Source organism: Nicotiana tabacum, chromosome 23, assembly GCF_000715075.1.
Source record: "Nicotiana tabacum cultivar K326 chromosome 23, ASM71507v2, whole genome shotgun sequence".
NCBI lineage: Eukaryota > Viridiplantae > Streptophyta > Magnoliopsida > Solanales > Solanaceae > Nicotiana > Nicotiana tabacum.
Window position 1 is genome coordinate 63,665,679 of NC_134102.1, and position 72,089 is coordinate 63,737,767.

The window sequence follows — 72,089 nt, forward strand, 5'->3', positions numbered from 1 at the left end:
AAATTTGGTGTCATTCCGAGTAGTCTAAGTATGATTCGGCGCGTTCGAAGCTAGTTGAGAAGTTTGAAGTTCATAAGTTGATTCAATTTGATTTTGGGGTGCGATTCTTAGTTTCATCATTGTTTTACGTGTTTCGAGAGTTCAAACTTGTTCGTATTATGGTTATGGACTTGTTGGTTCATTTGGACAGGATCCCGGGAGGTTGGGGTGCATTTCGGACCGCTCGGAGCTAAGTCCAAAACTGCTGGTGTGTTGTTCTGGTTTCCTTCTTCACGAATGCAGAAGGACCCTCACGACCGCAAAGAAGGATTTGGGGATTGGGTGATGTTGTTCTTCGCGTTCGCGAAGTAGGGGTCACGTTCGAGGAGGCTTGGGATCAGTGGCCTTCGCGTTCGCGGTTGACTCGCCGTGTTCGTGTAGAAGACCTGTGCCTGTGCCTGGGTAACTTAGGTTGCCTTTCGCGTTCGTGAGTGGAGGCACGTGTTCGCGAAGAGAGGGCGGCTCAGTGCATCGCATTTGCGAGTGTCTTCTCGCGATCGCGAAGAAGACTTTTCATGGGTTCGTGAGTTTTGCCTTTGCGATCGCGAGCGCTTGTCCGCGATCGCGAAGAAAGTAGACCTGGGCAGTGACTTAATAAAAATCGGGATTTTGGCCATTTTGTTCACTTCTCTCATTTGTTGGCCGATTTTTGGAGCTTTTTAGAGAGGGATTTTCACCTAGCATCTTGAGGTAAGTATATTCTACACAATATGAGTTTAATACCTAGATTATGGGTAAATCTTAACATGAAAATTGTAGAAATTTTAGATTTTGTTGAAAAATCTAGGTTTTGATAAAAATGGGATTAGAACACAAAAATGGCAATGGAATTGAGTAGAAATTACATATTTTTGTTCGTGAGGTTATGGGTAATAATTATTTACAAAAAGTTCCGGAATCGGGACACGTGGGCCAGGGGTAAATTTTAGGAATCTTCCAAATTGGGTTGGGTAATCACTTTAATAGTTAAATTATGAACTTTTGAGCAATTATTGATTAGTTTGTACAACCTTTGGCTAGTTTCGGATTTTTCAACATCGACTTGAGGCTTTTAGAGTGATTTGTGGACCGGAAAGTGGACTTGGGAACGAGGTAAGTCTCTTGCCTAACCTTGTAAGAGGGAATTAACCCCATAGGTGTTTAAATTGCTATTTGCTATTAATTGTGGGTGCTACGTACACACGAAGTGACGAGAGTCCGTGTGTAGCTAAAATTCATGTTATGTCCCGTAGACTTAGGCCTTTATTATTCTATTACTTGCACTATTTGGACTCAACTTACTAGTTTAATTGTTTGTATTAATAAGTAAAACTTGGTTAAAGATTATGTTAAATCGAGCTTCACTACTTAGAGAGTTGGCAGAATGTTTAATTATTGATGGAAAGTATATTCTTTTATGAGCTTACCTTGGAGTTGTAAATATGAAATTTGTAATCCAAAGAATTTTCCTATTCTTGTGGATCAGGCCGAATGCCTCAACAATATTTATATATATTATGGGATGCATCCATAGATCGGGCCGTACGACCTCAGTAGTGTATGTACATGTTTATTATGAATCAGGTCGTACGACCTCAGCATAACTCGTGCGTTTGTCACTCGGAGTCCAGTTATACTTGATATGTCTTTCATGACTTGAGGATTTATAAATACATATTGAGCCCTTACTTGTTGAGATTTGCATGTGATATTTGGGGAGTTTTAATTATATTTTCTTAAAGGATCATTTAATTATTGCCTCTTATTCCATTATAGATGTTGTATTTCATGCCTATTAAATATTCTTGTACATCATGTATATTGCCCACTAGTAAGTGTCGATATCGACCCCTCGTCACAACTTCTTCGAGGTTAGACGAGATACTTACTGGGTACACGTTGCTTACGTACTCACGCTACACTTTTGCACGTATTGTGAAGGTTCTAAGGCAGGTACATCTGGAGTTCGTCCAGGCGTGCATCAGTATTACACGGAGGCTTAGTTGTGGGCTGCTTCCCATGCTCCGTTCTGCAGCACCCAGAGCCTTCTCTTGTTATGTTTTATCATTTTTGTCTATTTTGTTTCAGACAGAAGTTCTTAGAGAGTTTTGTGTATTCTACTAGATGCTCGTGCACTTGTGACACTGGGTTTTGGGGATTCTAGTAGACACTTATGGGTTTGATTATTTAATTCACTATCTTACTTTCCCGTTTTGTTTATGCTTTACATTACTACGCTCGCTTACTATTATTTTTCTTATTAAATGAATATCAAAGACTTTAAAAATATTAAAATGAGAAATTAAATGGGTAGTTCACCATTGGCTTGCCTAGCAGCGACGTTGGGCGCCATCACGACCTTTAGTGAAAATTGGGTCGTTACAGCGTGGTATCAGAGCTCTAGGTTCACATAGGTTCCACAAGTCATGAGCGGTCCTAAAAGAGTTTTGCAGATCGGTGCGGAGACATCCGTACTTATCTTCGAGAGGCTATAGGGTGTTAGGAAACTTCTTTTTCTACATCTCCTATCGTGCAGTTGATGTTGTACTACGTATCTTTCTCTTATTCTCTCACAGATGGTGAGAACGCGCGCAACAGATGTACCCGATGGTGGGGGAGCTCTTCCCCCTATTGCTAGAGGCCGGGGCAGAGGCTAGGGGAGAGCTCCAGCTTTTGCTAGAGGATGAGGGTGTCCTAGAGTTGCTCCATTGTACCACCAGCGGATCTAGTGGAGGATCCTGTCATTGAAGAGCAGGGCGAGGTGCCTGCAGCTGAGCCGGCCCGGGCAGATTTTACGTCCGCGCCGGGATTTCAGGAGATCATGGCCGTATGCTGCGATTCATGGATTCTATGACGAAAGCTAATTTACTTCCAGCGGACCCAGCCATATCTCAGGGGGGAGGGGGAGTACAGACCCCTACCGCTCAGGCTCTGGGGCACGCTACTATCGTATATCAGACCCCAGGTGCATGACCTGTGGGCGGAGCCCAGCCAGTTCAAGCGGCTATACCAAAGCCCAGACCAGATGCGGTCGTCGAGCCGCATAAGTTGTTTGATAGATGGACCAGACTGCATCCTCCTGCCTTTGGCGGTGAGCGACATGAGGACCCCCAAGATTTTATTGACCGTTGCAGAGACATGCTGCACAACATGAGAGTATTGGAGTCCAATGGGGTGGACTTCACCACATTTCAGTTGGAGGGAAGGGCCCGTAAATGGTGGCAGTCCTACCTTCTTAGCAGACCAGCGAGTCGCCTCCCTTAACTTGGGATTGGTTCACGCATCTCTTTCCAGAGAGATATATTCCACCCGATCAGAGGGAAGAGCTACGAGATCAGTATGAGCGGCTCCAGCAGGGTAAGATATCTGTGATTGATTATGAGGCGAGATTCTCTAAGTTATCCCGCCATGCACTTATTATACTCCCAACCGATGCAGAGAGAGTGTAGAGGTTTATTACGGGCTTGCATTATAATATTCAGGTTACTATGGCCCGAGAGGTGGAGATGGGGATTCCTTACGAGCAAGTTGTGGAGATAGCCTGACCGATTAATGGTATCCGCAACCAGGACCGATTGTATATGACGGGGGAGAAGAGGCCTAAGTATTCTAGAGGATTCAGCGGCGTCATGTCTTGGGGCAGAGGTCAGTTCGTCAGGGGTCAGTCCAGTACACCCACTTATTCAGCACCACCGCCTTCTCGGGGTGCACCAGTGTGGCCCTATTTCAGTGCCATTCCAGAGAGCTCCTACTGTCCACCGGCTATTCAGAATTCTTCCAGGTATTCAGGTCCCAAGGTCAGACTCAACGTCAGTTATCTTTCGTACAGAGAGGTTGTTATGAGTGTGGGGAGCTGGGTCACATGAGGAGATCTTGCCCTAGGATTCGGGGCATGGCAGTGTAGCAGGGCCAGCAGGGCCATCAGCCCATGATTACCACACCAATTACTGCACCGGCCGTCCGGCCTGCCAGAGATGGAGGGCAGGTGGATAGGGGTCGGCCTAGAGGTGAAGGCCAGTCAGGTGGTGCTCCAGCTAGGTTCTATGCTTTTCCAGCAAGACCAAATGCAGTAGCCTCAGATGCCGTGATCACAAGTATTATTTCTGTCTGCGGTAGGGATGCTTCAGTATTATTTGATACAGGGTCTACATATTCATATGTTTCTTTTCTATTTTCTCATTATCTGAATGTCTCTCGTAAGTCCTTGGGTGCTCCTGTATATGTGTCCACGCTTGTGAGCGATTATGTTGTTGTGGATCGGGTTTACCGGTCCTGTATTATGACTTTTTGTGGTTATGAGACCAGAGCGGATCTTCTGTTGCTCGACATGACCGACTTTGAGGTCATCCTGGGTATGGACTGGTTATCTTTGTATCATGCCATTCTTGATTGCCATGCCAAGATTATTACATTGGCGATGCTAGAGTTGCCTAGATTGGAGTGGAGGGGTTCATCTATCAGTGCATCTAGTCGGGTTATCTCTTTCTTGAAGGCTCGACACATGGTCGAGAAGGGTTGTTTGGCTTATCTGGCTTATGTTCGAGATACTTCTGCAGAGACTCCTACGATTGATTCAGTGCTCGTGGTGCGAGTGTTCTCCGATGTGTTTCCTTCTAATGTACCGGGCATGCCACCAGATCGTGATATCGATTTCGGTATTGGTTTAACACCAAGTACCCAGCCTATATCTAATCCACCGCACCACATGGCTACGAAAGAGTTAAAGGAACAGCTTGAGGAGTTGCTAGCAAAGGGGTTTGTCAGGCTGAGTGTGTCGCCTTGGGGTGCACCGGTGTTATTTGTGAAAAAAAAGGATGGGAGCATGCGGATGTGCATTGATTATCGCTAGTTGAATAAAGTTACCATTAAGATAAATTAACCGTTGCCACGTATTGATGATTTGTTTGATCAGTTGTAGGGTGCTAGGGTGTTCTCTAATATCGACTTGGGATCTGGGTATCATCAGCTAAAGATTCGTGCTTCGGATGTTCGTAAGACGGCTTTCTGGACAAGATATGGCTACTATGAGTTTCTAGTGATGTATTTCGGCTTGACCAACACTCCGGCGACATTTATGGATTTGATGAACCGAGTGTTCAGGCCATATCTTGACTCATTTGTCATTGTCTTCATTGATGACATATTGATCTACTCGCGTAATATGGAGGAGCACGAGCAGTATTTGAGAATTGTGCTTCAGACCTTGCGGGAACAGAAGCTATATGCTAAGTTCTCCATGTGCAAGTTCTGGTTAGATTCTATGGCATTCTTAGGGCATGTTGCATCAGGTGAGGGTATTAAGGTGGATCAAAAGAAGATCGAGGCAGTCCAGAGTTGGCCTCGTCCTACCACAACAACCGAGATCAGGAGTTTCTTGAGGTTAGCAGGTTATTATTGCCGATTTGTGGAGGGCTTCTCATCTATTGCTGCACCTTTGACTATATTGACCCAGAAGAGTACTCTGTTCCGATGGTCCGATGATTGCGAGGCGAGCTTTCATAAGCTCAAGATAGAATTGACTACAGCACCGGTGTTAGTGTTGCCTTCCGGTTTATGGATATATACTGCGTATTGCGACGCTTCACGTGTTGGCCTGGGTTGTTTATTGATGCAGGAGTGGCGAGTTATTGCATATTCCTCACGTCGGCTAAAGCCTCACGAGAAGAATTACCCCGTACATGATTTGGAGTTGGCCGCGATAGTTCATGCTCTCAAGATCTGGATACATTATCTTTATGGGGTATCCTGTGAATTTTACACCGTTCATCATAGCTTGCAGCATTTGTTTAAGCAGAGGGATCTTAATTTGAGGCAGCGAAGGTGGCTTGAGTTATTGAAGGACTATGATATTACCATCCTTTACCATCCGAGCAAGGCGAATGTGACTGCAGATGCCTTGAGCAGAAAGGCCGAGCGTATGGATAGTTTGGCATTTATTTCAGCAGAGGAAAGGCCATTGGCTTTGGACATTCAATCCTTAGCTAACAGACTAGTGAGGTTGGATATTTCAGAGCCCAGTCGAGTTCTTGCATGTGTTGTGGCTCAGTCACTATTGGAAAATAAACTTATGGCAACGCAGAGAAAACCGTTGCGGTAGATAAGAAAACCGTTGCTATAGAGGTATTGCATCGTTTTTGCGTCTGTCTAACTAGGTCGCGTGGTAGTAGCTCTACTGCAACGGTTACTGCAATGGTTCAGAAAACCACTGCCATATATCAATCTATCGCAACGACTACTTATCATTCTATTGCGACGAGTATTTTCTGTCAACTGGAACGGTTCAAAGGCGTTGCAATATATGTTTGTGTAACGGTTATTTAATCTATTGCAATGGTTAAGTTAGGATATTACGATCTTTTTGGCCGCTTTTGCAATGGTTTAATTACTATTGCTACGGGTTGTTTACAGTAACAACAATCTAATAGGCTTTAATGCAATGTTGTGCATTATCTATTGCAACGGTTTATAGTACCTATTGCAAAAGTTCAGATTACCTACTGTAACGGTTACCTGTAATACTGCAACGGTTTATATGGTTAATTGAGACAGTTTTTTGTTACCTATAGCAACGGCTCAGGTAAGCTATTGTAACGGTTTAATTGAAACACCAATATATTCCCTGATTGTAAATAAATATTTACATTATAATACATAGTAATTTATATAAATCATAAAATAAAACTAATCATAAACATTTATAATCCAAGTTGTAATATCCATTAAAGCAAAATATTAGAACCCATGTACATAAGTTTTAGTATTCAAAAGTTAAGAACCAAGTACATAAGTTTTACAATGCAAAAGTTAAAGAAGTTTCAAAATGTTTGATAACAAAAGATTCCTAGAACATTTAGAGTTTCAGCTACAATCCAAAAATCTTCTTATGCGAGATCTTCATTCCTTTTATCTTCCCTTTCTTCATTTTCTCCACCTACAAAAAAGGATAAATAAAATCATTATTTCTTTAAATGCTAGTTAACAATTCAAGTACACATGAAAGGTCAAGTCTTTTGCAGGATTTAAGAATACAAGACACACAACATAAACCAAAAAGAGAACTTTCTGACTTGCGTATGATTGTTCATGGGCAGAAATTATTTTTTTATCTGTAGATTATGCTTCATTAGTTCCATCCCATCTCTGTAACACTTTCTCCACCATGAATTACAAGATATAGCTGAACTAGATCCTATTTCGACAAATAGGCAGTGAAGTCCTAGAACAAATTTCTAATATGTTAACAGCCACTAGTTCCTAGTTTTGCATACAAATATAAAATCCTAACTCAATGATTTCTAATCAAGATGATGATACCAACACAAATAACAGACAACATGTCAAATCCCTATGTTTCATGATATCTAAACTTGTCTTAACGTTTGACCTAAAGCAGGCCAAAATAGTACACAACATCTCGATATAAATTATCATGATTTTTTAGAGAGAAAATCAAGTACTGGATATGGTTTCTACTACTTGAATTTTTCAACAACTGAATACTTCACATAAGCACATTGACATCCTTCATGTTTCAAGTAGTACATGGCCAGAAAAGGAATTTCTTAAGATATGATTTCAGCACTCAAATGAATAAAGAAAAGAACATATTGCATGATTTCCAATTCATAAAATAAAAATTTGAAACGGAACAATGTCAGAAATCAACAAGAAGCAACCCAAATAACTAATCAAATATCAGAAAATTAAGATCTCATTGCAAAATAGATACTAAAACATGAACACACTATAAATTCCATAAAGGAAATAAAAAGAAAGATACCAACAATTAAAATTAAAGAGATACATTTTTATCATCTCATTGTAAAGTCATTTATCTAAATTCCTTTTTCAAAGAAATTATTATCAAAGGTCCAAGATTTCAAGCTCAAAAATTGCCTATTTTACTTAAAATGTCGTTAGAAATTTATATAAGAGGTTAAGGTACTTAAGTGAACCTAAGGTCCAAATATCATAAGGTGGTTCTAGGTGGTTATGCTTGAGTAGTAAAATCAGTTACTTTTGCTATTTAATTTAAAGATTCTTTAGCTCTCTTAAAAAGGGTATTCTTATTCCAGTATATGATTCTTAATTAAAGACCTATCGGGTATCATAAAAATTTTATCTTTTTTTTCTATTCACACAACACATTAACTGTCCTTAGCACTTACAGGATAGGTAACAAATGGAAATAAGTATATTATAAGTCTTAATAAGTAAATTCAGGATTCTGGCTATTGAAATTGTTTTAATTATTATTAATATTCAATTCCAGAAATAAAAAGAGAACGGCAACAACAATGTGTCAACTGTGAAAGAAGACGAAGAAGAAGAAGAAGAAGAAGAAGAAGAAGAAGAAAGAGAGCGACATCAACAATTTGTCAACTATGAAAGAAGAAGAAGAAGAAGAAGAAGAAGAAGAAGAAGAAAGAGAATGACATCAACAATTTGTCAACTATGAAAGAAGAAGAAGAAGAAGAAGAAGAAGAAGAAGAAGAAGAAGAAGAAGAAAGAGAAAAAGAGATGTAACATTTTGCAATAATTAAGTACACACCTTGACTATTACTGCCAGTAGATGGATGATTGATTAGTTGAATTGAAGCTTGTAGTGCAGAGGAAGCTTCTCCGAGTGAACGAACATAAAATGTTAGCATATTAAGATCAATTCGTAAATCTGGGTTAAGATGTTGAAGTAGTGCAACAACATTAAATGTAATTTGTTGCCGCCAAGTTTTCTGTTGTTGCTCGAACTTTTTCTGCATCCTTTGTTGCATTATCTCTTTCATTTCTTCCATTTTTCCCCATCATCTCATAAGTAGTATTTGAAGAGGGTCCAGATTTTCTAGATTTTTGTTTGAAGATAATCTTTGTAACCCCACGTCCATACAATCTTACGCGACCTGGATGTTTAGATCCCATGACTGTTGCAAATGCGTCAACTGATTGGTTATCATCTTCACTTTTTTGAGTTTGTATTTTTTCCATTTCAGCCTACAAATAAAATTTAAGAGAAGAAAATATAAGTAAATAAAACTGAGCTAACAATTAGGACCAAAAAGATAATCTCGACAACGTTTAAAGTAAAAATCTTTCTACAATTTTGCGCATTGTATCTTCATATGATTTCTTGTATACTCGACCAGGTTTTCTTGATCTTATAGCCACAAACATGTCCTTACTTGACGGAGCTTCAGAAGTTTCCTACTAGTTTTTCTAGTTACATGAAAGTCAGCATAAAAATCTTCCCAAGTAAGGTTAACAAGTTCATATTAATGAAAAATAAGAGAAAATACCAAATCTCGCGAATTGTAGCAAAACTTATTTTGCCAGCAGTGTGTGAATTCTTTAACTTTTTTCGATTCTCAGTATTTAACTTTTTTCGATTCTCAGTATCTAATACACTTCTGCCTTATGCATTTTGATAATCTAAAGAGTGTTGGACATTAAGACAAGACGAGGAATGAACTTCAAAAATAATTACTCATTCTCTTTGTCGAAAATCAAGTTTAATATGTCTATAACGTACCTGAACTTTATTAGACTTCCGGTATTCAAGAAGGTACTTAAACTCAGATTCTGAAACATATGATGGCTTTTTTTCCATTCGAAGTTCGTCATTGGCATAGGCTTCATAGTAGTTTTTCTTCAACCAACACTTATACCTTCTCCAAGCATTTTGAATTGATTGAAAAACCCACTCTTTTCCATCATCATGAATGTCATATTTTGTCTACAGTTTGGTGTACTTGAGTTAGAGAAACAATATGAAATATTATCAAGTAAAAATTGAAACAATGAAAACTTCAAACCTTGGTATATGTCCACATATCCTCTTTTGTATTTAGTTTCTTCTAGTTATGTATATTTAGAGGACAAAAGGTTGAATTTCTTGCTAATGTACCGAGGAAACTGCCCAACTCTTTTACAATTTCGTCAGTAGGACCAATGGGTTGGTTCAAATCATTTAGAACAACCAATTTGCGCTCACTCCGCCCATGTACACTTTGCATATGTGTCCTTCCTCTTTTTCATTTTACAGTGGAAGGGCCTGCAATAATTACGAACTAGAGATAATTACCAAATCACTAATGCTAATTGAATTTATGATTGAAATCTATATATTCTTGCCTCATTTTTTAGATTGTTCAATTACTTCATGAGTGGCAGAATGTTGTGACACTTGCGGCATTTGTTCCAATACTACTTGTGCAGCAGAAGATGTAGAATATTGCGACACTTACTGCACTTGTTTCAGTACTGCTTGTGCAGCAGAAGCTATAGAGTGTAGTGTCGCTCGATGCACTTGTTCTTACCCTTTTGTTGCTACATGAGCGGTAGAATCCAATGGTACTTGTTGTACTTGTTCTTGTACTTTTTGTGGTACATGAGAGGTAAGTGGCAATTGAAGCACTTGTAACGACCCAACCTGTCGTTTTTTCTTCTGCAACCCGTTCCCCTAAATAAGACTTCTCATATGTGCTTTTACTGTTTTATGACTTGCGGGAATGATTAGTCCGAGATTTAGAAGAATTCGGATTGAAATAGGAACACTTGGTTGCTTAGTCAACTTTAAAAGGCTAAGTATGACTTTGGTCAATATTTTGAGTAAACGATCCCGGAATCAGGATTTGATGGTTCCAATAGGTTCGTATCATAATTTTGGACTTGAGTGTATGCTCGAATCGGGTTTTGGACAATCCGGGAGCGTTTCGGCACTTAATAGTGAAAGTTGGCTAATTGAAGGTTTAAAGTTCTTTAAATTTGGTTTTGAGTAGGTTTTGGATTAATTGAGGTCCGTTTGGAATTTTGAGCCTGGGAATAGTTACGTAAGGTGATTTAAGACTTGCACGCAAAATTTAGTGTCATTCCGAGTAGTCTAAGTATTATTCGGCATATTCGGAACAATTTGGGAACTTGAAGTTCATATTTTGATTCAATTCGATTTTGGGGTACAAATCTTAGTTTCGTTGTTGATTTACGCATTTTGAGAGTTCGAGCAGGTTCGTATTATGTTTATAGACTTGTTGGTACATTTGGACGGGGTCCTAAGTGACTCGGGTGAGTTTCGGACAGCCCGGAGCAATGTTGGAAAAACTAGAAATTCCAGTTCTGGTTTCCTCCTTCGCGAACGCGAAAGTACCCACGCGTTCGCGATGAAGGAATTGGGGCTAGAAGATTTTGTTCTATGCGTTCGCGATAGCCAGCCCACGTTCGCGAAGGTGTGGGACCTGTAACCTTCGCGTTCGCGTGAGGTGACTCGTGTTCGCCTAGAGGAGCCTGGGCTGGACTTTGGGGCCACTGTTATTCTTCGCGTTCGCGAAGGTGCCCTCGCATTTGCGAAGGGTAGGCCAAGTCAGCCTTTGCATTCGCAGAGCCCCTGTCGCATTCGCGATGAGTCATTTCAGGGCCGTTTTCCTTCGCGAACGCGAGGCCTCTTCCGCGTTCGCGAAGAAGGGGTCAGAAGTGGTGGGCAGAATGTTTTAAAGACGAGGCTCAGCCATTTTTGAGCCCATTTTCTTCATCCTTGGGGATATTTGAGCTTCTTGAGAGGGGTATTCACCTAGCAACTTGGAGGTAAGTAAATTCTACCTTTTGTGATATAAATACATATATTATGGGTAGATTTTAACATGTAATTGTGAAAAATCATGGGTTAGATAAAAAAATCTAGGTTTTGATAAAAATGAAATTTTAACCACAAAAATGGTTATGGAATAGGATTGTATACTTGAGTTCTTAAGGTTATGGGTAACGATTTTCTCCGAAAAGTTTCAAAATCCAGGCACGTGGGCCCGGGGTAAATTTTAGAAATTTTTTAATTTGGGTTGGGTAATTACTCTAAAAGATAAATTATGAAATTTTGAGCATGTATTGATTAAATTATATAACATTTAGCTAGTTTCAGATTTTTCGGCACCAAATTGAGGCTTTAGCGCGAAACTGTGACCGGGAAGTGAGCTTTGAGACGAGGTAAATCTATTGTCTAATCTTGTAAGAGGGAATTTACCCCATAGGTATTTTAAATAAATATTTGTTTCTAATTGTGGGGGCTACGTACGTACAAGGTGACGAGAGTCCGTGCGTAGCTACTAATTATGCTTATGTCAGGGTAGTTTTAGGACCCAAATCATGAACTATTGAGATAATTGCACCCTACTTGTCAATTAAAGTGCCTAAATTATATTAGAACTTGCTAGAGGATTTGTGAAAGGTTTCTAACAAAATTTGTATTATTTTGTGTATTAATCCATAATAACGTTTAAGCCAAATGCTTATAACGTATCCTTCTCTTCTTGTGGAGCGGGCCGAATGCCTCGGCAGTAGATAGATGTATCTATGGTTCGTGCCGCTCGACCCTCAGCAGTGTACACATTATTATGGATCGGGCCGTACGACCTCAACATAAATCGTGCTTAATAATAATAATTTATCGGTACTTTGATATTTTATTGCATCTTGTGAAGATAAATGACTTATTGGAAATTATTAAATTGTGAAAGAAGTATCTGCTCCTGCTTGCTAAGGAAAACTTGTTATTATTCACATAACCCGTGTTTATTTAAATATTTCTATTTTAATATTGTTGACCCATAATAAGTGTTGAAGTCGACCCCTCGTCACTACTTATTCGAAGTTAGACATGATACTTACTGGGTAAACGTTGATTTATATACTCATGCTATACTTGATGCACCTTTTGGGTAGGATTTGAGACAGGTGTATCAGGCAGTCCTACCGGCGCGCATCCCATATATCCCGAGGTCTAGTGGTGAGCTACCTTCTGAATCGTTCTGCAGCCCCTGGGTCTCTCTTTGTATTTGTGTTCTGTCTATCTCATGTTCAGATGGTAGTTAGAATTTTTTATAATCTACTAGATGCTCATATACTTGTGACACCAGGTCTTTGCACACACACTAGTAGAATTGTAGTTTTAAAATATTACTTTGGTTGTGAAGGCACTCAGCTGTTTTGTTTTATTTATTTAAACCTTTTGTTTCTTAAATCTCGCAAATAAGGAAAATTTAATTACTCGGAAAATTATAAAAAGAGAAATAATCTATCTCAATCACTATTGCCTAGCGGTAACGTTGGGCGCCATCACGACTTATAGGTGAAGTTGGGTCGTGACAACATGGTATCAGAGCACTAGGTTCGCGTAGGTCTCACAAGTTATGAGTATGCCTAATAGAGTTTTGCGGATCGGTACAGAGACTACCTTTCTCTTCGAGAGGCTATAGGGTGTTAGGAAACTACCTTTCTTTATCTCCTATCGTGCAGTTGATGTAATACTAAGTATCTTTCCCTTATTCTCTCATAGATGGTAAGAACGCGCTCTACGGAGGTTCCAGACCAAGGAAAAGCTACTCCCCCTATTGCTAGTGGCCGAGGCAGAGGCCGAGGGAGGGCTCCAGCCCGTGGTAGGGGATGAGGACGTCCTAGGGTTGCTCCAGCTATGCCACCAGTGGATCCGGCAGAGGATCCTATCATTGAGGAGCAGGGCGAGGTGCCTGCGGCACAGCCAGCTCCGGTAGATTTCACGTCCGCACCAGGATTTCAGGAGGTCATGGGTCGTATGCTGCGGTTCATGGATACTATGACTTAGGCCGGTTTATTTATAGTAGACCCAACCAAAAGGGGAGCACAGACCCCTACCGCACAGGCTCAGGGGCATGCAACTGCGGCATATTAGACCCAGGGTGCACTACCCGTGGGTGGAGCTCAGCCAGTCACAACAGCTATACCGATGCCGATACCAGTTGTGGCCGGTGATCCGCATAGGCTATTGGACAGATGGACCAGGCTTCATTCTCCTGCTTTCGAGGGTAAGCCACATGAGTACCCCCAGGATTTTATTGATCGGTGCAGGGACAAACTGCACAACATGAGGATATTAGATTCCCCGGGTTATACTTCACTACTTTTTAGCTAGAGGGCAGGGCCCGTAGGTGGTAGCAGTCACATCTTCTCGGCAGACCAGCAGGTTCTCCTCCCATGATTTGGGATCAGTTCACACGCCTCTTCTTAGACAGATACATTCTACCCTCCCGGAGGAAAGAGTTGCGGTTCCAGTTCGAGCAGCTCCAGCAGGGTCAGATGTTAGTGACCGACTATGAGGCGAGGTTCTCTGAGTTGTCTCGCCATGAACTTATGATCATTCCCACATATCCAGCACCGCTGCCTCCTTTGTCGCCGGATTGCACTATGGTATTCAGGCCACCATGGCTCGAGAATTGGAGATGGGGACTTCTTACGGGCTAGTTGTGGAGATAGCTCGGAGGATTGAGGGTGTCCATCAGGGGAGCCGAGAGCAGGCGGCGAGGGACAAGTGGTTTCCATATTCAGGAGAGTTTAGTGGTGCCCCGGCTGGGGGCAGAGGTCCGTTCGTGAGGGATCAGTCCAGCAAGCCCCCTTATCCAGCACCGCCACCTCCTTGGGGTGCTCCGGTGCGACCTTATTTCAGTGCTATGCCAAAGAGTTCTTACCGCCCACCAGCTATTCAGGGCTCCTCCAGTGGGTATTCAGGCCATCAAGGCCAGACTTCAGGTCAGCAGTCTACTGTACCGAGGGGTTGTTTCGAGTGTGGGGATTTCAATCATGTACGGAGATTCTGCCCCAGTCTTCGGGGCAAGGAAGTGCAGCAGGGTCAGCAGCCCATGATTACAGCACCAGTTGTCCCACCAGCCGTCCGGCCACCTAGAGGCGGAGGGCAGGTGGGAAGGGGTCATCCTAGAGGTGGAGGCCAGTCGAGCGGAGGCCAATCAGGTGGCACTCCAGCAAGGTTCTATGCTTTTCCGGCCAGACCAGATGCAGTGGCCTCAGATGCCGTGATCACAGGTATTATTTCTATATGTGGTAGAGATGCCTCAGTATTATTTGATCCAGGGTCTACGTATTCCTATGTTTCATCACTATTTGCTCATTACCTAGGTGTTTCTCGTGAGTCCTTGGGTACTCCTGTTTATGTGTCCACTACTGTGGGCGATTCTATTATTATGGATCAGATCTACCGGTCCTGCATTGTTACCTTCTGTGGTTACGAGACTAGAGCGGATCTTTTGCTGCTTGATATGACTGATTTTGAAATTATCCTGGGCATGGACTGGTTATCTCCATATCATGCCATTCTAGATTGCCATGCCAAGACTATTACCTTGGCAATTCCAGCATTGCCTATGATGAATTAAATTCAACAAAATGTAATACAATTATAATCATCAAATACACTACTAATTACTGTAGTTAATTAATTAATTATCAAAATATCTTATTTTCCAATATATGACACTAACTTCGGATTATTTTGAAATTGCAGGCTAATTTACTAAAATTAAGGAATAACTTTGAAATTAATTATAACACCTATATAATGAATATAAAGGCTATTTTAGTAGTCTAAAAATAGTAAAAATAATATATTTTATAATTACACAATACTAAATTATTGGCTTACAATTATTAATTACTTAATTTATATAAAACAAATATGTATTATTGATTAGAAAATATTTTCAACACATTTATTGTAAATCATTAAGTAGAAGTAAATTAAGTTTAAAAAAGAGGGTCAAAATTGGTCGTCAACAACTACCTCTCTTTTACCGGAGATGATAAAAGAGTTTTCGGGCAAAGAAATCGAACCAAGACCAAATTTGTCCCGACTTTAGGCATATATTACAGGAATGGCATATAGATTTGGGGAAGATAATTAAGAAAGAGTTAAGGGGGATTTCGGAGAAGTTTTAGGAAAATTGGGGTCGAATGCTGGCTTTGAATTGCTTACATACCTTGGGCATAACGAGGATCAAGCCTCATGTAGTTCTAGAGTGATAATTTGGAGAAGGCGATGCTTGCAGGAATTGCCCCAGTATCGTATTATGATAATACCGCAAGGCGAGAAGATTTTGGTACCCAAGATAGCTCTGAATTACGGCTTGATTTGAAAGATTTGATGATTTAGAGTTCCACTGATCGTATTTGAGTTTGTGTTTGGATCCTTGGCCCGTTTATGACTTTGTTATCCCTCATAGCATTGTAGCTTGGTTTGCTGCTTAGAAGAAGTTTCACATCGTGATGCTTGATCCTGCTAAACAAAGTACACACGTACCCATATATTGTAATGTGGATGTGTTAGGATGTGATATAAATGATGCAAGAATGATGGTGTCTGGCTGTCGGCTGGCCATTATTTGGGATCGGGGTAACGGGATATTGGAATTTGACACGATTGTTAGCCGGGTTGTGTACCGTTCTGTAGTTGTCGGAGCGTTAAGTCTCCTCACATTGGGAGTATCTCTGCACGATGGGAGTAGTCGACTTGGAATATAAATGTATCTCCGCGCAATGGGAGTTTTACTTGATATGCAAAGTATCTCCGCACGATGGGAGTTTGACTTGAAATGTAAAGAGCTTTTAGGCTGCATGAACAAAACGTCAAAATATACAAGATAAAATAACGAATTAAGGAGCATGCCCAAGACATACTCTTGACTGCAAACTAAATTTGGATGGTTCGTCCTTCGATTGGTGAAGTTGGCGACGAAGTTTGCAACTATCTACTTGAAATCTCTGATATGGCTGAGTAATAGTGTGAAAATGCTCTAGTTGGCAAAGCGAACGGTTTGCTATATATAGGGCTTTGATTGGCAAAGCCAGCGACTCGATTTGTACAGGGCGCTCCGATTGATTGAGCTGATAGTTTGCTATGTACATGGCTCCAATTGGCAGGGTCGACGACTCGATTTGTATAGGGTGCTCCGATTGGTTGAGAAGACGGTTTGCTATATACACAACTCCGATGGGGCTCGCTATATACAAGGTGCTCCGATCATATCGAAGGCTTGGTTCTAGAATACTTGCAAAGAATTTTGGAGTTAGTCTTTAATCATATGAGGAAATAAATTAAATAATGAAAGAGAGATAAGGGTCATGACAGAGTATCAGGTTCGTCATTGCTCTGAGCGTGCCCAAACATTCTTCATATCCTGTCAGTCCTGCATTCAAAGAAACATTCTTAGGAGGGGGGTGTTGGTTTATGTTGACCGTGATCCTAGCTTTGCCATGAATCTGGTGAGGTTATGTCACGAAGTTTGGTAGGTGGAATGATAGTTTTCTTAGAAAACATTTTGAAAATCATTTATTTTTATGGCATATGTCGTCGTTCCGAATTATGACATGTTCGGATGCTCTTTCGAGCGCGAACGTTGTTTCTGAATGACTTCACCCCATTGATGTCGATTCCTGGGATGCCTCTGGTGATGTAGCTTCTTGCTACTATGATTGCATCCTAATATAAATGACTGCATTACAAAAGGTCTTCCTACGGTTATGACCGAACCTTTTCAGGTTGCCTACGTATCCGAACGAAATCAGGTCTAAACAAAGTTCGAAGGTAATAAAATGATAAAAATGAATTATGATGATGAACGAGCTAAAATCAAGCAACCTACGTATCCAAATAGAATCAGGTCAAAATGTAGTACAATTACAATAGATGCAAAATGATAAAAAAATTGAAATGAAGTGGCTCGGTCTGACTCAAACAGCCTACATATCCAAATGGAATCAGGACAAAACGTAGTTCTATTACAATAGATGACTGAATCTGATGAGAATTGCCTACGTATTCCTGCCGAAGGAAATCAAGTCGTGGCGTAATTTCGAGTAAATACAAAATGACTTTTGGATTTTCTATTACAAAAGGGAGGGAGAGAGAGACCGGACCTTACATGGGTTGCCTACGTATCCCATCATGCAAAGTCAGGTCGGGCGTAATTCTGTTACACCCAAACCTAAATTCTAATGTCTTCAAATGTAATATCTCTTAATTGCATCTGAGTTGATGGTCTTCGTGCTGACTCTGCCATCCATTTCTGCTAGGATCAAAGCTTCTCCTGACAATACTAGATGGACCACATAAGGACCCTGCCAATTTGGTGCGAATTTCCCTTGGGTTCCTCCTGATGAGGGAATATTTTCTTCAAAACCAACTGCCATAGTGAAAATTGCCAAGGTTTAAATTTCTTGTTGAATGCATTCGCCATCCTATTTTTATACAATTGACCATGACATACGTCATCCATTCTCTTTTTGTCAATGAGAATGAGTTGCTCCTGCCTGATCCGTATCCATTCTGCATCGTCTAACTTGGCTTCTTGAATGAACCTCAAAGATGGTATCTCAACCTCTGCATGTATCACAGCCTCGGTGCCAAATACTAACATGTATGGCGTTGCTCCACTGGATGTTCTCATGGTGGTCCGATAAACCAACAAGGCGAAGGATAGTTTCTCGTGCCATTGTCTGTGATTGTCCACTATCTTTAGTAAGATCCTTTTGATATTTTTGTTGGCTGCTTCAACTGCTCCATTCATTTTGCGGCCTGTAGGCCGTGGAATTATGATGGACGATTATTAACTTCTCGCAAATTTCTCTTATGAGATCGCTATTGAGATTGGTTGCATTGTCAGTGATGATCGACTCTAGTATCCCAAATCCGCAGACTATGTTGTTACGGACGAAATCTGCTACCACTTTATTCATAACGACCTTGTATGTAGAATCTTCAACCCATTTAGTCAAGTAGTCAATGGAAACCAGGATAAAATGGTTTCCGTTTGATGCGGAGGGTTCCATCGGTCCAATCACATCCATACCCCAAGCGGCGAACGGCCAAGGGGAACCCATTACATTTAACTCGTTAGGTGGAACCCAGATGAAATCCTCATGAATTTGACACTGGTAACACTTCTGTACGTAACAGATACTGTCGCTTTCCATGGTCATCCAAAAGTATCCGGCTCATAAATTCTTCTTGGCCAAGGTGAAACCATTCATGTGATGTCCACATGTTCCTGCGTGTATTTCTTCTAACAATCTGGTTGCCTCAACATCATCTACACATCTTAACAGACCCAAATTTGGGGTCCTCCTGTATAGGACTTCCCCGTTAAGGAAAAAGTGATTCGCTAGCCTTCTGAGTGCTCGTTTCTGACCGTTGGTGGCGTTCTCTGGATGAACTCTTGTTTCAAGGAACCTTTTGACGTTGTAGCACCACGGCTCACCGTCTAGCTCTTCATCTACATGGAAACATTACGCATGTTGATCCTGAACCTCTATCTCAATAGGGTCAATGTAATTCTTATTTAGATGCTGGATCATGGATCAAAAGGTTGCGAGAGCATTGGCAAACCCGTTTTGGATTCTGGGAATGTGTTTGAACTCGATCTTGGTGAATTTCTTGCACAACTCTTTCACACAATGCAGGTACGGAAGGATCTTGAGGTTCTTGGTAGTCCATTCACCTTGGACTCGATGTATCAGTAGATCAGAATCTCCTATGACTAGAAGCTCCTTAATATTCATGTCAACCGCCATCCTAATCCCGAGGATGCATGCTTCATACTCAGCCATATCATTAGTGCAAGGGAACCTTATCTTAGCTAAAACTGCGTAATGATTTCCTAACTCAGAGATCAGGAGTGCCCCGATCCCTACTCCTTTGAAGTTTGCGGCTCCATCAAAAAACATTCTCCATCCTGGGTATGACTCTCCGATATCTTCCTCGGTGAACAACACTTCTTCATCAGGAAAGTATGTAGTGAGTGACTCATAGTCCATGTCCACTGGGTTTTCTTCAAGATGGTCAGCTAATTCTTGTCCCTTGATTGCCTTCTACGTCACGTACACAACATCGAACCCGCTGAGAAGAATCTGTAACTTGGCCAACTTTCCAATACGCATCGACTTTTGGAAGATGTACTTGAGCGGGTCGAGCTGAGATATCAGGTGTGTGGTTTATGCTGACATGTAATGTCTCAACTTCTAGGTGATCCAAGTCAAAGCGCAGCAGGTCCACTCTATCTTAGTGTATTTGGCTTCACATGGTGTAAACTTCTTACTTAGGTAGTAGATAGCCTGCTCCTTCCTCCTAATCTCACCGTGTTTTCCCAACACGCATCTAAATGTGTTGTCCACAACAGACATGTATAGTAACAGTGGCTTCCAGGGTTTGACAAATACTCCTTGATCTTGCTGAAAGCTTTCTGACACTCTTCTGTCCATTTCGTAGCAGCATCCTTTTTTAACAACTTGAAAATGGGTTCGCAGATTACCGTAGACTGGGCTATGAATCTACTTATATAGTTTAATATGCCAAGGAAACTCATCACGTCCTTCTTGCTTTTAGGCGGCGGTAGGTCTTGAATGGCTTTGATCTTTGAAGCATCCAATTCTATCCCTTTCCTGCTGACGACGAAGCCCAATAACTTTCCGGCGGGGACTCTGAATGCATATTTTGCGGGATTCAACTTCAAACTGTACCTCTGCAAACGTTTGAAAAATTTCTTCAAGTCATTCAAATGTTCTGCACTCTTTCAGGATTTGATGATGATGTCGTCCATGTATACCTCGATTTCCTTGTGGATCATGTTGTGAAAGAGGGTCGTCGTGGCCCTCATGTAAGTAGCACTGACATTCTTGAGGCTGAACGGCATGAACCTATAATAGTAAACTCCTCATGGCGTAGTGAACGATGTCTTCTCCTCATCTTCCTCATGCATCAGGATCTGATGGTACCCGACGAAACAATCAACAAATGACTGTAGCTCATGCTTCGTGCAATTGTTGATAAGGACGTGAATGTTTGGCAAAGAAAAATCATCCTTCGGACTAGCTTTGTTGAGATCTCAATAGTCCACACATATCCTAATCTTTCTATCCTTCTTCGGTACCGGTACGATGTTTGCCAACTGATGGTAGGCTATAATCTCATGTTTTAGTCGCTTATTGCACTCTAATTCTCTATACTTTATTCGTGTTTGAGCTTTAATTGATAGTGTTTTGCACTTATCGTATGTTTTATGCCTTGTAGGAGTGATTCCAAGCCATGTAGATGTTGTGGAGCTAATTCGAGCTATTTGGAACTTTGATGTCTGAGTAAAAGCACAAAGGATTAAATCGGGATCGTGTTTAGGGGTCGTGGACCAAGTCTGGATGTAAAGATTGAGCTTTGATCCGTACTGTGAGAAATCCTCACTGCTGCGGTGCATGGGGTGTTGCGCGTGTACAAATTCCTACTATCTATCAGAAGTTAGCTCTCTGGATTTTCCCACTAATGCCCTGTATGGTGCGTCGCCCCATGCGGCCTATGCAATATTTACAGAGTGAAAATCCTATTTTGGCTAGGAGAAGGTGGTTTCGTCTGGGCATGACCCTACTTGGTATAAATACATGGAAAAATGTTATTTTCTGGACTTTTGACATACTTTAGACCGAAGGAAGCTAAGGAGGAGTTGGAGGAGAAAAAGCACAAGGATTTCATCATTCCTTCCTCTCTCAAGACCCGAGTTTGGATCGAATTTATGTTTTCCTATACTTTTATTATATTTGTGATGAATTTCTCCATATCTATGGAGTAGTGCTCTTTAGGGTTTGATGGATTTGGTGTATTGATGATTGTTTGTGGATTATAACTCTAGTTTTATGTATTGAAGCGTTTTTGGATGATTTAATTGTTGCATCTATATTCACTTGTTCATGTAATCGAGAGAGGCATAACTTGTGATATCTTTGCATTATATAGTTAGTTGAGTTCATTAATTCTTCTTAATAATCAAAAGAGGCTAGTTGAATCATTGATTAAACCTAGTTAGGACGATAATAGAGAGAGGTTCTCCTAAAGATACGCATTCTTGCATATCTTCACGTGCTTAAATTGGTTCATCCCGCGAGGTGGAGACTTAATCGAGAGAGGAGTTTTTGCTGAACGTGTGAACTAATAATTGAGTGAATTTGAGAGACTCACTTAAACATTAGAAGTGAATTATCCAGAATTAGATCCCAAACAATTATCTTTCACCTATCCTATCAAAACCCTATCTTCTCCCATTGATAACCTTTTTGCTTGTTCCTTGTTTCGATTGTCATTAGTCAATAGATTTAGATTCTTAGTTAATTTTAGTTAGAAATCATATAAATCTGAATTGTTGATCATCTTGGATAGAACCCAAGCTAAAAACTCCAAAAATACTGTTTAAATCCAATCCATGTGGATACGATATTATACAATACTATATTTGATTAGCGAGTATAATTTAGGTGTGTGTTTCGAGCTCGTCAAATTTTGGTGTCGTTGTCTGGGATTAGCAACCAATAGTGTTTGAAATAGTTTTTTTTCTTGTACGGAGAGCTTATTTATTAATAGTAAAAGAAAAACCACAAAGGAAGAGTAAAAGTAAGGGGGGCAAAAGCTACACTAGTGTTGCCTCTAATAGCCAACACATACTGAGCTAGACCTTACCTTACAATTCCTATTGAGGCATGAACAACCTCATCTTTTAGCAAGCATGTAAAAAATAAGAACTCAAAATTAGTAAATACTCTATGATCATCATAGAGTTTATAACACACTCAATGATGATATTACATATGATAATGCTTAGAAAATGATAAAATAAAACGAGGTAGAAATTGGATTCTTGCCCCTCATTCATGATACGTGTGAGTTCTTCAAATTGTAGCTCCTTAAGATCCTCTTCGGCTATATTCAATAAATCTTCAAAATTCCTTATTTCTTCTTCGATCGATTGGACTTTGTAGATTTGGTCGGGGCTGCCCCTTTTCGCTTTGCATCTCTCATTGGGAGTATCCTAAGTGTTACTCCTTCATTCAGTTTTTCATCCCAACTATTCTCCCTTGTGAGTGCCTTATTCTTTTTTCCACTGTGCGTAGGAGATAAATCTCCACATCTAGCCGCCTCAGCTCGGCAATAATCAAGCAAATCTTCTTTCTCGCCTTCTTCCCAAATTTCAACACGTAAGTTGTTCTCTAGTTGTTGAATAACACATTTCTGTGCAACCATATCTAATGGTTCATGCCTCTTCACAACCATGGCATTAGGTTTTATTATGCAATCTTTCAATTGAGCATTTTTGTTCTTACCCGATTTTTTCTATAGAGGCGCAGATGTTTTTGTACCTGGTAGATGATCTCAAGTAGGAACAAAAACAGCAGCATTAGGACTTAGTTTTGTTTTGATTTGCACACTCGGTGAAGTACTAATAACCTTCTCAAACACAGTTACTGCTCCTTTCTTAGCATTATCACCTCATCGTGTTGAAGAACATATTTCTTGAGTGTTTTGTTCCTGGAAATCAACAACATAATCTTCTTCACCTTCTTCTAACTCTTCTGCTTGGTCAGCCCATGACTTACGCTTAGAGCTAATTGCCACATGTAGCTCTCTTAAAATCTGGACAGATTCATCACTTAGTTCGGCATCACTCATCATGTCATTATGTTCTTCTCTTGTGTGGTCAGCCCCTCCCTTTTTTGTTGCTGACGACATCATGGATAAAGTTTGCTGGTTGTTGGAATCTTGTAACATGTTGCTAGATCGATCAAACAAATCATTAGAAGGAATATCATGTTGGGATGTATTCAAACCAACCCCTTCCATGCCATTATTTCCCTTCACCTCTTGAAGAAACAGTCCCTTCGTAGGATTAGACAAAAACCCAGGAAGAACTTGCAAAGGATTCAAACCTTCCAGAATTTCAGCTCCAATTGCAGTAAGATTTATATTAGTAGGTGCAATAGAGTTCCTGGAAACTTTGCACTCATCCGCACATACCACAATCTGCGCTTTCTTATTTTTTGAACTCTTCTCTGCAGCTCGATCTGGAGATTTAATTCCAGATGTTTCCTTCTATTTGCGTGTTACTGAACAACAGCCTTCCTCTCTATTGACATCCACTCCTTTCTTGCTACTAGAGTTTGCTACCTGTTCCAGGAGTTCATTATGTTTAGTAGACTGTGCAGCAGATTGTACACTAGTTCTGCCTGCATTAGTTACATTATCCAAAACATGATCATGCTCATTGAGCAATGCATCAAACGATTTAGAAAACTCGATATGCTTTGATGTTATGACCTGGTCTTGCACGCCTGGAGATCTCCTACTTTTAGGCAATCAATGTGTCACTGCTTGCTGCTGATTCTGTCGAACATATGTAGCACTTGAAATCTGCTATTGTTTCATCCCTTTTGGAGATGCATTCTGCCTTGTAGGTGATCTTACCACCATTGTCCAATCAACTCGTGCTGCATTCACATGTGTTGCATCATTAGACGAAGTGTAAACATGGTCTAGATCCTCCACATTCACAGTTGCAGCCTCCAAACCATCAGGTCATGTACCAGTATCAATAGCAGCAGGTTTATTGTTTCGTTCCCCTGTTTCTAAAGCTTCTGCTCCCTTAGTAACCTGGTTGTGATGTTTAAGAATTTTCCCATCCCTCATAACATCAACCTCAGTCAACTTCACCTCACCATGAGATGTATTCTTTCCAGCTTCGCGCACATGTCCTGCAGCAAAATTAATTTGCACTTCACTAGTGTGCCCAACATTGGCATGGCCAGCTGAATGTGTTGGACAGCTTTTTCCTTGTTCAAGCACTACGTTATCATCTGTACTAGTTACACTATCCAAAGCATCAACTCCTTCAAGTTCTTGTCTCTCATCATGCACAATAGTAGCTATAAAACCTGCTTGTTTTTCAACTAGTTCTTCGTGTGCAGCAGTTGCATCAGGGACATATTTGACGTTAGTCTGTCCCTATTCGTTTTTTAGTAGATGCAAAACTTCAGTATTTATTTTTTCAACACCTGCAGATTGCTTATCCCAAGTTGAACCTCCACCACCATTATGACCATTAGTAACCCTCAAATCCTGAGAAACTCTCGCTAGAGCTGCCGCAACTAGAGTGGCACCACAATCTTGAGTCACGTTTGGTTTTTTCAAAACAGCAGCTTTAGATTTATGGTTAATAAGAGAAATTGTACCATTAATTTTTGCTAACAGCTGTTGAGGTTGCCCAGGTGCAACATTGTAAACGTTAGTAACTTTAATAGCGTGCACATCGATTTGCAACTCCTCAGCACCGTTGCTTACAACTGCTTCAACTGGAACTGTATTAATCTCATTAACTGAAACTGCATGTTGCTCCTTCTTATGATCTGATCCTTGATGAGCAGCATGTGAACTTTCACCACTGTTATTTGTTGACACCAAACCCATTCCTTCAGCTGCATTCCTTAATTTTTTGGCATCTAAAATTTGTCTCAAATCTCCTTTAAAATTTCCTCCAGTGGTTTCAAAATCACGATCATCCAACTAGTTTTCCTTTTGGACCTTCTTTAAAAGCAAACGACATACCTCTTACTCATGCCCTTGGTTCTTGCAAACATTACAGTACGCAGGTAAGTTATCATAAACAATTTCCTGGAAGAACTCAGACACGTTTCCAGATTTATTTTCCACCTGTTGCAACCTTATTCTTTGAGGAAGGTTATCCGAGAGGTCAAGGATTACCCTAACTCTAGCAGTGCTAGGTCTTGATCTCGTTTGAGTTGCTTTATTAGTTGCAATAGAAATACCAACTGCTGAAGTTATTGACAGGAAAGCCTTCTTCGCAAACAAATCTGGAGGTAGATTAGGAAGTGATATCCACACGACGGCCTTCGTTTCTTCCTTGGGATTGAATCCAATGGACCATGGGAAAACTCTATATTGATGTTCTGCTCCATTGTGCATAAAATAATTAACTGAACACGACAATGATAACACAAAATATTCATAATGATCACACCTAATTAAAAGCTGCCTAGGCGCTAATAATTCTGTTAAACAATGGCCCTTAATTCCGAGTTGCTTGGGCAGTATTGCTCGCAAGGCTTTTAGGTCTGGTGCACGAGCAGAAACCTTAACCACAATTGCTTGATGCAATCCCTCTTCTTTGGCAAAATGTTGGCTCTCCTCCAAGTCAAAACAAAGGGTTGGTTCTCCATGGACAAAGTCGACTGGTTTTAACACTGTTTGGTGCAAAAACGTAACTGGGTTGGCTAGGAACAATTGTGCAGCATATGTAGATGGATTAGTAGGATTTGTAGTGTTTTCTTTAGGATTTATACATTGCTTTCCCACAGCCATAGGATTGGGATAGAGCTGCTCGCCCATGGCAGCATCTAGTTCTGTAGAACTTACTATTCCAGTGGTGAAATCGCCTGATATTTGGCGGAGAGCTAGTTCTTGATGTGGAGAACAAACCCCATGGCTTCAAAGTGCAAAATTTGAGCCCGAATCGAGCCGAAAAATTTCAGAATCTCCCGGGCAAAATTTTGCTACAGTAAATGCGTTACCATTTTGAAGATGTGCAGCAGGTGGCTTTGACTTTGAAGATGAAACCAATTGGGGAAGGTGCGCAATGGGTCGGGGGTTCTATTGTGACTGGTCCGGTGGCTTTTGGCCGCCGGACGGCGGTGCAGCCGCAATAAAGGCACTACTCATTACTGTAGCGAATAGTCATCTTGTACGGAGAGTATTTTTGGGAGCGTAAAATGAATGGGGTTTAGTGGTTTTTCATGCTAGAATACTTAAAAAATGTGTTTGAAATAGTTTGTAGTGCTAATTCAGGAATTTTTCTTTTTTATTTCATTTTATTTTATTTTATTTTTCTCTTTTTACGTTTGATGTTCATTGAGTGTGAGTAGGTTACAGGTTTAGAGTGGTGCATGACTCGAGCCTCTGCGAAAGAAGTGCTACCATACGAGCCAGATATAGAAAAACAACTGTGACATCTGAGGAAGAAAAGGGGATCTCACCAATACATCAGAAAAGGTTGGAAAATCCTCAACCAAAGAAACTATGGCTTGAAACGGTGACGATAATGTAGATCTGGCTGCAAGAGAGGCAACCCAATAATGAGAAAAAGCTATATGGGATGCTGAGGAAGCAGCTATCAGAGATGCACGGATCATCTATGAAGAAGAGAGAGGTCGGAGAATTGCTCAGAATTAACCCTTGGCTGCAGACTAGTTCAAAAATCTAGCTCCCATGCCTGGGAGACCACTGGGTGATTATGCTAGACCGGTCTATAATCATGGCTTATCAAGTGTGAGACCACCTCCAATTGTAGCTAAATATTTCGAGTTGAAGCAAGGCTTGCTTCAAACCCTTCAGAATTATTGTGTCTTCAGAGGGAAGATGAATAAAGATCCAAATACACATCTGATGGACTTCGAGGAGATTATGAACACCTTTCGATATAATAGTGTGTCATGAGATGCAGTGTACATGAGGGCATTCCCCTTCACACTTAATGATGATGCGAAATAGTGGTTTCGAAGCTTACCCACGAGATCGATTAGAACATGAGAGGAGATGACAAGAAAATTTCTTGATAAATATTTCTCCTTAGCTAAGACGGGTAAGTTTAGAAGAGAAATCCATAACTTCTGCCAGAAAGAGACTGAAACTATTTTTGAAGCATGGGAGAGGTTTAAGGAGATTGTTCGAAAGTGTCAACATAGTGGAATTGAACTCTGGATGCAACTCCGGGACATTTGGGATGGATTGACACTGGCTTCACGTAGAACATTGAGCAATGCAGCTGGAGGCCCGTTGATGAAGAAGACTCCAGAGGAGATAGTCACAATTCTTGATGAGTTGTCTGAAGATGCAAATCAGTGGCCCTCTGAGAGTGCTGAAAGAAGATCAACTAGTGTTCACCAAGTTGACGCTACTACGTCTGTGCAAGTACAGCTTGATGCTATGGCTAAGTAAATACGAAAGTTGACCTTAGCCTAGATACAAAATGAGCCTCACGCAACTTGTGATATATGTGGAAGACGACACCCCACTCATGAGTGTCAAGCCTCAACTGAGGAAGTGAATGCCGTGGGAAACTATAATTTTAATGCAATGGGTCAGAAGCACCCTGGTTTTTCATGGAGTTCACCTGGGGGTACCACGAATGCATGGCAACAAAATAACTCTAGACCCCAGGGACAAGGAGCTCCAGCATACCAAAATCAGTAGAGGAAGCAATTTCAGCCTCAACAACCCAATCAGTCTAGTCTAGAGGATCTAATGAAGGCCTTCATTATCAAGCCAGATGAGAGGTTGGACGCCCATGGAACAGCTATCAAAGAGCTGGGCACATCTTTTCGAAACCTGGAGAGACAAGTGGGACAGATTGCAACAATATTATCAGAGAGGGCTCCAGGAACTCTCCCCGTTGATATTGAGAGAAATCTCAAAGAAACAGTGAATGCTATAACTCTGAGAAATGGGAAAGTGTTGAAAGATCCCACCCTGATCCAAAATGATGTGAAACTTGAAAATGAAAGTGGGTAGCAGCTGAAGTATTATGTTGATAAAAATAAGAAGGACCAGATAAAACCTGAGAAAAAGAAGAAGAGAGAAACTTCGAGAAGGGAGGAACATGATGAGAGCGAGTATTTGTCTGTGCTACCTTTCTCTCAAAAGCTATATAGAGAAAAGCTAGACAAGCAGTTTGGGAGATTTCTGGATGTGCTTAAACAGGTTCATGTAAATTTACCATTCAAAGAAGTTCTCTCACAAATGCCTGCTTATGCCAAATTCTTGAAGGACATCCTTACAAGGAAGAGAAAGATAGAAGAGACTTCAGTAGTCAAGCTTACATAGCATTGCAGTGCTATATTGCAAAACAAACTCCCACAAAGGTGTGAAGATCCAGGGAGTTTTACTATACCTTGCTCTGTAGGACTATTTATTTTGATAAATCGTTATGAGATTTTGGTGCCTCAATTAATTTAATACCTCTATCTATTTACAGAAAACTAGAGAAGGAGATTGGAGAGATAAGGTCCGCACTAATATCGTTGTAGATGGCAGACCAAACGACTTTAATACCCGAGGGGATAGTGGAAGATGTGTTAGTTCGGGTGGATAAGTTTGTATTTTCTCTGGATTTTATAGTGCTGAAAATGGAGGAAAACAAGGAGGTCCCCCTCATCCTAGGAAGACCATTCTTAGCGACGGGAAGAGCTATATTAGATATACATGAGAGAAAACTCATGCCTATAGAGTGGGGTGAGAAAACTGTGATTTTCGAGATGGATGGAGAGAAGGGGTGCAAAAAGAAAAATCAGCTGCGAGTGTTGAGTGGAAAGTGAAGGGCTCAAAAGAGAAGGATGCAGTGAGCGATAAAAATAAGTGTGGGATGTACCCCAAGCAGGCAGAGAAGAAGTTGTCTGCATGGATGTGTGCATTAGTTCGGGCACGAGGAATGGGGCCCGACTTTGACTCAGACCCTGACTAGATATTCAGGGAAGTTTTCTCTACCTTATGCTTTTTAATTGTGTGTCATGGGGACATGCCACAACTTAAAGTATGGGGTGGGGGATATGTTGTATGTATGTATGTATGTATATTAATTTTCTTTTTGTTAGTTGTAGTAGTTAGAGATAGAAAATTTTGAAAAAAAAAACAAAAACATAAAAATTTAAAATTTCTGATTTTTCCCAACGATGGATATCATGGACAGGTTCCTTGAGGTATTAAATTAGAAAGAAAAAAGACAAAAAGATTTTCATTTGTAGGTAGTGTAATAATTCCCCCTTGATTTTCCTTTGTGTCGCAGTTCTTTTTCAAGTATTTTGTTTGAACCGGGTGTAGTTAGTTTTTGTTTTGTAGAGTAGTAGGAAGCCTTGTGCTGTGATTTTAATTGAAGAAAATATATCTTAACTTTATTATGCCTTGAGAATAGCAAGTGCTTTAGTTGTGACGCTTAGGCTCAGTTTTTGACTCTTGTTCAAGTACATTGAATTGTATGATCTTAACTTTGCTTAACTGGTTTGACTAGAGTGTCTTGATAATCTGATCCAGAGTGAGTTATGTGCCATGTGTGGGTGAGGTTTTTTGTGTATTCAGCGCATTGCATTTGATGTGTAGAACTTGCCCCGTGTGTTTGCAAAGCGAAATAGTAGTTTTATTCAGTCTTGGAAGTGATATAGACATTTCTTTGTTGATCCAGTTATATGCTTTTACCCACCTAATTTTTATATATCTTAGTTAACCCCTTTGAGCCTGTAATCCTATTTCTTTGGCAACCACATTGTTTGAATTGACCATCTATTTGAACCTTGTACCTCTCGTGAGCACTTGAATTTGTTATGAACTTTGTAAAAGTTGAAGTATGAAGTGGTTGGTTTGGCTTTTAAGTAGAACTATTGAAAGAAGGAGAAAGGTGCAATGTTTTGAAAAAGTAAGAGCCACATGAATTGAAAAAGAAAGAAAAACAATAAGTGTATGATTGTGAAAAATATTCCTTGATAGTGGTTACTTGATGTAATTGTGCTTAAAGAAGTAGGGAGTTAATGTATATTGATGTGGAGGTGGAGTTATGGCTTGACGTAAGTGTGGGGTTTTGAATGGTTAATTGTATGTATTAAAGTGCTTAGGGAGGTGTATTCACTCTTATATCCAAATGTATCCTACCCATCCTGTAGCCTACACTACAATCAATTAAAGTCCTACTTGATCCCTTGAATGAATGAGCTCAATTAGTAGAGTAGTACACTATGGGCAAGCGTATGTTACGTCTTTTGTGGCACATGAATGTTGTTTCTGAGAGTGAGTAAATTCTTTTTATCGTGAGTTCCTGGTTGTTCTTCAACTTTATTGTGTGTGGAACTACTCTCTATTATTGTGTGAGGGCACTTGATTCATGAGGGAAAGGTAATATTGTTGACCTCTGTGTTAGAGTAAGTGAGCGGGTTATAACACATTGCGTGGTGCTTATGAATCAAATCTTAAGGCGAGGATGTTACGGTATTGTGCTTAATCTGTTTTAAATATTCTTGGTGTGATGAGTTATTAGAGTAGTTGAAAAAGGTCGTGTCTATATGAAGTGTAGTTTGATTGCTCGAGGACGAGAAATGGTTTATGTATGGGGCACCGCGTGCACAAATTCCTGTTGTCTGTTAGAAGTTAGACATTTAGAACTCCCAACTAATGCCCCGCATAGCGCGTCGCCCCATGCGGTGCACCTGTGCAATTTGTACAGAGTGAAAATCCTATTTCGGCTAGGAGAATGGTTTCGTCTGGGCCCGACCCTCCTTGGTATAAATACATGGAAAAAATGTTATTTTCTGGACTTTTGACATACTTTAGACCGAAGGAAGCTAAGGAGGAGTTGGAGGAGCAAAAGCACAAGGATTTCATCATTCCTTCCTCACTCAAGACCCGAGTTTGGATCGAATTTATATTTTCCTATACTTTTATTATATTTGTGATGAATTGCTCCATATCTACAGAGTAGTTCTCTTTAGGGTTTGATCGATTTGGTGTATTGATGATTGTTTGTGGATTATAACTTTAGTTTTATGTATTGAAGCATTTTTGGATGATTTAATTGTAGCATCTATATTCACTTGTTCATGTAATCGAGAGAGGCATAACTTGTGATATCTTTTCATTATATAGATGGTTGAGTTCATTAATTCTTCTTAATAATCGAAAGAGGCTAGTTGGATCATTGATTAAACCTAGTTAGGAGGATAATCGAGAGAGGTTCTCCTAAAGACCACCCCACTACACATTCTTGCATATCTTCACGTGATTAAATTGGTTCATCCCGTGAGGTGGAGACTTAATCGAGAGAGGAGTTTTTGCTAAACGTGTGAATTAATAAATGAGTGAATTCGAGAGACTCACTTAAATATTAGAAGTAAATTATTTAGAGTTAGATCCCAAACAATTATCTTGCACCTATCCTATCAAAACCCTATCTTCTCCCATTGATAACCTTCTTTGCTTGTTCCTTGTTTCGATTGTCATTAGTCAATAGCTTTAGATTCTTAGTTAATTGTAGTTAGAAATCATATAAATATCAATTGTTGATCATCATGGATAGCACCCAAGCTAAAAACTTCAAAAATACTATTTAAATCCAATCCATATGGATACAATATTATACTATACTATATTTGATTAGAGAGCATAATTTAGATGTGTATTTCGAGCTCGTCACCAACCATGTAGGGTAATTGGTGACTCGCACCACATTTGCCTCTATCTGTTTAGTGACCTCCTCTTTTATCCTCAAACTCAAATCTTGCTTGAACTTTCTAGGTTTTTGTTTAACTGGCGGTCTGGCAGGATCTGTAGGCAATCGATGCCAGACAATGTCGGTACTCAATCTAGGCATGTCATCATATGACCATGAGAACACGTCGATGTACTGTCGAAGGAGCTAGACCAGTTCTTCTTTCTGTTCTGCTTCTAGATGGATGTTGATTCTAGTTTCTTTTTTCGTCTTCTTCGCTTCCCAAGTTGATTACTTCTGTGTCTTCAAAGTTAAGCTTTTTTTGGCTCTCTAAGAGCTCTATCTCTTGCTGGAGATTATCAGGGGTCATAATTTCGTCGTACTCCTTGTAGTCTGGATCATTTTGCTCAAAGGTTTTGTTATATGTAATAATCGCTGAACACGGGTTTTAATCGGTTTGATTACTGAAATAAAAACTAAGTATAAATGAAGCGATAAATAAATTTGCAATGATTTTAAGAAAGGCAATTCTTTTTATTTCATCAAAAGGGGAGCGTCTAAGAATCCAACAAGGCAATTGAAAAAAGTACAGGCACAGTTTAGGCCTCAATTCACCGTGTGTTTTTTCAAAAGTTTTACAATTTCACACTACCGAGACTCTCGGCGAACAAGTGATGAGCTGGCGGTCAAATTCTATAAGTCTACTCCTGGTTTGGCATCCCGAATGGTCGGTGTCTTGATATCAGCTTCATTGTGGCATTCCTCAATCATGGCTACGAACAGTCCTTCCATTCCATCTAAAATGTCATCCTCTGGTGTTGAGCTCTGGCCCGATCCTTGGTCGATACTCGTACTTCATCATTTCTCTCATTGCCATCTTTGATCTGTATGGCGACTGCATACCCAAATTATGCTCAGTCTTCTCTATTTCCGTGGTCTGCATGATCTCAACCGCATAAAAGGCGACCCCATCCAACCCTTCAATGAAAGGAACTACATGTTCTAGATAAGCTGACCGACTCCATTCACCGTTAATTACAATCTCTTGGCAATCCCACTCGAACTTCATACATTGATGAAGGGTGGATGGAACTGCCCTTGCCATATGTATCCAGGGTCTTCCTAGCAACATATTGTATAAAGATGAAATGTCCATTACTTGAAACAGGATTCAGAACTCAACGGTTCCAATCTGCAGGGCTAAATAGATCTCTCCAATGTCGTCTTTCTGAGACCCATCAAAAGCTCTCACTCTCACATGGATTTCCTTCACTTCTTTCAAATGAATACCCAACTCTCGTAGAGTAGAGAGTGGGCAGATGTTCACTGCAAATTCCCCGTCAACGAGCACTCGAGACACCACTTTGTCCATGCATTTGTTACTGGGGGTACAACCTAGGTTGTGGAGTTTGTAGCGAATATGGTTGGAGTATTGTTTGCCTGACGGGTAATTAAAGGAAAGTAATCGGGGATCAAGTCTAGTGAAGGAAAACGTGGTGGTTATGGGAGCGTTGTCATGGCCAAATGTGTCAGTTTCTGAATATGTTGCACCTTCTCTCTTAGTGATTCCATTTCTTGTGCCATCTGAGAAACGTGCTTGTCGTTTTGAGTATCATACTTTTCTACCAGTTGCCCCAGGTTGTCGACTATCACCAAAGCATGTCCGATCGGGTCATCAGTCACATATATCTTCCCTTTTGATCTCAAGTTGTATGGTAGTTCAGCCAATTTTTCGAGTCAACACAAACCAACCTCTGCTTTTGGAGGAATAAATAATAAAGTAATGCGAGAAATAAAATAAGGGAATAGCAGAAGTCAGTTGCAGGTTTTTCATAGATATAAGCACACAAAGCAGTTAGTTCACGTATTCAAATAAATGCATTTCCTAATGTGCGAGGGACCTCTCTTGCCGCAAGTAGGCCTATGTCGCGAATTTTGACAAACAATCAGATTTTGACACATTTAGATCTAGAGTAAACTTTTTGTTTTCTGTTAATAATATTTGGATTATAACATGTGGGAGCAATGATTAAAACATTATTTTCCAACATCCATTAGATTGCATGGGCTCAATAGACTTGCCCTTAGGTACAGGATAAAGGGTGCTAGATGGGAAAATTGGGGGGGGGGGGGGGTCCAACCAACTACTTGTATCCATCCCCGGAATCATCTCCACGTCCTCCTCTTCTGGGTCTTTCTCAAATTTTTCTTCTTCTTTATCGCTGTATTCGGGCTCTTCCTCAGGATCTTCTTCTGGTTAGGTTTCAGATTCAATTTGTATATACTTGAGCACTCGATCATACTCCGGAGGTGGAAGGATATGATCAACTGACCTTGGGACTACTTGCCGACGCATGGAGGCAGTTACAAGATAATAGGGCAAGATCTCGTGATAGATTTGTAAGGCTGATGTTGCATCTTCTAGCCAAGCCACTCCTTCTTTGCTTGGCCGGGCCAGCTCATTCTCTTTATTGATCCAGACATAGTATTATGGGGTACACCATGAATTCTGACCCATCAGTATCATAATTAAGTCATCCCACACGTCTTGAAGTTTTCTCACCCTTGGGATCGGGATTTGCCCATTGTAGTCATCTTCATACGAAGCCATTATCGACCAGAGAGGTACATCCTTGATCAGGCCAAATTGCCTGAGAACCCGTAGAGGTGAATACGGCTGAATGCCTCCGAGTCCTATCAGCACTATAAAATACTTCCCGAGGGTCCTTAGGATCGCCCTGTCGCTCAACCATGAAAGCTTCCAGTTTATCCATTCTCCACTTAGGTGAGTCAACACTTCTCTCCATTCTTCCTTCCCGTGTGGTGAGACCTAGTGCCTCATTCTCTCATTATGACTCCTGATCATATTGTTAACACCCACAAAGTAGTCGACAGTGGCCTCTCTTTGAAAAAAGTGTTCAGTGGCCCATTTAAAGTAACAGGTTGTAGCCTTTGAAGAAATCATACCCTTGGGAACATGCCGATAGTGCTCTAAGAGTTTCCTCAAATATCATAGGTACCAAAGTGACTTGTAGATTGCCCTGAAATGTTGCCTAGACCACATGCAGTAAGTTGATGTTAATTCGCTGTCTCCTATGTGGGAAAACCTGTAACCCTAGCAATGCTAAAGAGAATGTTAAAGGTCGGACACTTTCCCAGGTTAACTGATCACATTAGAACTCCCACACGTACCACTTGTAGCTCTCTCAATGTTCAAGCCTGTGAAAAAATTGATCTAAGCTCACCCATCTGTCTTCTATGTTCCTCAGACTCCGGCTAGCCGCCAAACCTAAAGCGTAGAGAAACTTGTAGCCAGGCATGGTAGCTGGCAGTATCAGCTTCCTCCTAGTAAATGGCAGCTCTGTGAAGCTAATGACTTCTTCCAGCGTCGGCACCAACTCACTATCAACGAACTTGAAAACCACTTTGTTTCGATCCCAGAAGTCTATCAGGAACTGGCTAAGAACCTTATCGGCCTTGATGTTTAGTAAAACAGTCAGTGCTCCTAAGTGCGTCCTGATCTCGTCTCCATGGTCTCGGTGGATGTTTTTCCACCATTGTTTTAGCTTATGCGGCGCTCCCATAACCATATTGATTTCAGGGATGTTCTAGTTGATTTTCATTCTGAAGAGGTGAATAAAGGGGTTTGATAAATGTATCTTTAGTGTCTCATCGGGATTAGTTCGTCTTTCCACAAAAATCATACCGTTGGGTGCATAACCCGTTGACACTAGGGTGGTTTTACTAATTGTGTGACGATACCAAGGACCGACTCACCTAAGATTTATGCAGTATGACCTACGTTTTCTAGAGTAGAGTATTTCCTAATTCTTGGAGTTGGACTGAATACTACGAGACGTTAAAGTCAGTTGACCTGACAAAGCCATTCTCTGAGACTAAAAGAATTTTGAAAGATGGTTCGAGGGGTGTAAAAGACAACCCTCGCATGCCATTGTATGTGATATTGTACGGACAAGACTCAGTAGGAAAGAGGGTTATGACAGTATATATAAAGCGGTGAAAGATAGTAGGATAACATAATAACATTAAAGCAGGCAAATAAATGTATTCTGAACAAGTAAGCACATGTAAGCACATATTTGCAAATAATTAAGCACAGTTAAAGTAAGCATATAAACAAATATTCCTAAATTTAAGGTCTAGTCTAAGTTTGCTAAGGTCAAAACCTAAGTGTAATCCCCAGTAGAGTCGCCATGTTGTTGAACCCTATTTTGCATGAGTCAAAACAAGATTCAACTAGTGGTTTCCCTGTTGATGATGAAAGAGAGACGCCACCTAATATTTAAAGGTATACTAGGATACCTATTCAATTTTTTCAATTATTATTCTATTAGTCATTTAACTAGTGAGATTTGGGTAAGGGTTCTTATTCTTCTAAGGGGAAGGTGTTAAGAACCCCCTAGAATCTACCTAAGGTAGCTCCATAGAACTTTGACTAGGTTTAGGGAATTAAACGTCTGTATTCTACTTAGTTAGTTCTTAAAGTATATGGCTTACCCTATGTCGTGTTTCAAAATTTATCATTTTAAAAGATAGGATAGTATATGCATTTTGAAAAGAGTATAGATGTCATAAAGTCTAAAATGCTTATAGCTATATGAAGGAATTTTAGAAAGTATTTCCATGATGTTTGTGTTTGTAAAATTTGTAAATAGTGGGTAAGTTTGAAATGCTTTCCCTTTGAAAAAAGAATGGCTTTTTGTATAACATTTAACATAGTAAGGATTTTTCAAAGAATGGGTTGAGGTATATCTTGAAAACTCATCTCCAAATTTAACATCCAAGTTTTAGAAGAAATCGTTTGAAGTTCTCTGACCGCGACTATTTCTCATTTTAGTTTGTAGAAAACTGCCCTTGAAATCATTTTCCGATTTTGGCTTTTAAAAGAAAGAGAGTAGCTTGACTTTTCAAATCTATTTTAATCTTCAGGGAGCTTCATGAAAAAATAGTTAGTATGAGTGAAAAACTATATAGTAAAGTAACTAAGCATGCGAGGTTATTTAACTAATATAAAAGATAGTACTTCATTTTAGTTTTACCTATGATTTTAGTTTGCCTATGTTTCTAAAGTAATTCAAAGAGATAAAAAGAAAAGCATTCACTCAAATATTATCAGTGTTATATACACATAGAAGCAACATCATATTTATGTAAAAATAATAAAAGAAAGAGAATTGGACTCATGGTTTAGGCCTGAAGGAAGTTAGACACAACGGACAATGAACAAGCGGCAGCAACTTCCATGACTTCATACTCAAGGGCTAGAACTTGGGCCTGCGTCCTTGAGAATTCAGCAGACCCAGTTCAGTTACATATACAAAAGATAAATACAGACATTAGTGACAAGGCCCAACATAGAATTTAAATACAAATAAGATAAACATAAGGCCCAAATGAAACTTAACAAGTACTGGCGATTAAGAATGCAATAGCATTAATGTAATGTCAAAAGAGTAAAGAGGTTTACAATGAGGCTTTTATTTTATTTTGCACTAAACCTAAAGAGATTAATAAATATCAATGATTAAAGTCTTAAGGTAAAATTCCATTCATGGCCAAGATACCCTTTGGATCCCTGGCACTTCAGAGTTCATAAAGGTCTCAGGGACCCCGAGCAGTACTTGTGTCAGAGAAGGCATCTCAAGCACGAACTAAATCTTACTCCTAAATACCCTTAACCACTCACACTTACTCTTACCTATAAGTTTAAGTTCTAATGAGGCACTCACTGTAATTTCAAAGCAGTAATAATAATACAAAGGTATATACACTTCTCACAGAAACTATGTAGGTTAATACTATGAATATGAGACAACAGGTAACATCATGGAGATCATAATCCAAACACAAGTGCATAATACATTGTTAATACTTTCAACATGTTCAAGGATACTTAGAGGAAATGATTGCAGATGCACACAGAGAAAGAGCCCACCAGCAAATCATTTTAGAAGTTCATATACTAAACTATGTGATTCAGAGAAGACATATATATGTCAACCTTTATTGGTTCCACTAATCAATTCAAGTTTGCAGGAATCATTAGTTTATCAAACTATTTTCAAAATTACTAAGGATTCACACACAGAGGTCAAGTCCTAACTTCTTACAAGGTATATGAGTTAACAGCCCATTTCAGAATCTCTAAAGAGTATTAACAAAGATGTTTAAGAAAATAAATTAATCCTCATTTAGGTAGATGGCATGATCCTTAAAGAATCTTACATTTACACTAGGTTTATTAGGAATTAATGCACATTATTATACTCAAATAGGGTAGATAAATATCACAGAGTTTCTCCTAAGCCTATAGGTGAATTACACTTAACCTATATAAATATAGCAAGGTTCAGTGATAATGGAGGCACAAGCATGAGCATGAAGAACAAGTAGAAGTCTATTTTAAAATAAGGATGAGTACAGAACTCTCAAGAGATGGTATTAAAATACACACATGTGGCATTCTTTCCAAATTGCAACATTACAAACATGGTTGAGTATCAAATAGTGTGGGATCAGACTAACAGTGTCATTATAGAAGTTAAAGACAATGAAAGTTTTGCATTAAGTGAGCATGGTTCAGTTACAAGTTAAGTGTGTTAGTCTAACATGATGAAGTTTAGAACTACCAACTCAACATATGATACTTAACTATAACAGATGTAACTTCAGTCAAATTTCTGGGCATAGCTTAAGCTGGTGGATAGCAACAAACAAAACTAACTGCAGAGAATCATTAGAACTTAGTCTAGTTACTTGAAAGCATTATTTCATATAATGAGAAGTGCAGATGTGATCAAACAATTATGAGAGCTGACAGAAAACCTTTACACTGGTCTTTCAAGAGTTATAAAATCACAGAAAATACATTAGGAAAGAAGACAACTCAAGCATCATAAGTTATTATACTTAAACTAAAGTGACAACTCTAGACTTAACCTTAGTTGTTCATATCGATTTTAGTTTTGTTTTATCAAACAAATAGCCTTAAATGCATGATACAAATCAACAAGTAACCTTAGATAAAGATCAGTAGAGCAAACATGAGAACCAAAGTAAGATTATCAGTAAAATCTGAAGTCAACGCAACTATAAAGAACCATCAAGGTTCTTTGTTAATCACACTTAGATTATTCAACAGTACATATTCATCATGATTACAAAAGTAGCCTATTAGTATTGGTTTAATTTCAAGTTATTAAGAAAAATAATACCAAAGCAATAGTGGTCTATTATGAAATAATAATAGCACATTACGAGCAGAGATAATCAATTATAGACTAATAACAACACTTCATAAGCAGAATTAATTAGCAAAAGATAACAGAATAGGCATGATTTTAATTAAATAATTAAAAGAGAGGAAGAGTCAAGGCTCACTAACCTTCCTTTGAGTAGCAAACTAAACAGAGATTTTGCTCAGCCGTCTAGGAACCAAAAATTCAAACTTCGAACACCGGAAAAGATAAGAGAAAACAAGAAATCAGTGAAGAACCTAAAGCTTTTTGTTTGAAGTAATTCTTACTGTTGTTTGTTATGTTTCATTTATTTTCTGTGTGTGTTAGGTATGAACATTTAAGGCCGTATTTATAGTGGCATTCAATGCCTTAGGGTTTCAACAGATTCAAAATGGTAGTGGAAGATGATGATGAGTTGATGATGCAAGCAAAATCAAGTAAAATCAGAGAAGATAGAGGGAAAAACCAGTCTAGGGTTTGGATTTTGGCATTTGAATTTTATCGGCAAAAGTGGAAAAGGATTGGCTAGATTCGCGGCTTCAGGAGGCAAAAGGGATGAATTCATGGTTGATTTGTTGACCTTGCACAGATTTGTGCAAGGTCTTGTGATTGATGGAGGCTGGGAAACATCGAGCAAAAGGGGAAACGGGGGCGGTGGGTCTGGTGGAAAATTATTAGGGTTAGTGGTTGCTTTTTGAGTTAAAAACGGGAGATCGAACGTGAGTCATTGGATCGTTTGATCAACGACTCCGATTTTTGGTGACTTAAAGTTGGTAAAAGGTTTAATTTTGGGGAAAACGATGGTCGTTGGATTCTTCTAATCTAACGGTCATGATGAAATCTAGTAAGAGTTAAAAATAAAGAGAACAGGGAGATTAATTTTGGGTTGTTGATCAGATGGATCAATGGTTCAGATGTGTTTGTGTTTCTTGTGTAAGTGGGATTAGAGAGCTATGTGGCGAGTTTTGATTGGTTCACATGGGTTGGGGCGGATTGACAAAGTGGAAAGAGAGGGGGTGTTTGGGTTGGGTATTGGGCTAATTTTAATTTAAGAAGTAGCCATTTCACCTTTGATTATGCAATTGCAATTGTAGCCATTTTAGATTTTAACCTTTTAAAATTAATTTAAATAAACTTAATTAATTTTAATAAAATATAATACAATTATAATCATCAAATACTATTAATTAATATAATTAATTAATTATCAAAATATCTTACTTTCCAATTTATGACACTAACTTCGGATTATTTTGAAGTAGCATGCTAATTTACTAAAATTAAGGAATAACTTTGAAATTAATTATAAGACATATGTAATGAATATAAAGGTTATTTTAATCGTCTAAAAATAGTAAAAGAAATATATTTTATAATTATACAATACTAAATTATTGACTTAACATTATTAATTAATTAATTTATATAAAAAATAGGTATTATTGATAAAAAAATATTTTCAACACATTTATTATAAATTATTAAGTATAAGTAAATTAATTTTAAAAAGGAGGGTCAAAATTGATCGTAAACACATATAATCATCGAACTAATCAAAGATACGCGTGATTGAAGAATCATATTAGATATCACAGTGTGCTATAAGATCATGACCATCTATCGTAATTCTTCTAGATATTAAAATTCATAAATCAGATTAAAGAATGAATAGAGTAAAGAAAGTTGAACTCAATTTTTTTGTCACTTTCTTCTTTATATATCACTTTTAAGTAGACTTTGCCTTCGTGAATATCACTTTATTTCCTCAAAACAAACTATGAGAAAGAAGGATAAGGATGATCCTTTGGATCAATGTAACAACATTGGCAAAAACGAAATCCTTTCATCCAAATCTGGTATTTTTTTAGTCTACATCTGTTAAAACGCCATGAAATTTCTCGATTTAGACCTACTTTACCGGTAAGAGCTCTTAATGAATGAGCAATGGGTTTGATTCTAACTATTCAAAGCAGAGAAAATATAATATTATATAGCCTATAGCTATAGGGCTAGGCTCCGCTCCTCGCTCGAGCTACCAGCTTTCTTAGATTTCATTCTTGTTGACTAATCCGAGTCCCTGAGAGCTTAGACGTCAGCGGGGAAGAACTCCGAAAGAATTTCATCGGCTCCTTCTCTCTTGCCCTCTTGATGGTATCCTTGAACCGTTGATAGACACATTGATTTCCTTCTCATCTCGTCTCATTTTTCGTTGTTTTTCCTTATATATTGCAGTGTTGTGTATTCCACCATAATTAGACCATATATGATGTTGTCACGATCCCGAAATCACACTTTAAGGATGAGATCAAATAGAATGAAGCAACTTAACTATTACATAAAAGCTGAAAAATGACATAACATAGCCGTAAAGTGAATACAACAATCATACATTCCAAAACCCGGTAATACTGAGTCATATTGTCACGACCCAAAATCCAACTAGTCGTGATGGCACCTAACCCAACTCGCTAGGTAAGCCAATAACCAACTATCCAATTTAATGAGATTTATTAAGAGAAGAAATAATAATACAACTGCTTTTATACAAGAATTCCCCAAGGAATGGTAGTACAAATCATGGGCGTCTAAGATTAAGATTTCTTTACAAAACTGAATTGAAATAATCACAACATTTGTTTGAAATGTAAATGAACAGAATTGGAATCTAATGCTACCAAGGACTAGTGATAGCCATAACTGGAACGCAGGTACATCTTCTGATCAAGCTCCCGCCGCACGCAACAACATCAACATCCAACATCTGCACGCAAGGTGCAGAAGTGTAGTATGAGTACAACCGACCCCATGTACTCAATAAGAAACAAACCTAACCTTAGGTTGAAAGTAGTGACGAGCTGGAATAAAGGATCAAAGTACAACTCTAATAACCAGCAACAGTTCATAATAATATAATAAAAGGATACATGAAAATAATTCCGGGGTAAGATGCTTAACTGGTTCACAGTTATAGAAAAATAGACATGCTTTTCAAGTTTAACAGTAAATCCCAGATCTTTCACCGAAAACCCCCAAAGCATATGAGTAAGTTTGAAAACTGTGAGTTGTCCAAAAACCTTTCAACAATAAATAAGATGTTCCATTTTCAGATAGCATGAGGAAAGTATATCTCTATGCCTACATGTCAATATACAGGTAAAATCATGAATGTCACCAAAATCGGGTAGCAGAAGAAAATGCATCTCTATGCATGTATCTCAAGTACGCACGTCAAATGCAATGCATCTCAGTGATGAACCCATGTACTCACACTCACAGAGTACTCAATCTCACTGTCTCGTATTCCCTCTCACCATGCTCAATACTCAGCACACTCAGTCACTCAACACTGTACAATACCTGTTGCAGCGTGCAGTCCTATATATATATATATATATATATATATATATATATATATATATATATATATATATATATATATATATAGAGAGAGAGAGAGAGAGCCAATCACCAAATCTTTCCCAAGTCAATTAAGGAAAACTAAAGGCGGTGGTTTAGAAGTCTAGTTCTAAACTATATAGCCATAAGGCTCGTTGTGACGTGCAACCTGATCCACACATATATATATAGCCATAGGGCTCGTTGCAGTGTGCAACCGGATCCACATATATAAATATCCAAAAGGTTCGTTGCGACATGCAACCCGATCCACATATATATATTCATAAGGTTTGTTGCGGTGTGCAACCCGATCCCCCCTCCCCTCCCCCCCCCCCCTCTCATTCTCACCCTATATATATATATATATATATATATATATATATATATATGTATATCGAATATATCGAATATAGCTTATACTCAGTCATTAATCTCTCCAGTCTCTCGGGCTCACAACGCTCATACTAAGCAGCCATAATCAATGATGTGATATTTGACAATATACAATAACAGAGACTGAGATATAATATAATGTCACGACCCAAAAATCAACCCGGCAAATAACTCAACAGCAAAGAATGACCATTGTGGGTCCCAATAGTGCTAGCATATAGCCTAAATATGATTTCTAGCATAAATTACAGCTCAAGTTCTCTAACACATAGTGTACAGTAAAAATGTTTAGATAAGATGGCTACACAGTTCCATGGAATCGACTAAATCATAATTCACACGGTGCACGCCCACACGTCCCTCACCTAGCATGTGTGTCACCTCAACATGAATCACATAACATGTAATTCGGGGTTTCATACCCTCAGCACCAAGTTTAGAAGTTGTACTTACCTCAAACCGTGCAAATCTCTACTCCAACACGCCATTGCCTCGCGAAACAGCCTCCGAATGCCTCGAATCTAGCCACAAACAATTCGATACAATCAACACGAGTTAAAGGAATCAATTCCATTCGAAAATACTAAGTCTTTTATCAAAAGTCAAAAGTCAACTCAAAAGTCAACCCTCGGGCCCACGTCTCGAAATTTGGTAAAAGTCACAAAATCCGAACACTCATTCAACCACGAGTCCAACCATACCAAAATTAGTCAAATCCGATCACAACTCGACCTTTAAATCCTCAAATTATAGTTTATGAAGTTTCTATAATTTTTCCCAAATTTTCATCTCAAAATATTATTTAAATGATGAAAACAATGATATATTCATGTATATTAACCAAATCCGAATTGGAATCACTTACGCCGATGAATTTCTTGAAAACCCCACGAAACATCACCATAAACCGAGCTCCCAAAGTGCAAGTGTGAAATAATACTCTAACCCTCGTTTATATAGCAGAAAATCTGACCTCCCATTGTGCTGACCGCACATTCCAGGTTCCGCGGCCGAAATCCAAATTGGGCGGTCGCACTTCAGCAGTGAGTGCACCACCATAACTTTATGTAAGAATTTCCAAATGCTAAATGGTTTAACTTTCTGAAAACTAGACTCAAAGGACTACAACTTTTATTTTTGGATCATCTCCAAATTCTTTGTAGATTAAAATATATAAACTTCTGAAGTCAGACCATCAACCTGCAGATTCTCCTTTCTGCGGCCGTAATAGGATTTCTGCAGTCTGCATATTTCCTCTGTGGTTTGCACATGAGGCTTTGCCTCAGCACTCCAAAATGTGCCCTCCGCACTTTACTCGCTCCAGAACATTATCAAAGTGCTGAAATGCCCAAACTTGTTCAAAACTCACCCGAAACACACACGGTGTCACCGGAACCCTATCCAAGCATACCAATAAGTCCTAAAACACACTAAGAACTTACTCGAAACCTCAAATCACACATAACAACATCAAAACGATGAATCACACCTCAAATCAAACTTAAATGAACTTTCAACTTCCAAAATTTGCGCTGAACAAATCAATCAACTCGGAATGAACTCAAATTTTGCACACAAGTCCCAAATGGCATAACAAAGTTGTTCCAATTTCCGGAACCACAATCTGAATCTAATATCATCAAACTCAACTCTCGATCAAACTTATAAACTTTCCAAACCTTCAAATTTCCAACTTTCGCCAATTAGTTCTGAAACCTTCTAGAAACATCCAAATGCAAATCCGGGCATACATCCGAATCCAAATCACCATTCGGACCTAACGAAACCATCAAAACTCCGTTTCGGGGTCAAATTCACAAAAGTCAAACTTGGTCAACTCTTCCAACTTAAAGCTTCAACAAGGAGATTCATTCTTCCAAATCAATTTCGAATAACCTGAAAACTAAAACCGACAATTCACACAAGTCATAATACATCATACGGAGCTACTCGCGCTCCCAAACTATCGATCAAAGTTCAAATGCTCAAAACGACCGGTCGGGTCATTACACATAAGCTCTACAGAGAGTACACAAGAAATCTCAATATACAACACTATATGGAATAAAATAAATAGTAGTAAGGAAACAATAGAAGGCGACTCTGAGGCCTACGAGCGGAACAACGGGTATACCTTGAAGTCTCCATAACTCTGGCTCGACTCTCCAATGACCAGCACGATCTGAGGTACCTGGATCTGCACAAAAGAAATATGTAGAAGCCTAGTATGAGTATACCATAATCGGTACCCAGTAAGTATCAAGACTAACCTCGGTGGAGTAGTGACGAGGTTCAAGTCAAGACACCTACTAGTCAAAATAACCTGCGCAACATATCAACATAAAGCGGGTACCGGAAAGCATAACCGTTTAAATATTAACCATCTTGAAGAATATGTAACAACAACTCAATGTAGAATAATTCGCCTTTGACAACATAATATCAATGGGACCGGGGCACGTAATAACATATCAAATTCCACCAACAACTCATAAAACTCAAGGGAAAGTCATTTAATGAAAAAAAGAATTTGATCAAAACATCCACCCTCATTTCCAACACATAAATAATAACAAGAATCACCCCCGATATATCTCATAACAATCCCCGGCAAGCCACCCTTATGTCTTCGCTTGCACATTAACAATGGAGTGTTACCGTTATGTCATCGCATGCACATAAATAGCCATCCTTATCTCGCTGCATTCACATTAAGTGTGGAATGCCACCATTATGTCGCCGCGTGCGCATCTCATTCACAACACAACAATAAACCCGCAACAACATATACCAAAGTGCCACAATGTCACCAAAACAATAATAACAAAGTCACAATAAGATATAGCCTACGGCTCAACAACAATATATACAAAAATCATAATAATAACATAAGAGTACGAGGAGTGAACAACAATAAAATATATTTCATATAACAAACAACCCTAATTTAAGGCATATTAATAGTCTAAGGTCTAACCCGGTCAATTACCATACATACACATATGTACATACTCATCACCTTATGTACACGTTATTTCACATAGCACAAATAATATAAATTAGACCAAATCCTAAAGGAAATTCCCGACACAAAGTTAGGCAAGATACATACTTCAAACAAGCTAAGTCAATACTCTAAGAAGTCTGTAATGACCCGGCCGGTCATTTTGAGTGTTGTAGCTCTGCTCCCTATTTATTGCTTATTTTATGCTCAATTGTTGTTATATAACTTGTTGGGGTAGCTGGTTTGGTTTCGAGGATATTTCTGAATGAATTGGGACACTTAGTCCTAAGTTTGGAAGCTTAAGTTGAAAGAGTTAACCGGATGTTAACTTATGTGTAAATGACTCCGGAATAAAGTTTTGATGGTTCCGATAGTTTCGTATGGTTATTTTAGACTTAGGAGTGTATCCGGATATTGATTTGGAGGTCCATAAGTGACTTTGACTTAAAATGGTGAAAGTTCAAAATTAGAAGTTTGGAGAGTTGAGAAGTTTGATCGAGAGTTGACTTTGTGGTTACCAGGCTCAGATTTTGGTTTTGAAAGTTGGAATATGTCTGTTATGTCAATTATGACTTGTGTGCAAAATTTGAGGTTAATCGGAGTTGATTTGATAGGTTTCGGCATCGATCGTAGAAGTTGGAATTCATTAGTTTTTATTAGGCTTGAATTGGGGTGTGATTCGTGTTTTTGATATTATTTGATGTGATTTGAGGCCTCGACTAAGTTCGTATTGTATTTTATAAACTGTTGATATGTTTGGACGGGGTCCCGGAGGCCTCGGGAATGATTCGAATGGGAATCAGATTGGAATTTAGACTTAGGAGGATTTTGTTACTGCTGATGTCTGGTGCCATCGCACCTGCAGAGGTTTAGTCACAGGTGCGTGACAGCAGAAGCGAAGAAGTGGTCGCAGAAGCGGTCTGGGAAGAGTTGGGTAGTGGTCGCAGGTGCAAAGAGGTGATCCGCAGAAGCGGAGTCGCACCTGCAGAAAGGAGGTCGCAGAAGCGGATTGTGGGGGAGAAGCTGGGATGCCCAGGTGTTCCGCAGAAGCAAAACTGGGGGCGCAGATACAAAGCTTGGGAACTTAAGTGAATTTTGCAGAAGCAGAGTTTTCATCACAAAAGCGATTCTGCAGATGCGGATTTTGGGCCATAGAAGCGAAAGGCCTGGGCAGTGTTTAAAATTGAAGGGTTCCGAGATTTTTATCATTTTTAACTTTGCAAGCTCGGTTGGAGGCTATTTTTGAGAGGGGTTTCACGTGATTTCTTGAGGTAAGCCGCTTTTGATCATTTTTATTCAATAATATTGATTACCCTTTGAATTTCCCACCTATTTTATGTGTTTTTAAGGTGGAATTTTGGGAGTTTTGGACTAGGGATTGGAGAGTAAGAATTGGGGATTTGAGTGGCGAATTGGTGTTGGTTTTGAGTAATTTTGCTATGGTTGGACTCGTGGTTGAATGGGTGTTCGAATTTTTTAACCTTTGTTGGATTCCGAGACGTGAGCCCTGGGTTGACATTTTGAGTTGACTTTTTGACTTTTGATTGAGAACTTAGTATTTTCATATGGAATTGATTCCTATAGCTTGTGTTGATTGTATAGAGTTGTTTGTGTCTATACTCGAGTGTTCGGAGGACGATTCGCGAGGAAATAGCTTATTGGAGTATAGATTTGCAAGTTTTGAGGTAAGTAACACTTCTAATCTTCGTTCTGATGGTATGAATTCCTGAATTACGTATTATGTGATTGGTGTGGAGGTGACGCATATGCTAGGTGATGGTCGTGTGGGTATGCACCATAGCAATTGTGGCTCAATCGATTCCATGGAGCTGTGTAGTCAAATAATCTTGTCATTATCCATCTATTCTCCATGTGTTAGAGAAACTGAGTTGTGACTCATGTTAGAAATCATGCTTAGACTATATGCTAGTATTGTTGAGACACACAGAGGTCATGTTGCTGTTAAATTACTTGCTTAATTTGAAATTACGTGCTCAGTCAAACCTATCATTTGCATATAATATCTGAGTCTTTGTTGTTATTTATTGATACATCATATCATCATTGTTTAGGCTGATTACCATGATACTTCTGAGCCCGGGAGATTGGAGAGATTGATGACTGAGTGAGGCCAAGGGCTTGATTATGAGGATATTTATGGGATAGGGTTGCACACCGCAGTAGGCTTTATTAATTCATGCCATGATTGGCTTATTTTAGCGCTTGGACAGGATCTGTCTCTCCGGAGTATGACTTACCAATAGTGAGCGCAGGTACCTACTGAGTGCGAATGCAAGTGCCGAGAGTGAGTGCCGAGCGATTAGGAGGATTGAGTGACTGTGAGGACTGAGTGACTAAGAGGAATGCGTGACTGTGAGGATTGAGTGAATGGGAGGACTGAGTACACTGATACTCCGAGAGTATGCATATGATTTGATTCTATCATGGAGTTGTATTATAGTTGGCATGTATAATCGACATGTAGAGAAAGAGATGTATCATTCCTCATTTCAGTCACACTTGGCATATTTTATCTGTTTTGAGCTTAAACTATCACGACCCAAACCGATGGGCCATGACAAGTGCCCGAGCCTAACTATCGAACACCCTTAAGCATACGTCTAAGATAAAACATGAAATAAGTGTAGGTCATGCATAACGCCTGGCAGTAAACTACTGAATCATATGAATAACGTACGCGAGAAAACGTGCCCAAAAGACATATGTACGTATATATACGGAATACAGTAGAGCGAGCCGACAAGGCCACATCCTATCCAGCTATACATGACTGAATAAAAAGACGGTACTGGGTCCCTTTATACCCATATATGTTTACAAATATATCGTACCAAAACTAAAAAGCAGCTCCAAATCAAATGGAGCACACCAACTCTCACTGAGCAAGGATTTTAAGAGAGGGGCCGTCGGCCTGTCTACCAGCACCTGTAGGTATGAAACGCAGGCCCCAAGAAATAGGGGCATCAATACCAATAATGTACCGAACATGTAAGGCATAGAAAGTAGTATGTAAAAGACATAAAAGAAACATGGTGTAAAGGATTCAACTTGTGAGTCTAAATAGCTTTGTGAATCATGAAACATTTAGAATGTCATGCACATGTGTATAAATTTCATATCATGCATAGGTATATGCGTACATAACATCATCAAGCCTCTGAGTGCACCCCATCATATCATCTCGGCCTCTGTGGGCGAAATCATTAACATATACCAACTGATCAGGTGGTGTTGCGTATATAACGTCGTAACCTTTTCCCATAGCCCATATACATATAATATACGCGTATATAATGCCATTTGGTCATAGGTCAGTGTATATGTATAAATCAATGCAATCCATAATGAAGTAAGTCAATAAGATCTCTCGGAATGTCATAAGATCAATATGCCTTTGGATAAACTTTATCAACTTACGCATTTTCTGAGACCCATGAACAGACCATATCATAATAGGACACATGGGGAATCAAGAATATAGGCACCCCTAGTACTTCTATGAATAGAGTCATTTATGAAAGTTGCGCATTTGCTCGTTTCGTTTGTATCATCTGAATCATGCCAAAGGAAAGAAGGGATAACCTTAACATACCTCGTAAGCTTTGTAGCAACCCTATTCCGTAGCTTGATTAGCATCTTGACCTTATATAATCTAGGACCGTCCCGCTCTACCCCGAGCTTATAGGAATCAAACAAACACTAGAAATATCTTTGGTGTTCTTGAGATTAATTTGGGAAGTAAAGTTGCTACACAATTATGGAAATATACTTGCTGCCAATGCTTGGTTCCCTCCCAAATAATTGCTCCCAACGTGATCAATATTTTTGCCGCCAACAATGGAGTTATTTTCAAATGAATTATTTCCACAGTGGGAGTATATTGTTGCCTAGTATTATCTAAGTAAGTTGTTGTCTTTCATGCAATGTTGCTACCTATATTATCTATATATGATTCTCCATGTGTGGATAATTTAGATAAAGACACATGGGTTTATACTTACACTAGGCACCTACTAAAATTAGACACTCATTCCACAAATTCACCTTCTTTGTGCACGTACCCACCCCTTTATTCCACCTAATCTTTTTCTAGTTCTACTACTAGCAATATTTATCCTTCACTAATAATAATAAAGGTCATCCCCCTTGTGGGACCTACAAGGGCATGTTGTCTCCTTAACATTATCCAAACACTTTATCTAATACTCCATATAATTAATGAAATACATAATTAATTTCTAAATCTCATTTCACTTAAATACTAATAACTTTTAATATTCTTTATATACCTTACTATCATGATCACGTGGTATATTGTATAGCACAAGTTTATAAATACGGTGTATTATAGCTTGGACCGTATTTTATCTCAAAATGTCAAACTTCGATAAAACTCATTTTCTTCGATTCGTTTACCCTCTAACCATCACGGTACTTACTTATCACCTGTTATAAATAGGATAAATACTTATATCTTAAAAAATAATCTCATTCCCGAGCTTACATTGATTAACTTACGACGAAACTTTAACGTACGAAAATGATGGATGTAACATCCTTCCCCCCTTAGAAATATTCGTCGTCGAATGTTTAAACTCCCCGAAATCTATATAAATTTTGGCAGAGTCTCCTCCGTAACCGTACTACTACCAACCTTTCACGTAGCAAACCCAATAATACATTTCCACATAAGTCCACAATCATCAATAATGACAATGGCCTCACACGACCAATGACGGTAACTAACACAAGAATCCATACACGCACCTAAAGGCTGTGATGTCTCAGTCTGATCGTTATTTGGAAGAGGAAATAAGTAAGGATACCTAGACTTCATTTCTTCTTCAGCTTCCCAAGTCATCTCTTCCACATTATTGTTTCTCCAAAGTACTTTAACTGAAGCTACATCCTTAGTTCTCGATCTCTGAACCTGTCAATCTAGTATAGCAACTGGCACGACTCTAGAATGATCTCATATACACTTACGGAGTATATACACATGAAAGATTGGATGTACAGACTCCAAGTTAGAAGGAAAGTCTAACTCATACACTACCTGGCCTACTCTGCATATGATATTATAAGGTCCAATGTACCGAGGGATAAGTTTGCCTTTCTTACCGAATCTCATAACTCCTTTCATCGGTGATACCTTTAGGAATACCCTGTCGTCTACCTGAAACTCCATGTCTCGTCGTCGATTATCTGCATAAGACTTCTGATGACTCTAAGCTGCTAATAGCCTTTCCTGTATAAGCTTAATCTTCTCAATTGCCTATTGTACCAACTCTTGTCCTACTAAATTAGTTTCCCCAACCTCTAACCATCCGATAGGTGACCTACACTTTCATCCGTAAAGAGCTTCATATGGAGCCATCTGAATGCTATAACGATAGTTATTATTATACGTGAACTCAATAAGCAACAGATGATCATCCCAGCTACCCCTGAAATCTATCACACAAGCCCGTAGCATATCCTCAAGTGTCTGAATAGTACGCCCAGCATGACCGTCTGTCTGGGAATGAAATGTTGTACTAAGACTTACCTGAGTCCCCAATCCTTTTTGGAAGGACCTCCAGAAATTAGCTGTAAACTGAGCACCTCTATCCGAGATAATAGATATAGGGACACCATGAAGTCGTACTATCTCCTTAATGTAAAGCCTTGCATTATCCTCTGCTAAAGATGTAGTCTTGACATGCAGAAAATGGGTTGATTTTGTAAGTCTATCAACAATCACCCATATAGAAGTGAACTTATGCTGGGTACGAGGTAAGCCTATGATGAAATCCATATTAATTACTTCCCACTTCCAAGTCGGAACCTCTATAGCCTGCAATAATCCACCAGGTTTTTGATGCTCAATCTTAAACCGTTGACAGTTAGGGCACTGAGCAACAAACTCTGTTATACCCTTTTTCATTTCGTCCCACCAATATATTTCCCTGATATCATGATACATCTTTGTTTCTCCTGGATGGACAGAATAACGAGAATAGTGAGTCTCTCCCATAACTTGTCGGTGCAGCCCTACAACATTAGGGACACATAATCGTCCTCGATATCTGAGGACCCCATCTCCTGTAATTTCGAATGGTGTCTTCCCCTTTTGAGGGGTTGTATCTTTGTAATGAGCCAACACAGGATCCTCATACTGACATTCCTTCACTTCAGTGTCGCCGTGTCCTGAATAGTAACTCCGATATCACCTGTGTCCAGTAATCGAACTCCAAGACAAGCTAGCTGATGAATCTCATGGGCTATCCCACTCTTCTCTGGCTGTAAATATGACAGGCTACCCATAGATCTACGGCTGAGGGTGTAGGCTACTACATTTGCCTTCCCTGGATGGTATAAAATATCAATGTCATAGTCTTTCAGTAGCTCCAACCATCTCCTTTGTCGTAAATTCAATTCTTTTTACTTGAAGATATACTGAAGGCTCTTATGAACCATATAGATATCAACATGAATGCCATACAAATAGTGCCTCCACATCTTTAGTGCATGAATCACCACGGCTAACTCTAAATCATGGGTCGGGTAATTCTTCTCGTGCTTTCTTAGTTTTCTAGAAGCATAACGACAACTTTACCATGTTGCATCAATACACAACCCAATCCAATGCCCGAAGCATCAGAATAGATAGCATAACCATCACTTCCCTTTGGGAGTGTCAGAACCGGTACTGAAGTCAATCTGTCCATTAATGCCTGGAAACTTCGCTCATAAGAATCAGTCCACTAAAACTTAACTCCCTTCTAGGCCAACGTTGTCAATGGTACTGAAAGAGAAGAAAATCCCTCTACAAATCTCCTGTAATAACCTGCCAAACCTAGGAAGCTACGAACCTCCGTCGGTGTCGTGGGTCTAGGCCAAGTCTTCACTGCCTCAATCTTCTGTGTATCAACCCGAATACCCTCACCTGAAATAATATGCCCAAGGAAAGCTACAGAATTCAACCAGAATTCACATTTAGAGAGTTTTGCGTACAACCTATTTTTTTGTAGAACTCTAAGCACCGTACGCAAATGATCTGCATGCTCAGCCTCTAAATGGGAATAAACCAATATATCATCTATAAATACAATCATGAACAGATCTAGAAAGGGTCTAAACACACGGTTTATCAAGTCCATGAATATTGTTGGGGCATTAGTCAAACCGAATGACATAACACGAAGCTCAAAGTGCCCATATCTGGTCCTGAATGTTGTCTTCGGAATATCTTCCTTCTTAACTCACCTGATGGTACCCAGAACTCAAATATATCTTTGAGAAATACTTGGCACCCTGCAACTGATCGAATAAATCATCAATCCTCGGGAGTGGGTACTTATTCTTGATTGTCACCTTATTTAACTGTCTGTAATCAATACACATCCGCAAGGAACCATCTTTCTTCCTCACAAATAACACAAGTGCTCCCCACGGTGATGTACTAGGTCTGATAAAGACTTTTTCAAGCAAATCCCTCAGTTGTTCTTTCATCTCTCTCAGCTCTGCCGGTGACATTATGTAAGGAGGAATAGATATATGTTGAGTATCTGGTAATATGTCAATAGCAAACTCAATCTCCAATTATGGCGAAAGGCCTGAAAGCTCATTGAGAAAAATATCGAGATACTCATTAACCACAGGTATAGACTGAATGGTTGGTGACTCTACATTCATATCCTGTACTTGAACTAAGTGATAAATATAGACCTTTCTGATCATCTTCCTTGCATTGAGATAGGAAATAAACCTACCTCTCGGCGATGCAGTATTACCTATCCACTCCAAAACTGGATCCCCTAGAAACTGGAAACGAACAATTTTTGATCTACAATCAATGTTAGCATAACAAGAAGCCAACCAATCCATACCCATTATAACATCAAATTCTACCATATATAACTCAATCAGGTCTGCTACTGTAGAACAACTATGAACTTCTACTATACAGTCTCTATATACCCGTCTAGGTATCACTAGATCCCCAATAGGTATGGAAACCTCAAAAGGTTTAATCAACTCAGGTTCTATCCCAAACTTACTAGCAACCAATAGAGTGACATATGATAAGGTGGAACCTGGATCAATCAATGCATATACATCATTTGAGGAGACTGATAATATACCTGTAACAACATCGGGCGACGACTCCTGATCCTGTCGACCTCCTAATGCATAAATGGGTTCTGAGGACCGCTCGATCTAGGTGCTCTACCTCTGCCCCTACCACAACCGATTGGTTCTTGTGAACCTTGCCGAGGCGGGCGTACTGATGATAATGAACCAGCTACAGATCCCGCTGGCTGAACTATGCCTGCACCACCTCTCGTCGGACAATCTCTCATAAATATGGCCTGGATAACTACAAGTATAACAAATACATAACCCCATAAGGCACTGCCAGACATACTTTTTACCACACTGAGCACATCGTGGCAAGGGCGGCCTCATCTGACTTGACTCACCCCTATACTGAGAACTAGAGGCCCTGAAATTTTGACTAGGCCCTGAATATATGGAACAATCAAATCTCCCACCTGCAAACTGAAGGGGTGCACTAGCCGACGGCTGGGCTGGATACCTCGGGTACTGTTGTCTCTTACCACATTGAAACTCACCAGAAGGGTCTGAAGATCTCACTCTCTTACTCTAGCCCCTATCATGCTCACGACTGGCCCTCTGCTTCTACTTATGCTCCTCTACACACTGAGCATATGTCTGAATATAAGAAATATCCATACCTGGCTGAAGTGAGACCGATATACAGTCATTAAGAAAGTGTGACTCCAACCCCATCACAAACCGGTGAACCCGATCCTCTATCTTAGCTACAATAGTGGGAGCATACCTAGCCAAAGAATCAAATTGAAGGTTGTACTCATGAACACTCATATTACCCTACCGAAGGGTTAAGAACCTATCAACTCTGGCCCATCTAAGCTCTGGTGGCAAATAATGATGAAGAAAAGCCTTTGTAAACTCCTGCCATACTACTGGAGGGGCATCCTCACCTCTGGATAACTCTCAAGACTCGTACCAATTAATTGCAACATCCCAAAATCTATAGGAAGCTAGCTCAACTGACTCAGTCTCAGTGGTTTTCATTACTCTCAAAGTCCTCTGCATCCTATCGATAAATACTTGAGGGTCCTCGTTTGGATCTGCTCCAATGAATACCGGGGGGTCCAAATTAATGAAATCACAAACCCTCGCACTGATGTCCCTATCTGTATGACCAATACCTACCTCTTGGCATCGAGCCTCTACTAATCGAGTCAATAGCTGAATAACATCTCTCATCTCCTGACTCGGTGCATCTGGCTGTTGTATAGGGGTGGGCGCTGGAGCTAGTGCCCCTCGGAGCTCCTCTGGAGAGGGCGGGGTATGTGAAGTCTAAGATGGAATCTTACTCTAAGACTCTCCCCAAGCCCTGGTAACTCGTGGCGCTCGACTAGTAGTCTCGTCAGCCACGAACATGCCCTTTTGGGCAGCTGTAGCCTTCTTAGGCATTGCTAAAAACATAACATATCGTTAGAAAAATGAATCCTTATATCGCACGATCTAAGATAAGAAAGGAGGATAACATCCTATATACCCTATGGCCTCCTGTTTATAAATGTGGTGCACATCACACCCATAAACAAAACTCTACTAGACACGTTCTGTAGACAACCCTAGGACAAAACTGCTCTGATGCCACTTTTGTCACAACCCAAACCGATGGGCCATGATGAGTGACCGCGCCTACTTGTCGAACACCCCTAAGCATACGTCTAAGATAAAATATGAAATAGGTGTAGGTCATTCATAACATATGGCAGTAAACTACTGAATCATTTGAAAAACATACGCGAGAAAATGTGCCAAAAAGACATATGTACGTATATATACGGAATATGATAGGGCGAGCCTATAAGGCCATATATTATCCAGCTATACATGACTATCTACAGACCTCTAATAGAGTGTACAACTGTATAAAGGATGAAATTGGGCCTCGTCATACCTATATATGTCTACAAATATATTATACCAAAACTCAAAAGCAGCTCCGGATCAAATGGAGCACACCAACTCTCGCTGAGCAAGGATCCTAAGAATGGGGGACCGTCACCATGTCTACCTACACATGCAGGCATGAAACGCAGGCCCCAAACAATAGGGGCATCAGTACGAATAATGTACCGAGTATGTAAGGCATGGAAAGTAGTATGTAAAAGACATAAAAGAAACATGGAGTAAAGGACTCAACCTGTAAGTCTGAATAGCTTTGTGAATCATGAAACATTTATAATGTCATGCACATGCATATAAATGTCATATCATGCATAGGTATATGTGTACATAACATCATCAAGCCTCTGAGGGCACCCCATCATCTCGGCCTTTGTGGGAGAAATCATCAACTTATACCAACTGATCAGGTGGTGTTGCGTATATAACGCCATAACCTTTCCCCATAGCCCATATACATATAATATACGTGTATATAATTCCATCTGGTCATGGGTCAGTGTACATGTATAAATGAATGTAATGCATAATGAAGTAAGTCAATAAGATCTTTCGGAATGTCATAAGATCAATATGCCTTCATACCTGGAAGGATCCTAAGAATGGGGGACCATCACCAACTCTCGCTGAGCAAGGATCCTAAGAATGGGGGACCATCACCATGTCTACCTGCACCTGCAAGCATGAAACACAGGCCCCAAACAATAGGGGCGTCAGTACGAATAATGTACCGAGTCTGAATAGCTTTGTGAATCATGAAACATTTATAATGTCATGCTTATATGTATAAATGTCATATCATGCATAGGTATATGTGTACATAATATCATCAAGCCTCTGAGGGCACCCCCATCATATCATCTCGGCTTTTGTGGGCGAAATCATCAACGTATACCAACTGATTAGGTGGTGTTGCATATATAACGCCTTAATCTTTCCCCATAGCCCATATACATATAATATACGCGTATATAATGCCATCTGGTTATGGGTCAGTGTACATGTATAAATGAATGCAATGCATAATGAAGTAAGTCAATAAGATCTCTCAGAATGTCATAAGATCAATATGCCTTCGGATAAACTTTATCAACTTACGCATTTTCTGAGACCCACGAACAGACGATATAATAATAGGACACATGGGGAATCAAGAGTATAGGCACCCCTAATACTTCTATGAATAGAGTCATTTATGAAAGTTGCGCATTTACTCGTTTCGTTTGTATCATCTTAATCATGCCAAAGAAAAGAAAGGATAGCCTTAACATACCTCGTTAAGCTTTGTAGCTACCCTATTCCGCAGCTTGATTAGCGTCTTGACCTTATATAATCTAGAACCGTCCCACTCTACCCCGAGCTTATAGGAATCAAACAAACACTAGAAATCTCTTTGATGTTCTTGAGATTAATTTGGGAAGTAAAGTTGCTACACAATTATGGAAATATACTTGCTGCCAATGCTTGGTTCCCTCCCAAACAATTGCTCCCAACTTGATCAATATTGTTGTCGCCAACAATGGAGTTATTTTTAAATGAATTATTTCCACAATGGGAGTATATTGTTGCCTTGTATTATCTAAGTAAGTTGTTGTCTTTCATGTAAAGTTGCTGCCTATATTATCTACATATGATGCTGCCATGTGTAGATAATTTAGATAAAGACACATGGGTATATACTTACACTAGTCACCTACTAAAATTAGACACCCATTCCATAAATTCACCTTCTTTGTACACGTACCCACCCCTTTATTCCACCTAATCTTTATCTAGTTCTACTACATATTTATCCTTCACTAATAATAATAAAGGCCATCCCCCCTTGTGGGACCTACAAGGACATGTTGTCTCCTTAACATTATCCAAACACTTTAACTAATTCTCCATATAATTAATTAAACACATAATTAATTTCTAAATCTCATTTCACTTAAATACTAATAACTTTTAACATTCTTTATATACCTTACTATCATGATCACATGGTATATTGTATAGCACTGGTTCTTAAATACGGGGTATTTGTCATGACCCAAAATTTGACTAGTCGTGATGGCACCTAACCCACCCACTAGGTAAGCCACTTAACCACTAACCAATTCCAATAACAACTAATAAAGCAATTTAAGTAAGAATTATCCTAATCTTATATATTCCCCAAGAACTGGTAGTACAAATCATGTGCTTTTAAGAATAGAGTTTACAAAGCGGAAATAAAATAAATACATAGCTTGTTTGATTAGTACATAAACAGAGTTTTACAGATCTAAAGCTACCACGAACAAGAGGCAGCTACAGCCGGGACGCAGGTACATCTTCAATCCAGCTCCCATCGATCACAGCAACATCAGCAGGCAACATATGCACGCAAGGTGTAGAAGTGTAGTATGAGTACAGCCGACCCCATGTACTCAATAAGTAATAAACCTAACCTTAGGTTGAAAGTAGTGACGAGCTTGTACCAAGGTCGCATCCAAACCAATAGCCAACAACAATCCATAATAACTTAAAGCAAGTAATACAAGAAGTAACTCTAAGATAAAAATGCTCAGCAAAATCATGATTTCTGAAAATGGTTCTGCCTTTCAAGTACATCAGTGAAAACCCAAATCGTTTACCGAAGTTGCTAAAAATATGAATAAGTTTGAAAACAATAATTTTTCCCAAAATCCTTTCAATAATAAATTAGATGTTTCATTTTCTTTCCAGATAACAAGTGTGAAATACCTTTCTATGTCCATATATCAATGTGTGTAAAAAGTCATGGATGACATGATACCGTACACCATGAGGAAAAATGCATCTCTATGCCTGTATGTCATGTGTGCATGCCAATGCTATGTATCTCAGAGATGAATCATGTACTCACACTCTCAGAGTACTCAATCTCACTGTCTCACACTTTTCACTCATCATGCTCAACCACTTGGTACTGTATATGGCCCATACGGCCCAGGAAAGATCCATCCCGGAATATATATACATCATTGACCATCAGTCACTCAGTACCGAGAAAGGCCAATCCGGCCCCATGGAGAAGATCCATCTCCAGGTATATAAATGCTTCGGACAAGATCCATGTCCAAGGAAGATCCATCCCTCAATATAATCAACCACGCTCACTGAGGGTGTGCAGATTCCGGAGGGGCTCCTACAGCTCAAGCTCTATCATAAGCCAGATCCATGCATAAATCAATATAGCATGCTGCGACGTGCAACCCGATCCCAGAACTGTCACTCATAAATAGGCTCTCAGCCTCTCTCAATCATCACTCTCTCCAGTCTCACTCACGGGCTCACCATGTCATGAAACTAGCCCGAGAACAATGATATGATGTATTAATACACAACAATTGAGACTGAGATATGATATGAATGCATGAATATGACTGAGTACAAAATATCAATGAAATCAGTGAGATAACAGTAAGAAGCGACCACTATGGGCCCTAACAATATCAGCATAAGGCCTAAATAGGATAGCTAGCATGATTCACAGTTCAGTTACTTAATCACGTGGTGAAAACACAGATATCAACAAAATAGGGCCACTAAACAGTGCCATGAAAATAAAGGAGTCACAATTCACCGGGTGCACGTGATAAGTAGGGATGTTAACCTATTATTTGCTCTCTTTTACTTGTGTTTTAGGCCAAAATGCTTGGAGATATTCCCGGAAACTAATGAAATATGCTTGCTTGCAGGAATTATTCAAAATGAGCCAAAGGAATCAAAATCAACTCTCAAAAGAATTAAAGGTTGAACAAAAACCAAGGCTAAGCAAAGAGGTCTGAAGCGCGGACCGCACAAATATTGTACGGCCGCGATCAAAATTACGCGGTCCGTGAGAGGAAGATCCAGAGAGTGATTTTTGGGCTAAATTATGAGCGCGGACCGCACTAGAAATATGCGGCCGCGAAAGTCCCTGTGCGGCCGCGATTGAAATTACGCGGACTACGATGACTGAGATTCAGAGAGCTGACAACTTGAGCAAAAGAGAGAAGTGTGGACCGCACCAGAATTGTGCGGCCACGGAATCCCTTGTGCGGCCGCCATCGAAATTATGCGGGCTGCGAAATGAAGAACCAGAGAGTTGATTTCAAGCCAAACTCAAGCAAGTGCGGACCGTGCCACTTTTATGCGGCCGCATAATCTGGAGCACGGCCGCACTTAGAATTATGCGGTCCGCGAAAGTTCAACTCAACCCAGATCCAAAAGAGAAGAACGAGGACCGCATCAGAATTATGCGGCTGCGAAAGCAAGAGTGCGGTCGCACAACCTCTGCAGGGGCAGTTTTGTCAGATATTTTCAGCTTAGAATAAATAGAACTTTTTGTCATTTTTAGGTTATGTTATGTTTTGTATACGGCTGACTTTTCTATTTTTGGAGTTTTTGTACTAGTTTCATTTTGTAACATTAGATTTTCATTCCATAAATTAATATTATGGATTTTGTCTTCATTTCGTCTTTAATTTCTGTTATTTCCATGAGTAGCTAAACCCACAGCTAGGGTTGTGACCCAACCCTAGTGTGGGTATTTAATGGGTGTTTGATTTTAGGACTTGAATGTGAATGGGTTAGTTATATTTAGCCTAGTTCTTGCTAGAACTCAAGAATTAATGGTTGCAAATATTGATTCATGCCTTTATGACTTAGTCTCTACTTGAAAAAGAGGGGCTAAGTCTAGGAAAACTAGGCTAACAAGGAATTGGGGTGAACTCAAGAAATTGATAGCCCATATTAAAGGGCTAAAAATAGAGATAGTAATACCCAACTTGAGCCAATATCACTTGATTTACATGAATACCCATTTAGACTTGAGAAAGCCAAATTGGATAAAATCACTCAAACTATCGAGAGGTATAGAGTGAGTATCTGGGTGTGATAGTTATTTTATAATCCTAACTAATCAAGCTTGCCCTAGATTTTACTACCCGTTAGATATCCACCTAGGTACAAGTCACTACCCTAGTCTCTTTAACCATTTGAAAAACAACAACAAAAATATTGTCTTTAGTTTCAATTATTGCAATCTTTAGAGTAAAGTTAGAAATAGAAAAACCAATCAGGTTGTGGAAGTGCAATTAAAGCCAAAACTTGCAATTAACTTAGATATACACCTAATCCCATATTCTAACTCCCTGTGAATTTGATCCCGACCTTTGTTGGGTTTATTATTGCATCAACCGCCGCGTTACTCAATTGTAGTGTAGGTTTGGCACAGAATAATTTTTGGCGCTGTTGTCGGGGAGTTAAACGGATTTAGCTATATATCTAGGTATTTGTATGTTTTGTCTTTCTTTCCTTCCGAGTCACTAATTTCTTTTGTGAATTGCTTTTAGGTACAAAATGGCCCTTAACAATGAGCCCCTCAGAAATTTACCATTGGGGGAGGAGGTAGATGGCGATCAAGTGGATGAGGTTCATCCCGAGCCTCAAGTAAACAGGCGAGGACGGCCGCCTCCACAAAAGAGCAGCGCACCAGGTGTTGCCGAATGAGGGCTATGCAAGTGCAATAGTCCTGCCCCGGATTAGGGCGGGCAACTTCCAAATTACCAATGTGATGCTTACACTGCTTGAGCAGCAGGGTTTCTTCACCGGAGCTCCACACCAAAATGCCTACAAGCACCTCAAAGGGTTTGTTGATACTTGTTGGGGGAGCAAGCAAACAAATGTCACCGAGGATGCACTGCGGTTAAGGGTGTTTCCCTTTTCTCTACGGGGAAAGGCTTTGGACTGGTTAGAGAGATTGCCTAATCATTCCATCCACACTTGGGATGAGTTGGCCGAGAAGTTCATTGCCAAATTCTTCTCTCCGGGGCACATGGCTACACTAAGGGATGAAATTTTAGCTTTCAAACAAGAGCCCAATGAGCCATTGCACGAGATTTGGGAAAGATATCGCACTATGGTCAAAGAATGCCCGAACAATGATATGACCGAGGCCATGATCCAACAGACCTTCTACAGGGGTATCAACACAACAAATAAGTGTGTGGTAAATCAACTCGCTGGGTAACTTCATTAACACGCCTTATTCTGAAGCTAGTGAAATCTTGGATGAAATGGCGGACACCTCTTCGGTGTGGCAAAGTAGAGCCAATATTCCTCAGGGTGACCCAAATGTTATTCACCTGCACAAGGAGCTACATGATCATGGGCAAGCTATTGCGGAGTTGACAACCACCATGAACCAATTGGCCAAGGCTCAGCTTCAACAGGTTCAAGGGTCGAGACAGGTGAATGCTATGGAAGGGGTGAACATGATGGTAAACAAGAGACGGCAACGAGGTCAACAAGTACAAAACCATCTGGAATAATTTGAGCAAAGTAATAGTGGGTATAATCAAGATGATTCATATGATGAGCAAGATGAAGAGGTTCAATATGTCAACAATTATCAAGGTCAAACAAGCAATGCTCCAAATCAACAACAATGGAGATCACGAGGAAACTGGAACAACCAAGGCCACTAAGGAAATTGGAGTGGTGGCAACAACAATAATCAAAGCAATTGGGGTAATCAAGGTAATCAAGGCAATTGGGGAGGAAATAATCAAGGTAATTGGGGTAGAAACAATCAAAGCAATTGGGGGAACAACAATAATCAAGGGGGTTGGAACAATAACAATCGAGGAAATCGGGGGTCGGGCTTTTAGATGCCCCCGATGTATCAACAACCAAACAACCCGCCTCCATATCCGTCGCAAGGTCCTAGTTCTTCCAATAGTGAAATGGGACAGATAGAAAACATATTTAAGCAAATGATGGAGAAAAACGCCGTCTCTGATGTCCAATTAGCCTCCCACAACACTTTTATCCGCAACTTGGAGGTTCAACTTGGCAAAATTTCTCAAGCTTTAAATACTCGCCAAAAGGGGGCACTACCTAGTGATACGGTGGTGAACCCGAAAGGTGGGAATACGGGGCATGCAATGGCCGTGACAACAAGAAGTGGGAGAGGTGGAGTTGCTAGTACCACAAACCAAAGAAAACATGTGGGCGATGATGTGTTGGTGCAAGATGATGATGAGCCAAGCAATGATGTTCAAGCTAATGAAGAAGCGAGGATTGATATTGATGAAAATGTGGAGGAGACGCAAGAAAAAGTGAACCCGTCTAGGGAGCACGTGACTGACATGCCGGAACCGGTAGTACCAAAGGCTAAGGTACCAATGCCAAGGCCTCCTCCTCCATACCCTCAAAGACTTGCAAATCAAAACAATCATTTCAAGAAATTCATTGATATGATGAAAAGTTTGTCCATAAATGTGTCGTTGGTTGAAGCCTTAGAACAGATTCCGGGATATTCCAAGTTCATGAAGGATTTGGTAACAAAGAAGAGATCAATGAACTGTGAAACGATCAAAATGACACATCAAGTGATTTCTATGGTGCACTCCATGGCTCCAAAGTTGGAAGACCCCGGTGCTTTCACAATCCCGTGCACTATTGGGAGTGCCAATTTAGCCAAAGCTTTATGTGATTTGGGGGCAAGCATTAACTTGATGCCCTATTCTTTGTTCAAAACGTTGGGGATTGGGCAACCAAGACCCACATCCATGAGGTTGCAAATGGCGAATCGGACAATGAAAAGGCCATTGGGGATAATTGATGATGTGTTAGTTAGGGACGACAAGTTCATCCTTCCCGTATATTTTGTGATACTTGACTGTGAGGTTGACTACGAGGTGCCAATCATTATGGGAAAACCTTTCCTTGCTACAGGGAAGGCCTTAGTTGATATGGAAGCTGGAGAGCTCACCTTCCGGGTGGGCAATGAAAATGTGGTGTTCCATATTTGTAAATCAATGAGGCAGCCAAATAGCAACGAAGTGTGTTCGTTCGTGGATCTTGTGACCGAAGTAATTATTGATGACATAAGTGATGTGATAAATGTGGAAGATACCTTGGAAATTGTGTTGTTGAATCATGATGAGGATGAGAAGGAAGGCTTTGAAGAATGTGTCAATGCTTTGCAAGGAATAGGATCATATACTTATAAGCCCCGGAAACTTTCCTTGGATCTCAAAAACTGGAAGACTCCACCAACAAAGCCCTCAATCGAGGAGCCTCCTACCTTGGAGTTAAAGCCTTTGCCTTCACACCTCAGGTATTAGTTTCTAGGCCCTTGTTCCACTTTACCTGTTATTCTTTCCTCGTGCTTAACTAACGTGCAGGTAGATGCCACCCTTGCGGTGCTTTAAAGGAGGAAGAAAGCAATAGGTTGGACATTGTCGGATATTCGGGGTATAAGCCCCGCTTTTTTCATGCACAAAATCATTTTGAAGGAGGTGCCAAACCCTCTGTGGAACATCAAAGACGATTGAATGAGGCCATGCAAGAGGTAGTAAAGAAAGAGATCATCAAGTGGCTGGATGCCGGGGTGGTTTACCCCATTTCCGATAGTTTGTGGACCTCGTCGGTGCAATGTGTCCCAAAGAAAAGGGGCATGACTGTGATCACAAATGACAAAAATGAATTGATCCCCACAAGAACTGTCACCGGGTGGAGAGTGTGCATGGACTATAGAAAGCTCAACAAAGTTACACGGAAAGACCATTTTCTGCTTCCATTTCTTGATCAAATGTTGGATAGGTTAGCCGGACGCGCTTACTTCTTTTGACAATTTCATCAGGTATCACATCGTCTTTGAGATCTTCCGAATCACTGTCCTAATGTTGCATTGTCTCATTATATGTCACAGTCATAGGTTCATCAGGATATGTAATAATTATGATGAAAAGAATGTAGAAAGATAATAATAAATATGAAAAACAGTAATGCATTAATAAAACTTTAAAATGTCAACAAGTACGACTCGATGGCTCGAGTAATTATTTCAAAACAAAATACTGAAAATGTCTTAAATGCTCAAAACAATTTGGAAATAAATCATGCTAATTTGCCAAGCTACCCAGGAACTCGGCGAGCCCGGGATGGTGCAGTGGTCCAGTTCTTGAGAACTGCTCCTTCGTCCATTGTCTGAATGGTAAGGTCTTCCTCCCCCTCCTCCTCAATAATTACACTACAGTCCATGTCTTCTTCATCTAGAAACAGCTTCCTCATACCAGTCAAAACATCATCTTCTTCGGTTCCCCACATCATGTTAGCTTAACGGAATGTCTGGTGCAGCGGTGGTATGGGTTGTTCCAACGGATAATAAGGGGCATGCCATGGAGGTATCCAATCCTGATGCTCTTGCACGGTGTATTCATATCTGAAGGTCATGCCATGGTACTGTGGTTGTACAGGTTTAGTGATCCCCTGAAGCTTTTTGCCAAGATCCTTTCCTGATTCATATCCCGTCCACAGCAATATGCTTTCTATCTTTTTGCTCCACAATCGATCCTTTTCAATTGCATTCACCTGTTCAATGCGGTGATATGTTTCTCCGCCCAACTTCCTCCTGTTATCGATGACTGGAACGGTCTGATTGGTGTATATGGGGTTGCTTCCATCTCCATGAATGATCACCTCCTGATGATTCCATTCGAACTTCATATCCTGGTGCAGAGTAGAAGCCATTTCCCCAGCTGCATGCATCCATGGTCGTCCCAACAATAGGTTGTAAGTAGCAGGTATGTCTAGAACTTGGAACTCAACGTCAAACCAAGTTGGACCCATCTGTAGATCAATGTTGATTTCCCCATAGTGGCTCTCTGAGATACATCAAATGCCTTCACATTCATGCTTCCCATTCGTATCTCGTGTAGGCCCTTACCTAATCTTTTTAGAGTGGTCGGTAGACATATGTTCAGACTCGAACCTCCATCTATCAGGACCCTGGCAATAAACTTGTCCTTGAATTGCACAGTGATGTGCAACGCCTTGTTGTGACTCAGTCCTTCTGGTGGTAACTCATCTTCGTGGAAAGTGATTTTGTGACTCTCTAATACCTGTCCGACCATGTTAGCCATCTCTCCACTAGTGATGTCGGCGGGTACATAAGCTACACTTAACACCTTCATCAAAGCATTCTTGTGCGTGTCTGAGTTTTGCAACAGCGATAAGATGGATATCTGAGCAGGAGTCTTGTTCAGGTGGTCAACAACAGAGTATTCCCTTACTTGTATCTTCCTCCAAAGATCGTCAGTGCCAGTCTCAACAACAGGCGGCTTAGGTGCAGCTTCCTTGCTTGTTCCTCCCAGATTCTCAGGTGTGTAAACTCTGCCAGTTCTAGTCATACCTTGCGCGGCACCTGTTTCTACCATTTTGGCTTTTCCTTTTCTTCTTGCTTCCGTAACATAATCCCACGGGATGGCATCAGACTTGTAAGATGGTGTGGTAGCTACCATTACAGTGAAGGGTGTAGCTACCTCAACTTCAAATGTTGCTTGGTTTTGTACCACAACTGGCGTGAGAGTGACCGGAGAAGTTTTAGGAGCGTCTCCTTTCGAACATGCACGATTAGTACAGAAGTGCAGCGTGAGTACATAAACAACATGTACTGTAACGACCCGGTTGGTCGTTTCGGGAGTTATAGCCATATCTCCCCCATTTCTGTTTCCTTTATGCTCATAAGCTATATTATGATATACCGGGTTAGTTGGTTCGGGTCCGAAGTGGTTTCAGAGTGGAATGAGACACTTAGTCTCTTATTTAAAACCTTAAGTTAGAAAAGTCAACTGAATATTGACCTATGCGTAAAATATCTCGGATTTAAATTATGATGGTTCCGTTAGCTCCATTAGGTGATTTTGGACTTAGGAGTGCGTCCGGAATGTGATTTGGAGGCCCGTGGTAGAATTAGGCTTGAATTGGCGAAATTGGAAATTTGGCGATTTTTGGTCGGCGGTGAAAAATTTGATATCGGGGTCGGAATGGAATTCCGGAAGTTGGTGTAGGTTTGTAGTGTCATTTGTGACGTGTGTGCAAAATGTGAGGTCATTCGGACGTGGTTTGGTTGGTTTCGGCATCGGATATCGAATTTGGAAGTTTAGAAGTTCTTAGGCTTGAATCCGAGGGTAATTTGGTGATTTGATGTTGTTTTGAGTGATTCAAAGGTTCGACTAAGTTTGTATATTTATATATGACTTGTTGGTATTTTTCATTGAGGTCCCAAGGGCCTCGGGGGGATTTCGGGTGATTAACGGAACAAGTTTGGATATTGGAGGATTGCTGAAGTTGGAACTCAGCTGTCATAATCGCACCTGCGGATGTCTCATCATACGTGCGAACCCGCAGAAGCGAGCGGGATGTCGCAAATGCGATGTTGGAGGAGCTGGGAAGAAGGCGCAGGTGCGATGAAGTTCCCGCACATACGAGGCCGCAGAAGCGGAAGTAAGGAAGTCAGGCAGTGGCCGCAGGTGCGAGGTATTTTCCGCACCTGCGTGGTCGCAGATGCGAAAATGGAGCGCAGGTGCGGAGTCTGGGTGTTTAAGTGACCTACGCAGGTGCGGTTGTTTGGACCATAGGTGCGGTGGCGCAGAAGCGAGAAATTGTCCGCAGGTGCGAAAAGCCTGAGCAGAAACCATAAATCCCTTCGCGAATTTAGTTCATTTCCACCATTTTCAAGTCGGTTTTTGGAGCTTTTGGAGTGATGTTTGAAGGGTGATTCAAGAGCTATCAGTGAGGTAATTTTCTTGAGCCCTAATACTCGTATGTATGGTGATTTTCCGTTGTTTAATCATGTAATTAGTGAAAATGAGGGGTTCGGACTTGGGATTTTGGAGAGTTTAATTTAAGGATTTGAGGGACTAAACGATGTCGGATTTTGATAAATTTTGTATGTATGGACTCGTGAGTGGATGAGCTTCTTAGTTTTGTAAATTTTTTCGGATTTTAAGACATGGGCCCGGGGGCCGGGTTGAGCCAATTTCGGGTTTTGGGCTAATTTGATAGTTTTTCTTGTGGAATTCATTCCATTAGCGTATATTGATTGTATTGTACTGATTGTGAATAGATTCGGAGCATTTGGAGGCCGAGTCAAGAGGAAAGAGCATTGCGGGGTAGAGATTTGACCGGTTTGAGGTAAGTAACGATTGTAAATCTAGTCCTGAGGGTATGAAACCCCGGATTTTTGTATCATTCTACTATTTTGAGGTGACGCACATGCTAGGTAACAGGCGTGTGGGCGTGCACTATTGGGGATTGTGACTTGGTCCGTCCCGTAGCAACTGTAAAGTTGCATATTTTGTTGAAATTATATGATATTTATATGTTTTAGAAAGAGTTTCTGTAAATTAGGTTGAATGCCATGTTTGGGCCTTGTGCCAGTGCTGTTTGGACCCTTAGGGGCCTTTTCTTGCTATCCTCTCACCGTTTTCGATTGAAAATTTATACTCAGTCATGGTTATACTTGTTTACTACATAACCCAGTTTTATTACTCTATTTTGATGCATATAAATGTTGTTTTGGGTTGAATGCCCTGTTTTTACTTAAATGCCCGAGTGGCTTGAGAGGTTTATGACTGAGTGAGGCCGAGGGACTGATTTGTAAGGATATTTATGGGATCGGACTGCACGCCACAGCATGTTCGATATAGGCCGAGTGCCTGAGTAATTTATGCCATGATTTGGCTTGATATAGCGCTTGGGCTGAAGGAGCCCCTCCGGAGTCTGTACACACCCCCAGTGAACGCATGTACCTACTGAGTGCGAGTGGCGAGTGCCAAGTGCCGAGTGATGAGTGACTGGGAGGCATGAGTAACTGTGAGGTATGCCCGAGTGGCATGAGTGACTGTTAGGTATGCCCGAGGGGCTGTTGTTTATAATTTCATCATTTTTGCTCACCTTTGCATTGAGCCTCTGTTTGAAACTGTTGAAAAATATATTTAAATGATTTATACTGGAACTGGGTTTTAAACGAGATGATTTGATTCAAACACTGATTTTCAAAGCATGTTGTATTTTACCGAGATTTCATGATATGAACTTTATATGCTTATTGCTCGTCACTACTACTCAGTCTTTATTTATTGTTGTTACTTACTGAGTTAGCATACTCACGTTACTCTCTGCACCTTGTGTGCAGATCCAGGTGTAGCTGGACACGGCAGCCGTTGTTGATTATTCTGGTTGCAAATCTTTCTCGAGGATAGCAAGGTAGCTGCCTCGCGATCGCAGCCCTGCTCTTCTCCCTCCTATCTTCCTTTAGTTGTATTTAGCTATTTTCCAGACTATGTTAATCTTGATATTGTTAGACAAATTATAGTAGATGCTCGTGACTAGTGACACCCCGATGTCGGGCTTTTCTTTTCCGCACTTTTGTTTTAATTTGAACTCCTTTATGAAGATTTTATGTTAAATAGCCTTGAAATTTATCTTTGAAATAAAAATATTGGTTTGTTTGGAAATGAGTCGGCTTGCCTAGTTCCACGATAGACGCCATCACGACAGGGTTAATTTGGGTCGTAACAGTTCACTCCCTCACCTCGGTGATCCGGGAGAGGGTTGTTGCATACATTCGGTGCAGCTTCCTTTGCTTGTATAACCTTAGTGTCGATCAGCGTCTAAATCTTATCATTCAACGTGTGGTATTCCTCAATGGTATGACCCTTCATTCCTGAATGATAAGCACATGTTTTGTTGGGATTGATCCATTGGGAGGGATTTTCTACAATAACAACAGGAATAGAGAGGACATAACCAGCGGCCTTCAGTCTTTCGTATAGTTGGGCTATGTGTTCGGCAATTAGGGTGTATTGTCTAGGAGGTCTGTGGTCAAAATTTGGACGTGGCTTTGGGTAACTTTGGCGAGCGGGTGGAGGTGAATGGTAATATGCAGGTTGAGTGTTATAGGTATGGTAGGTGGTGGCAGGGTATTGGTATTTTGGGGGTGAGGGTTGATATGTGGGTGGAGGCATTTGGTATGTGAGGGGAGACTTAGGGCCCTGGGCTACCATCACAGCACCCACTTCTTTCTTCTCTGAAATACCTCCTGATTGCAAAGCTTTATTTGTGGCCTATAGTGCCTCGAAATTAATTACCATCCCACTCCTGATTCCTTCTTCTATTCTTTCCCCTAACTTGATGATGTCTGAGAACTTGTGATTTTCGATGACCATCAATCGTTCATAATATTGTGGATCTTGTGCTCTAATAAAGAACTTGTTCATATGTTCTTCTTCAAGTGCTGTACTTACCTTTGCGGCCTCTGATCTCCAACGAGTAGCATACTCATGGAATGTTTCTGTCGGCTTCTTCTTGAGGTTTTGAATGTAGAAAATGTCTGGTGCATTTTCCATGTTGAACCTGTATCTGTCCATGAAATCCGATGCTATACTTACCCAATTAACCTACTTCTTTGGGTTTTAACTGATATACCACGACAAAGCGTCTCCTGTAAGGCTTCGCATGAACAGTTTCATGTGGATTTGTTCATTCTTACCCACTCCTACAAGCTTGTCACAGTATGTTCTCATATGCACTTTCGGATCACCAGTACCATCGAACATTTCAAACTTGGGAGGTTTGTAACCCTCTGGCAGTTCCACATCCGGCTGAATGCATAGGACTTCATAGTTTAGACCTTCAATGCATTTCCCACCTTCAACACTCTGGACTCTCTCTGTGAGCTTCTTGAGTTCCTCCGCCATGTTTCCAATGAGCAGTTCCTTTTCAATTGGTTTGGGTATGTATAGGGTTTGCTGCGGGGTATGGGGTAAGGTTTCCACATATATCGGATTGCTTTGATGAGTTCCTGGAACTTGGGTATATGGGTGGTCATTAGTCGAGTTTTGGGGATCGGGAGTAGGTTGTGGTGCATTTTGGGGAGTGTGATAAGTAGTAGTTTGCGGGTATTGAGATGGATGATGGTGGTATTGTTGAGAGGTTGGCACTGGTGGCTGGCTAAGGTTATAGGGAGGTGCGAGATTATGATACTGGTATTGTGCTGGAGGATTCGGAACTATGGGTGGTGGATTCTGATTTTGTGAGTTTTGTGGTGGTGTTTGGTTCTGGGTAGTCGGCTTTTGCTGGTTGATGTTGGGAACATTGAGAGTAAGGGAAAGGTTTGCTAGATTTCTGACCTGCTCAAGCTCGCCCTGTAGTTCCAGGATTTTCTACTCCAAACGTAAGACCAACTCATTCTGCTACAGCAGCATTGTCTTTCTTGATACCACTTAAATTATCCATTTTCCCTTTGCCTTTGCTTTTGCTTTTCGAGTCACTAGGTGGAGGAGGAGGTGGAGGACCTCTGGATCTAGTGTGGTATGTTGATGATGCCAGTATGCACAGACCAACCTTTGGTAATGGGAATAATCATAAAGAAAGAATAAAACAAAAGGTAACCAAGTCAGTAAGGTGAAATAAAAGAGTGTTCGCAATATTTAAACATGTTTCACAAAGTCATGCAATAATTCGCGTACTAATTTGGGGACCTCATTGTGCCCGAGTTAGGCCTAAGCGACACATAGACTTGGAGAAAATTGGTGCCAACATTTGCTTCATTTCATTAATGCGAAAATGAGCCAAAACAATCTTTTACTAAATTGACAATAATATAATAAAGTTACTAATGTCATTTAGCCTTATTACATCGAAATCTAATCTAAGCTAGAACGCAGTAAAGAACATCATCTCCTAATCTACTTGGTCCCTGAAGGACCTTCTCCATGCTTGGCTCTCTTGACCTCATCAATCACGTTTCCCAGATCGCGCATATCCAGCAATAAGTAAGCTTTTGCTAGCTTTTCTCCTTCATCGTCGTCCATGCCTTGACAATCCGAAAGTCTCTTTGTCATCTTCCCTTCTAGCTCCATCAGTCCTTGTTCCAGGTATTTCAATCTTTCCGTTGACTTAGTGGCGATCTCTCCTTCCATTCCCTTATCGCCTCCATGTTCACTTTGTGCTGCTCCAGATGTTTAGCTTCGGACTCGAACACCCTTTTGCGTAGCCTCTTGTACTTAACATGTGCCTTAGCCACTTCATCTATCATCCTATCCTTTAGATTAACTCCTGGTTTGACGTCCCCAGCAACGTCGTCTTCCAGCCATGATAAATAGTAGTACATATGACTGGCGTGATACCTGTCTGGCTCAATAGTTTCTCCTTCCACAATGATCTTTTGGTTCCACATGTGTTGCGCTTCAAACTTGAACGGGATGACATCTCCCTTAAAGTCTGCCTTGTATTGGACCACGTTGGAAACCTGAGGTATGACTTGTTTTC

At 40.2% G+C, this 72,089-nt stretch overlaps 3 protein-coding genes and 1 non-coding gene across 7 annotated transcripts; 1 reads left to right on the forward strand and 3 right to left on the reverse strand.

Moving 5' to 3' along the window:
- Positions 1 to 6,712: 6,712 nt before the first annotated feature.
- Positions 6,713 to 39,956, reverse strand: LOC107807223 (uncharacterized). 4 transcript variants are annotated; one of them, XM_075246447.1, is made up of 6 exons: positions 39,609 to 39,850; positions 39,289 to 39,351; positions 9,825 to 10,063; positions 9,542 to 9,745; positions 8,570 to 9,006; positions 6,713 to 6,949 (listed from the first exon to the last, which is right to left on the reverse strand). In XM_075246447.1, exons 3-5 carry the CDS (start codon positions 9,840 to 9,842, stop codon positions 8,722 to 8,724), a joined length of 507 nt encoding a protein of 168 aa, XP_075102548.1. In that variant the 5' UTR covers positions 9,843 to 10,063; positions 39,289 to 39,351; positions 39,609 to 39,850; the 3' UTR covers positions 6,713 to 6,949; positions 8,570 to 8,721. The 4 variants fall into 4 exon arrangements, with proteins under 4 accessions (XP_075102548.1, XP_016487052.1, XP_075102549.1 ...); XM_016631566.2 differs by lacking the exon at positions 39,609 to 39,850 and having other exon boundaries at positions 39,289 to 39,556; XM_075246448.1 differs by lacking the exons at positions 39,289 to 39,351; positions 39,609 to 39,850 and adding an exon at positions 10,144 to 14,162.
- LOC142177185 (uncharacterized) lies at positions 17,821 to 18,792 on the reverse strand. Its single transcript, XM_075245653.1, has 3 exons — positions 18,528 to 18,792; positions 18,077 to 18,394; positions 17,821 to 18,002 (listed from the first exon to the last, which is right to left on the reverse strand). The coding sequence occupies exons 1-3, from the start codon at positions 18,790 to 18,792 to the stop codon at positions 17,821 to 17,823; spliced, it is 765 nt and encodes a 254-aa protein (XP_075101754.1).
- LOC142177744 (small nucleolar RNA R71) lies at positions 27,281 to 27,387 on the reverse strand. The gene has a single exon (XR_012706302.1). It is a non-coding gene; the product is annotated as a small nucleolar RNA R71 (small nucleolar RNA).
- Positions 27,941 to 28,519, forward strand: LOC142177186 (uncharacterized). Its single transcript, XM_075245654.1, has 2 exons — positions 27,941 to 28,180; positions 28,241 to 28,519. Exons 1-2 carry the CDS (start codon positions 27,941 to 27,943, stop codon positions 28,517 to 28,519), a joined length of 519 nt encoding a protein of 172 aa, XP_075101755.1.
- Positions 39,957 to 72,089: the final 32,133 nt, after the last annotated feature.

Coding starts and splice junctions, on each gene's coding strand:
- LOC107807223 (XM_075246447.1), bottom strand. Junction 9,007..9,541: donor GGAAGTCTAATAAAGTTCAG/GTACGTTATAGA, acceptor TTTTATTTGTAG/GCTGAAATGGAAAAAATACA.
- LOC142177185 (XM_075245653.1), bottom strand. CDS start 18,792: ATGGAAAGCGACAGTATCTGTTACGTACAGAAGTGTTACCAGTGTCAA. Junction 18,395..18,527: donor AGTGGTAGCAGATTTCGTCC/GTAACAACATAG, acceptor CACGGCCTACAG/GCCGCAAAATGAATGGAGCA. Junction 18,003..18,076: donor AATGGATGACGTATGTCATG/GTCAATTGTATA, acceptor TCACTATGGCAG/TTGGTTTTGAAGAAAATATT.
- LOC142177186 (XM_075245654.1), top strand. CDS start 27,941: ATGAAGGCCTTCATTATCAAGCCAGATGAGAGGTTGGACGCCCATGGA. Junction 28,181..28,240: donor CCACCCTGATCCAAAATGAT/GTGAAACTTGAA, acceptor AAAAATAAGAAG/GACCAGATAAAACCTGAGAA.